This window comes from Humulus lupulus, chromosome 3 (assembly GCF_963169125.1).
Source record: "Humulus lupulus chromosome 3, drHumLupu1.1, whole genome shotgun sequence".
NCBI classification, from domain to species: domain Eukaryota; kingdom Viridiplantae; phylum Streptophyta; class Magnoliopsida; order Rosales; family Cannabaceae; genus Humulus; species Humulus lupulus.
This window is the reverse complement of record NC_084795.1, coordinates 165,349,517-165,421,605: the sequence shown is the minus strand read 5'-3', so window position 1 is coordinate 165,421,605 and position 72,089 is coordinate 165,349,517. Positions and strand designations below refer to the sequence as shown.

The following is a 72,089-nucleotide window of genomic DNA, read 5'->3' as shown; positions in this document are numbered from 1 at the left end:
CTTAAGCAACTGGAAGCTTTCCTCACACTTATCACTCCAGTTAAACTTTTGTTGCTTCCGGGTCAGGTTGGTGAGTGGAGTGGCTATCTTAGAAAAGCCCTCTACAAACTTTCTATAGTAACCTGCTAGCCCTAAGAAGCTTCTTATTTCCGACGCGTTCCTTGGTCTAGGCCAATCCTTCACGGCCTCTACCTTTGATGGATCCACAGCAACTCCGTCTTTCGATATGATGTGCCCGAGGAACGCCACTTGTGAGAGCCAAAACTCGCATTTCTTGAACTTCGTGTAGAGTTGGTGCTCCTTCAATCGCATCAAAATCATCCTCAAGTGTTCCTCGTGCTCTACTTCATCCTTGGAGTAAATTAGAATGTCGTCGATGAACACAACGACGAATTTATCCAAGTAGTCCTTGAAGACCCTATTCATTAAGTCCATAAACGCGGCTGGCGCGTTAGTAAGACCAAAAGACATAACCAAGAACTCGTAATGTCCATAACGAGTCCTAAAGGCTGTCTTAGGAATATCTTCCCCCTTTACCTTGAGCTGATGATACCCGGACCGTAGATCGATCTTAGAAAATACAGTCACACCTCGGAGTTGATCAAACAAATCATCAATCCGAGGTAACGGGTATTTGTTCTTAATTGTTACTTTATTCATCTCACGGTAGTCTATGCACATGCGCATACTTCCGTCCTTCTTCTTCACGAATAGTACCGGAGCTCCCCATGGTGAATGGCTTGGCCTAATGAAACCCAAGTCTAGGAGTTCTTGTAGCTGTGTCTTTAACTCCTTGAGTTCCGTAGGTGCCATCCGGTATGGTGCCTTAGAGATAGGCTCGGTGCCCGGTACTAATTCTATCGTGAAGTCTATTTCTCTAGTTGGCGGCAATCCTGGCAAGTCATCGGGAAATACTTCTGGAAATTCTTGTATGACTCGAACATCTCCAACTTTGAGTGATGTCTCCTTATCCACATTCGTGATGTTGGCTAAGAATGCTTGACATCCTTTCTCCATCATTCTCTGAGCTTTGAGAGATGATACTAACGGTGCGCGTAGTCCTGCACCATAAATGAGTGTCCAAATAACTCCTGGTCTGAACCAAAAATCCAAAGTAACAATGATAACACTTAAACATACTATAATACTACTAAGCAATTAGCTAAGTAAAGTTCTTGGACTCTACATATGTGATGATTGTTGAGACCACATTGTGATGTGGATGTATCTGTGATTTGTGACTCGAGGCGATCCCAGTGAGCAGGCTAGCGGAAATTCATGACGGGAATTTATACCCGACTCGGGGCGAGCCTGGGGGTATAAGCAGGAATTCAGAGAAAAGATTGAGATTTATTTTGATGATGGGGAATATTTAATTGGTGGTTTATCAGGTGTTGGAAAGCAACGGGTAAATATTAGAGACGCTTGAGGATTAGCAGGAAGTGGGTAAAATGACTAAAATGGCCCTACTTGGACAAAAGGATTTAGAATTAATGGGAAGGGAATTTTGGTCATTTGGCTTTGAGATAGGTTAAATGAGGCTTTATACACTTAGTGGATTTTGTAGAAAAGAGTATAGGCTGAAAAGAAAGAAAGAAAAAGAAAGAAAGAAAGAGAGAAAAACAGATGGGTTTTGAAGGGATCGGTTTGGGGTTCTAGCACCTCTTCTCTTCAAATTTCTTGGGGCAAAGCTTAGTGGAGAGCAAGGATAGGCTGAGCATCAAGGATCTTGGGTTAGGCTTGAAGATTTGGCAAGAACACATCAATGTTTGAGGTAAGTTTTAGAGTTTTCAGTTTTGGGTTTTGACTTGTTTGGGCTGTGTATCTAAGCTGGATTGATGGGAATCTTAGGGAATTTCTGGGCAAGCTTTGAGGGAGAGCAAGCTAAGGAGGCCTAGGGTTGAATCAAGGTCAAAATTTGCAGCAATGGTATGATTTCTAAGACTCTATCTTTGTGGTTTGCATGAATTTCTGGTTTAGGGTTGTTCATGGTAGATTTTGAGATTTGGGTTGAATGTGCTTGGGTTTTGAGTTCTTGGGATGCTTAGGATGAGTGTGAGATGTTTATAAGCTTGATTTTGGGCTTGGAAAAGGTTTTGACAAGTTTGCGATTGAATTGGTTGAAGGAAATCGCAGAAATGCGATTTTGGGTTTTCTGGGCTGCAACTAGCGCTACAGCGCTAGTCAGTGGGCGCTGTAGCGCTAGTCCCTGTTTCTGGGGGGGGTGCATTCTACTTGTAGCGCTACAGTGCCCTCTTTAGAGCACTGTAGCGCTGCACTGTTCACAGAGGGGAATTTTTGAGTTTTGATGAGGGATTTTGACCTAGGGTTCGGGGCTTGATTCCGCCACTTTGTTTTGGGGATTTAGGACTTCCTGAGGGCTCGGGATTGGTCCCGAGGCTAGGTATTCAGACTTGGGGTTCGGTGTTGACTTTGACCTATGTTTGTGCCTAGGTGTGCGCTAAGGCTCGAGTGGGATCGTGCTCAAGGAGTCAGGCGATCTAAGCTACGGAAGGGAAAGGTAAGAAAACTATAACACCCGCAGGATGGGGCATGGGCCCATAGTGTGATTGCGGGGCACGACCCTATATTGCATGTTGCATGATGAGATGATTGCCGGGCATGGCCCTATATTGCATTACATGTTAGGGTGCAGATTTAAATGAATTGATATTTGTTTGAATGTTGTTTGATTTATGCTATATATGATTATAGTGAATTGAACGGCTATGGCCTAGGGCGGCAAGGCCGAGAACGGCAGCGGGGTCGGAAGTAACACCTAGCACATGGGATGCTTATGGTGAGGGTAGGACCCAGGGGATACGTGTGATATCCCTACGGTGAGGACCGAGACCCCAGGCTTCGGTAAGGCTTCGGGGGCGGCATGGCCGTGTTTGCTTAGTCTAATGGTTGACTTGTTTATATGTGGATTATCTGTTATGATAAACTATATAAATTGCATATGTTATGTTCTGCATGAGTTTTCTTGCTGGGCTTCGGCTCACGGGTGCTCTGTGTTGCAGGTAAGGGCATGGACTGAGTCAACCAACCATGAGTACGGAGAGTGTGAAGCGACGCGTACATGTTTGGCCTGCCCGACTGCTTTGGTTGGGGGTTTATACGAAAATGGCTGTAATAATCTATGATTTTTATGATTTATCAACTGTAAACTTATTTCAAGATGTAAATAGTTTTCAAACCTTATTTTGGGATCCCAAATGTTTAATACTAGAAGTTTTAAATGAAACGACGCATTTTTATAGATTACAGCCTTAAATTTTAATTAGTCACACTTTTGTTTCAAAACCTCGGTTAGCGAGTTCATTGCACACTGTTTTGTCTTAAAAACTCACTTAGTAACGACTCTAAGGAAGTAGGGCGTTACAACTTGGTATCAGAGCGAGCCAAGGTTTATTGGTTCTGGAGATCGACCGAACATGTACGCTCGCTGTCAGTGACAAGCTCGACTCAGGGTTGGTTGGTATGAATGATTGACATGTTTGAATATATGTTTGAATGCCCTATTTGCCTGCTTATTTATATGGAGCATGAGGAATGAAATGACATATGCATGAGATGCTGTTGGGCTTGGCCCTTGATTATTGCATGTTGAGATTGATGCATGCTGAATAATACTATTATGCATATGGATGAATATTGGCATAATGGTTCGCATATTGAGTGTATGTGGTTAATTTTCTGGATTAAATTCATATGTTATATCTGTATATTGGCTTGTATGAAGCATGATGAGTGTGGATATACTTAGTGATGTTTAATCTGGTAGCTAAATGTATGACATTGTGGATTTGACCTAGTATATGCTTGTGTGTGCATTATACCTGTGGATATTTGGACCTAGTGGTGGTTTGGTTCAGGGTATGAACCACAGAGTTCAGGAGTTGGTCAGTTTTGACAGATGAACTCGAGTTGTTGGTTCCTAGAAGGGTGGTGGACCTGATATTGGGTTGAAAGGGGGATTCTAGATATAAGTTGGAGTTGAGAGCTCCAGTTATCCCTGAAAGCAGCAGCGAAGGGTCACTAGTGTGTGAGTAAGCTGTGGAGTTTGTTAGTTGAGATGGGATAGAAGAACAGTGGATTCTTTGGGGAGATGGCTGATTTCGATGTTTTAATAGTAAGGTTACCAGTGTTGGTTTGCTGTGAGGTATGGACAGAAAAGGGTATTAAATGAAAGGCTTAAAGGGTGTTATCCTCGGGTTTTGAGGAGAATTCGAACTGACAAGGAATTTATCTATAGACGGGCAGAGATAATTCCACCCTTGGTTAAGAGGATGAGAGATCCTGATTAGAGGGTAGTGCTAAATGTTGAAGCAGGAAGATGCCTGGAAATGGTACTCGGGATGAGGTACTGGCCCGATGGGTTGGAAAGAACCTAGATGATGATTGTTAGAAGGGATTATTAAGACATGATTTGAACTATGGAGACTGGTGGACTTATAAGTTTGGTTTGGACTGTTGGGGGTAACAACAGTGTAAATCGATGGGTTTGGTGAATCGGGTAATTCATTTCAGGAAGTTATACTGATGGATGTACCTGAAATGGATGGCGACCCATTTAAGGATTTGAGATCTGGAATGGTCTGAGGTATGTGGGTCGTCCTGATGTAAGGACTTATCGTCTGCATGTGGATGGCAGAGAGGGCCATGTTGTCGAGGAACTGATGGTTGATGATTAGAGCATGAGTGCTAGAGCCGCAAGGGCGGTGCTTCCTTTGATGGAGTTAGTAAAGATAGATTCGTGATAATCAAGTTAAAAGAACCCCGAATAGTGTTGTGGCTTCTGGTTTTGCCAAGAAAAGGGGAAAAGTCTGATTGATAAGAAGGTACTTTTGTTGATAGGACGCAGCGAGGTTGAATTCTCAATTTTTGAGGTAGAAGGACCCCAGACAGTGCTTGGGCACCTAATTTGAGATTGGAAAGAAGCCTAATTGAAAAGGTAGTTATCGAGATGGCGACAGGAACCAGGGAGGTTGTTTGGTATGCATGAGGGAAAGGATGCCACCTGAGAGGAGGTCAGGTGAGGGCATGACTTCTACATGAAATGACTCGATATGTTAGGATGAATTTCCCATGATGAGGGAACGGGGAACTGGAATGCGTCGATACATTCAAAGTTCGAGGCTGAGTCCTCAAGGATGAGTATTTAACTGAATGGTTTATTCTTTGGTCATGTAACGAACTGAAAGAACTCGGTGTTGTGAATGCTCCGAGAGGGTGATGGACATAGAGAGGTTGCCTCAAAGGTTCCATTTGAGAGGCCGAGGACAGTAATAATTATTGAGAGGAAATAAGAGACTCTGGCAGACGGATTGTAGATGATATCATCTGGAGTACGTAGAGGAGACAGAGCTGACCAGTGGGAAAGTGATGTGGGTATGCAAAGAAAGATTTAGGGAATACTTCAAGGTCGGACTACAGATAGGATCAGTATAAGGAATGTAGTAAAAGATGGTTTTGACTGACAGAAAGTCTAGTGAAGCAATCGAAGGAATTGACCCTGGTGTAGCCAGTGTGTTACACTGCGGGGATTGATTAGCATCGTCAGATTAGAACGAAAAGTACAAGGTTGGATACAAGAAGGGATGATGTCTCCAAGAGTTGATCTATGACCTGATTATTACCAGTTGGAAACCAAGGGTAGAGACATTTCAGGAATTTTTCTTGTTTGCACCGGGTAGGGTGTGAGGAGTTGGTAACAAAGACTCTAGAATGGTTCAAGCTACAGCAGCACAGGTAAGTTCTTTAGGCAGAGAATGCATGAACGATATGGACAAGTCCCCTTCAAGCTCACGAGCAGTGCGTGAGGATTACTCCCAGACGGAAATGGTGAGCAAATGACTATGCGAAAGACGTTTGTACCCAGAAGGCGGAGTCTCAGGTAAGGTTCTACGGAGTGTTAGTTTGGGTGTCGTCGGGAGTACTCAGATTAGAGCTACATGAAGAAAGGACAGGTAAGAGAAGAATTGATCTGAAGTCACAAAGAAGCTAATGAAGAACGTTTAAAGAGTAGAAAGCATAACAAGACTGGTAAGCGCGTCATCTATTGCACAAGCACCTCCGGAGACAACTACATCAGAGATGAGGAGAACAGTAAAACTCAAAGTTAGACGGACTGAGTGGTGTTAAATCATAAAGAAATTCAGAAGACAAGGTAAGAATTGTTTAGTATCTGGTAATGCTGGAATATGTGTGTGTTATGGTTAAGTAAAGAGTGATGGCATAAAGGACCTGATCTATTGTAAGGATATGGAATTGTGGGAGTGCATCACGGATTGTGCACGCCCAGGTGCATTTGGCGCGAGGATGGATCGAACCTTGCGGAAGATGAAAGGATGGATCATGGTGGATATCCTTGGAACGTTAAGCTGACAGTTATGCATATCATAAGGTACTTGAGTGTTGGTTGTTAGTAAGAAGGTTAACGTTGAGACCCAGATGCGGTGAAAAGTAATAGACAAACGATCAGTGTTTGAAATCCTCGATTGAGCGAGGGGAGATATAATTGGAGGCAGAACTCCTAACCGGGAGGCGTGTGTCAGTCAGGGAATAACGCTATAGATTGTAATGGAGTGGACAAGGCAACGACTGAGATTGGCGTAATGTTAGTAGGTATGATTAGCTGGTGAGTGTCACTAAGCTATGGAATCCGAAGTGTCAGCTTTGGTTGAGGCAGGGAAGAACCCTGCTAAGGTGGTACAAGTTAGGATACCAGGAATGGATGAAGGATCCAATTAGATTCGGTTTATGAATGAGAATTCAGAATGGACATCATTCCACCTCCTAGGGTACGTCGTACCGGGAGGGTCGAGCGGGTGACGGAATCTAGTGTTTTCCTTTGGACCCTGAGGGGTTAGGTGATGTGGTAGTGTATCATGGGAATAGACCACTTTAGACCTTGAGTATATCGTTTGGACATGAAAAGTTTTAACTCAGTTGAGGGAGTTAATGTTGTTGGGTCAAGTGAACTGGTTTCAGGATAGAACGTCGATGATACTGAATTGAGACCCTATAGTATTTTAAATTTTTGAAAGGATCTAGAGAACGAAAAGAACAGAGTGGGAATCTGGGATTATCAGCTGATTGCAAGTGGAATGGCAGTCTAAAAGTTTATCAGATATCTTAAAGAATTAAGAGCTGAGTAGGCGAATACTTGAGGTATTAAGGGAAGTGTAATCCCTGAGGAATTAGCCGTGGTGGCAAATGTTGGCGTCTTGTTAAAGTAACACGACATAGGACATGGTAAGAGACGAAGGATAATGAATACTACTAGTTGGCATTGGTTCAGAGAGAAAGCCAGAGAGGTTGTTGGAATCCTTAAGGCTGGAGTGTCTGCATATTCGAAAGAATAAAGAGCTGGTAAATTGCTAAGTTATGAGGAAATAAAGTTCCGGAAGGAAAGAGTTGCGTCTCTGCGTAATGACAAACGAGGATCTGTAAGGTGTTCAGAGAAAGGAGGGAGAGTTCTGACTCTTATTTCAACATAAAATTCTGAAGTTGTACTAAGGGTTAGGCCAGCGGGGCCTACAAGCTGATCCCACCTAGTAGAGGTGATGATTTTGAGTATCTCTGGAATCAGGAATAAGACAATGAATTGGTCATTGTAACTCTAGGAAGACCCTGAGGTTTCAGCAGGGTTACGGTGTAAACAAGGAGCTATCGAGAGTATGGCTATTAGACAAAATCTTGAGGGGCCAGATTCTTACTCTTACGAGAGTGTTGTTGAAAAGTAAAGTAAAGGCGGTGGGCCTTGGAAATTATGGTCAGAGTTGCGAGTTTACTGACTGATGTGTTTGGATAAATTTCGAGGACGAAATTTTTATGAGGAGGGGATAGTTGTAACGACCCGATTTCGCTAATAAGGCTTAAGGGCCTTGATTAGCGTGCCAAGAGGGCATGATAGGATTTATGTGTGATTTGATGAGTTAAATGCATGATTATGATTTAAAGCATGTTATATGACTATTTGTTTATCTAAGATGCATGGCTATGTATACTAGTATGCATGTAGGCCCGGATCGTGTTAGAAGAGCATAACTGTAATTTTGGCCATGTTGGGCATAACTGCATTGATATGTGATGATTGTTGAGACCACATTGTGATGTGGATGTATCTGTGATTTGTGACTCGAGGCAATCCCAGTGAGCAGGCTAGAGAAAATTCATGACGGGAATTTATACCCGGCTCGGGGCGAGCCTGGGGGTATAAGCAGGAATTCAGAGAATAGATTGAGATTTATTTTGATGATGGGGAATATTTAATTGGTGGTTTATCAGGTGTTGGAAAGCAACCGGAAAATATTAGAGACGCTTGAGGATTAGCGGGAATTGGGTAAAATGACTAAAATGGCCCTACTTGGACAAAAGGATTTAGAATTAATGGGAAGGGCATTTTGGTCATTTGGCTTTGAGATAGGTTAAATGAGGCTTTATACACTTAGTGGATTTTGTAGAAAAGAGTATAGGCTGAAAAGAAAGAAAGAAAAAGAAAGAAAGAAAGAGAGAAAAACATATGGGTTTTGAAGGGATCGGTTTGGGGTTCTAGCACCTCTTCTCTTCAAATTTCTTGGGGCAAAGCTTAGTGGAGAGCAAGGATAGGCTGAGCATCAAGGATCTTGGGTTAGACTTGAAGATTTGGCAAGAACACATCAATGTTTGAGGTAAGTTTTAGAGTTTTCAGTTTTGGGTTTTGACTGGTTTGGGCTGTGTATCTAAGCTGGATTGATGGGAATCTTAGGGGATTTCTGGGCAAGCTTTGAGGGAGAGCAAGCTAAGGAGGCCTAGGGTTGAATCAAGGTCGAAATTTGCAGCAATGGTATGATTTCTAAGACTCTATCTTTGTGGTTTGCATGAATTTCTGGTTTAGGGTTGTTCATGGTAGATTTTGAGATTTGGGTTGAATGTGCTTGGGTATTGAGTTCTTGGGATGCTTGGGATGAGTGTGAGATGTTTATAAGCTTGATTTTGGGCTTGGAAAAGGTTTGGACAAGTTTTGGATTGAATTGGTTGAAGGAAATCGCAGAAATGCGATTTTGGGTTTTCTGGGCTGCAACTAGCGCTACAGCGCTAGTCAGTGGGCGCTGTAGCGCTAGTCCCTGTTTCTGGGGGGGTGCATTCTGCTTGTAGCGCTACAGCGCCCTCTTTAGAGCGTTGTAGCGCTGCACTGATCACAGAGGGGAATTTTTGAGTTTTGATGAGGGATTTTGACCTAGGGTTCGGGGCTTGATTCCGCCACTTTGTTTTGGGGATTTAGGAATTCCCGGGGGCTCGGGATTGGTCCCGAGGCTAGGTATTCGGACTTGGGGTTCGGTGTTGACTTTGACCTGTGTTTGTGCCTAGGTTTGCGCTAAGGCTCGAGTGGGATCGTGCTCAAGGAGTCAGGCGATCTAAGCTACTGAAGGGAAAGGTAAGAAAACTATAACACCCGTAGGATGGGGCATGGGCCCATAGTGTGATTGCGGGGCACGGCCCTATATTGCATGTTTCATGATGAGATGATTGCCGGGCATGGCCCTATATTGCATTACATGTTAGGGTGCAGATTTAAATGAATTGATATTTGTTTGAATGTTGTTTGATTTATGCTATATATGATTATAGTGAATTGAACGGCTATGGCCGAGGGCGGCAAGGCCGAGAACGGCAGCGGGGCCGGAAGTAACACCTAGCACATGGGATGCTTATGGTGAGGGTAGGACCCAGGGGATACGCGTGATATCCCTACGGTGAGGACCGAGACCCCAGGCTTCGGTAAGGCTTCGGGGGCGGCATGGCCGTGTTTGCTTAGTATAATGGTTGACTTGTTTATATGTGGATTATCTGTTATGATAAACTATATAAATTGCATATGTTATGTTCTGCATGAGTTTTCTTGCTGGGCTTCGGCTCACGGGTTCTCTGTGTTGCAGGTAAGGGCAAGGACTGAGTCAACCAACCATGAGTACGGAGAGCGTGAAGCGACGCGTACATGTTTGGCCTGCCCGACTGCTTTGGTTGGGGGTTTATACGAAAATGGCTGTAATAATCTATGATTTTTATGATTTATCAACTGTAAACTTATTTCAAGATGTAAATAGTTTTCAAACCTTATTTTGGGATCTCAAATGTTTAATACTAGAAGTTTTAAATGAAACGACGCATTTTTATAGATTACAGCCTTAAATTTTAATTAGTCACACTTTTGTTTCAAAACCTCGGTTAGCGAGTTCATTGCACACTGTTTTGTCTTAAAAACTCACTTAGTAACGGCTCTAAGGAAGTAGGGCGTTACAGTTACTCGCACTCTCAATGTAATCCTTCAGTCTTTGGCCATTAATTAAAAAAACTCCCATCAGTTGGGTCCTCAACCTCAACAGAACTGCTGGGAAATACTTGTTTCACCACAAATGGACTAGTCCATCGCGATCTCAATTTACCAGGGTGCAAGTGTAAATGAGAATCATACAGATGCACTTTTTGATTTGGTTCAAAGTATTTTCGTAGGATCTGTTTATCGTGAGCGATTTTCAACTTGACTTTATAGATCCTGGAATTCTCATATGCATCATTTCTCAACTCCTCATTTTTCAGACAATTGGAGTATGTGATTGATACCTACGACATTAAGATCAAAGTTGAGGGCCTTGATAGCCCAATAAACTTTATGCTCGAGATTGACGGATAAATGACATGCTTTTCTAAAGACAAGTCGTCAGGGACATCCCAAGAGGGGATTTGAAAGCAATGCAGTATGGCCAAAGAGTGTCTAGAAGACGTGTAGACCAATATTTGCGGTCGGGATTTACCATCTTTTCCAGAATGTGTTTTATCTCCCTATTGGCTAACTCAGCTTGCCCATTAGTCTGTGGATGATAGGCATTCACAACTTTATGTTTTTTATCTCCCTGTTGGCTAACTCAGCTTGCCTCAAAAAATCTATTGCAAAAGTGAGTGCCTTGCTCACTGATGATGGCATGAGGAGTACCGAACCTCGATAACAAATTTTGTTTCAAGAATTTTACAATTGTAGCATTATCATTAGTTTGACAGGGAACTGCCTAGACCCATTTTGAAACAAAATCCACAACTAAAAGAATGTAAAGGAGCCAAAAGAAGGTGGGAATGGTCCCATAAAGTCTATCCCCCAACAATCAAATATTTCGATAACAAGAATTGGGTACGAAGGCATCATGTGTCTACACGATAAGGAACTAACTTTTGTCACCTTATACAAGAACAAAAAAAATCATTAGTGTCAATAAACAAAGTGGGCCAATAAAGATCGCACTGTAATATTTTTGCAGCAATTTTCTTCACAAATAAGTAACCACCACAAGCATCACTCTGGAAAAAAATTAGCACACTAGAAATCTCATCATCGTGAATGCGTCTTCGCAAGAATTGGTTGGGGAAATACTTTAATAATTATGGGTCATCCCAAGAGAAATTGCACACCTTGACCAGAAATTTTGTTTATCTTATGAACTCCACTCAAAAGGAAGTTCACCTATTACTATGTAGTTAACAATGTGTGCATACCACAGTAACTTAGTAACAAAAACCAAATATTTATCAGGGAAATCATCATGAATAGGGGGACCATCAGTGGGATTTCTGAATTCAATTCGGGATAAGTGATCCGTTACGACATTTTCAACACCTTTCTCGCTTTGATTGTTATATAAAATTCTTACAAAAGAAGGATCCACCGTATCAATCACGCCTTAGCATCATTTTTGGAAAGGGGGTACTTAAGGGCTGAGTGATTTGTGAAGATGGTAATAGGGGACCCAATCAGATGAGATATGAATTTGTCAAGAGGAAAGACCACTACATGCAACTCTTTTTCGATAGTGGAATAGTTCATTTGAGAACTATTGAGAGTTCGACTTGCATAATAGACAACAAAGGGCTTCCCCTCCCTTTTTATCCCAACACAGCTCTCATGACAAATTTGCTAGAGTCACACATGATTTCAAAAGGAAGCAGAAAATGATCGATGGATGGGAGCAGAAAATGATATTTGCAGGAGGCAGCATTTAATTTTCTATAATCAATGCACATGCACCATCCCATCACAGTTCTTGTGGGTACAAGGGCCCCTTTTTCATTTTGGACCACAGTTACACCTGATTTCTTGGGTACTACATGAGTTGGACTTGTAACACCCAACATTTTCATGATACATTTTTTTATTATAAATCAGAGTTTCAATACATAAAATGTACAATGTTATAAAAAAATAAGAAATAGTAATGGAAAAATAGTGTTTAAAACATTATTTTATGTTATTAACGAGATTAAAGAGAGAAAGAAACTTGAGTAGTCAAGTATTAGACCGAAATGTCATATAATTTTAATTGGGGATTTTTATAAAATTAAGAAAGTGTGCTAAAGGGCTTATTTGAAAAGAATTTTAATATTTTGTGGTCCAAATGTAATTTTGAAAAAAAAAAGGGAAAAGGCACTATAAGAAAAAACAGTATTCATAACACTTAAAAACTGCTAACCGGGAGTATTGGTAACGCTTCTGAAAATGCTAACATAGCCCCTGTTATTAAAAGTCCTATCTTTTCTATAACAGTATTCAAATGTTATGTTCGATGTTATCTTAAACTATTCAATAACACATATTTAGTTGCTATAATATTCAAATAATAACATTTAGTTAGAGTATTTGGTTAAAAATTTGAAGTTAAATCTTATACTTTATCATAACACTTTCCAACTGTTACGAAAATTGTTATATTTGATCATTTTATAACGTTTTTAGTTCATTCTATTATATAAATCATAACTTTTTGTCCCAATTATAATATATTATACAAAACAACCATAATTATTGTAAATTATCCCAGTAATAACATTTTGTTATTTTGTAGTATGCATTTTTAATTGTTGTAAAAAGTTTTTATTATTGTATTTTGATTAAAAAATCACAATTGATCACAAGAGTAATATTAAATAGATCAAAAAATCTAAAATATTCAATATATATGATAAACCATGAGTATTTTTACATTTGAAAACGAACTACTTCAACCCATGACACTATCCACTTCAAAAGTTCTTAGCTCTAACTTGAGTTTGAAAGCATACATAATAAAATTCTATAGTCTTGCACATCTTTTACTTCAAAAGTAAAAAATAGAAACATAACAAGATACACAAAAAGTAAACCATGAAGCTTGCTCCACCCTCCAATTCATCATCCATTCCATTGTGCACTTGTCTTTGTTGTGAGGTTGATTTGCTTAGCTACACAAGAGTTTAAATAATTAATACTTAAACTTAGAGTTAATAGTAAACTAAAAGAGTGCGAAAAGAGAGAGTTAATAACCTCATTACGACTTTATAAGCTGGCCATGCAATTACACTAACTACAGCACATAGGCATGAAAGATTGAAGATTTATGCTTGGTAAAATACTCATTAGAAAAGTTAGCTCAAACACTTTATGATTATGAAATGAATATGCAAATGATACACAAACCAAATATATAAATATGTATATATATATACAATACAACAACTAATTTATAAAGAAAACCCAATAGCATAGACACATGAACTAGAATTAGATCAAATATAAAGCTCCAAATAACAAGAGTAATGAATTTGCCATTTTTATTGTAGATTTCACTATTGGACAATTAAAGGTTTCTCAAAATCCTGCAGACCTAGTTTCCATAAGCTAATCAACTAAATTAAAATGTCACAATAGAGTGAAGGTATTGTTCTGTTGAGATTATATATGAAACACCACAAAGAGTACAAAGCATAAACTAAGCACAACGATAGAAGTCAAATATAAATGTATTTCTAAGAATGAGACTTGACAAGATGCTCATCCATATAAGCATAGATTCTTTACACATGGCTAAGAAACTAGAAGGAATCATGTATTAAGATCAAAAATTGAGAACATGGAAGGATTCTAAGGCCTCAGACACATATTCTTTTAAACCCACTTCAGCAAAGAAAGCATCCAAAAAAGTGGTACAACATAAATTATTTCAAAACAGAAGAAGAGAATTTTCCTTATTTTTCAAAGGGGAAATAAGAAATATGCATAATTGAAACCACTTCTTATCACAAGTGGTAAATAAAGTAGGGTTAGACTTCAAAGTCTCAACCATGTTTTCTAATGAACAAGATACTTATTAACGTAGTCCAAATGTAGGTACGTTGTAACATTCTCCATTCCAAGTAATCTTGTTTCAAAGACATCAAATTCACTTTAGATGACCCTGAAAGAAATAACCATGTGATGTTTCTAAAAAAATTGCTTCAATTCACTATATCTATAGAAAACAAACAAGAACCAAAGCTCTCATCACATTCTCTACAAGCAAACTACTCCTAAACTATTCCTATATTGTCTTTCTAGACATTCTTGATTTTGAACCTCTTTCCACAAAAATATTCAGTTTGGCCTTGAATGGTAAGAAATCAAGTTTGTCTTCGACGTCTCTAGATGTTCATAATGGCTTCTTTACTGTTTATGTTGGAGAGAGCCAAAAGAGGAGATATGTGGTTCCCATTTCATTGCTTAAACATCCTTCATTTAAAGAATTGCTAACCATCCAATGGGTGGCCTAACAATCCCTCTTAGAGAAGACTTCTTTGTTGATCCTGCTTCACTCTTGAATGAATTGTGATCTACAAATCCATTACAATCTACAAATTAGCATAGATAGTTTTGGCTCTCTTTTTTTTTCTTCTTCTTTTGAGAGAAGAAGAAAATGGCTTAGAAAATGCTCTAGCCAATAATTTTGAGAGCTGTGTGTTCACGTTCTCTTCCATTACTTTCTGAAGTTTACTACACTTTACTTAAAGTTATATATTCCAAAAAATTCTAGTCTGTTTCATTCACTTATGGTATATTTTGATGAAATAATTTCCTTTTAATGAATAATGACCTAATTACTTGAGTTGAGATTATTAAGCTTCTTGAACTTTGATTTAAAATGTGAACTCTGCTAGAAAATATTCAGGCAAGGGTTACTTTAGTTTTGATAAGAAAATGTCTGTGTCCTTGTGGATATGGAACAAACCTAACATATCTAATTGCAATTGTATCATGTGATTGCACAAGGACTATGCCTCACAAGACCCCATCTAGCAAATTTCCTCTATATATTCTAGACCATTCATTTCAATACAAAAGATATATATGTTTTACATATCTATTCAAGGTTCTTGAATATAAATACACATAAACTTGAGATCATTACCATCCCAAGTCCTCGAATTCCCAAGTATCAAACATTCTTTCTTTGCTTGACTTAAGCAGTTGCTGATATAAAGTTAAAAATCTCATCTTTTAGCTATTTCTAAAATACAAACTCTGCTGCCTAGCAAAATACTTGCCAGTACTATAGTCACATTTCATAATCTAATTGCAATATACATGAAAAAAAATGCTGCAAAGTTCTGGAAGACTATCAAAAAGTTTTCCTATACAAATCAGATTGATCACAACTTGCATTGTTTGTGTATACATATGTATAAATATATATATATATATATATGTGCACATAAATATGGAACACTGTTCACTCTAAGGGAGTTTGGTTAAAAATATATAAAACATCTCACAAATGATGATGTGTTGTCTCTGAGCAATCTAAAAAGAATTTGGTTTGAGTAATTGAAACTGTAGCATTGTTAGTTTCACATGTACAACCACTTTGTATAGAAGAATTCATATAGGAAAACCTCACTTATTAGTGTTATTTGTGTAGAAAGAGGTTGTGACTTTTGTGGCAAGTCAAATGATATTGGTATTGAGATAAGTAAACAACCCTTGGTATAGCAGATAATGACATGTCCTATTATGCATCCATAAGATTGGAAGAAAAGATAATGATTTTAAATGGTTATGGCTGCTCTAATTTTGATATGAAAATGTGTCCCTTCAGATATTAGACATGCCTAAGACATCTTATTACAAATTTTAAATTTTATGTTCTGAGGTTGTTTCGTGGGGTTGGGGGCCAAGAAAAATTAACTGATATTTTATTTTAGGTCAAGCAAACACAATTCAATTATAAAATAGTTATACTAGATAAGTCTATATAAAATCAAACATCATTTCCCCTAGACTAGCAACTAACCATCTGCCAATATCAATTCAACTAATTCAAAAACAGATGCCTGTTTTCTTCCTTATCTCGCCACAGCACACAAATTTCTCAGATCCTACTTCACTAAGACACACAAGTTCTCAACCTTCTGTTATCACCGCGGCACACAATAATGATCTCAGAACCTACTTCACTATGGATGAATATTTAAGATATTCAAACTCCTCTAACATTTGCATAATATTAAAACAAAGGTAAAAGGCATACCTCTTGCAAAATGCAAATAAAAGTAAGAGTCTTTCATGATAGATTGCTAGCATACCAAGTATCTTGCCTCTTCTCTTGGAGGTAGCCATAACACAACAAATAGATTTGTATTAAAAAAAATTCAAATTTATATTAGTTATAACATACTGTGTGTCTTGTAGATACCTAATGTAAATGTTGAGTAATATCCTAAGAAATATTTGAAATAGTGTTCATTCTTGAAGGCTTTGTATAGCAAGGTCCGATGTGCCTACGCTAGGGTGATAAGCTCAAGGGTCGAGATGCATAGACACGTGCATCCAAGTATAAGTCTTCAAGGTCTGTCATGTGAGAAACTCGCCATGTAAGGCTACCCTATGCCTCGCTATGCGAGGCTGCCTTGTGCTGCACCGTGCGAGGCTCCCATGCGCACCCTAGTACCCAAACACGGGTACCTCGAGGCACCACCCTCACTATACGAGGTTCAAGGCTAGCCTCCTGCGCGTCGCATCTACGCAAAGCATTGCACCTAGCCTCCGTGTGATCACCATAGGCCAGCCTCACTATGCAAGGCACCCACGCTATGCGAGGGTGCAGCCTCGCTACTTCTCACGGGTCCTGCGCCCATAAGCGCATGCGTCCGCACCATGGGCCAGCCTCGCTACTTCTCACGGGTCCCGCACCCATAGATGCACGCGTCTGCACCTTAGGCCAGCCTCGCTATGCGAGGGTACAGCCTCGCTACTTCTCACGGGTCCCACGCCCATAGGCATACGCGTCCGCACCTTAGGCCAGCCTCGCTATGCGAGGCACCCTCGCTACATCTCACGTGTACACCTTGTCCCGCCACAAACACCCCCGCACCTTGGTTTCTCATGACATGTATAGTTTGGAGCCTCCTCGATATATGTACGAGGAACACTTGGAAACACCAAACGGGTATGTCAAATAATCATTAGGCACCAAACATGAATTGATGAGGATGACTGGGTACAAGGTGCGTACACTGATATAGGATGTACGATCATGAAGAGGTCAGAGGCATGGCCCTGTCATCCGCGTCTGACGAGTAGTGGTGATACGAACTTGTACGGAGAGTGGAGGCACTACCTGAGCACCCCGACAATATTCCAGAGTCCACAGTACGATGTCCTGCACCACTACTTTGGCATTGTCAACGTAGACACCACTATGTCCTGAGCCACTACCCTGACCCTATATCTGCATACATCCATGTCCCCTAGGACCTACTTGTATCAGGGGCCAATAGAGCCCACCTATAAATAGGTTTCGACCCCTCAGGTTAACGGGTTGGAAAACTAATTGTATGGGGAGACATTTAAGAAATATATGATCTTTGTTCCATTGTAATTCTGTATTTTTTGCTGATTCAAGTTCTTTCCATCTTATTCTTAGCTATCTTTAATAGAATAATTTGAGTTTTCTAACCTTAAATCGTTGACGAGTTCTTACCGTCAACAGTTTGGCACCGTCTGTGGGAAGGATAAGTGTCAAGCCACTGTTCTTCCATTAGTTCCGGGAGGAAGAAATGCCAAGACGTTCTAAATGACTGAGAGAGCCACGAGAGGTGGAGGTCCACCTTGATGAAGATCAGCTGAAGGCCTCCATGAAGAACCCTCCTCTGCCCAGAGATATGGAGACCCCAAAGGAACCCAAGGTTCACAAAGTTGAGAGGGAGGCCTCATCCCCGGCCATCCCTCTAAATGAGAATCATTCGAGGTCAACAGCTGCCCCTACAAAAGATGCCGGTGAGTTCCCGCCCCTAAGGCCGCCACAGGTGCCAAACTCCGACTGGCAGGATCCGGGCCCATCGACGCGCAGACCTGACAAGCATCCCTAGGTCCATTCCATGAGCTCGAGTTCTAGGTCTCGATTCTATGAAGAGGAGATACGTGAACTTCACCGCAAGAACCAAAGGCTTGAAACCACCTTAGAGTAATGCAAGAGGTGTTAAATGGCCTGTTGCAAGGGAAGTCAAACATATCTCTCCCTAAGCAAAAAGAGAGAGGTCAAGAGGGGGCAGAGACCACCGTCCTAGTAGACGATGGGAGGACTCGACTATCCACCAGTAATACCCCCTGGGCGAAGCAGCATGAACATCCTGGACCACCGAAGCAACCTCTGAGGCCAGAGCAGAAGAACAACGCTGGCCCTCATAACGACATCGAAGTCACCTCAAGGAGGACACCCTCAGATCTACGAGAGGAACTCAACAAGAAAACGGCGGATAAAAGGACTACACCTCCTATAGCGCCCCGGGATGGCAAAGGAAAGGAAGATGCAAGCACGTCCACGTTGAGAGACTCCTTGAAAAAGAGTAGACAAGACCTAGACACAGAGATGAGGAGCCTACGGAGCAAGATCGTCACCGCATCTGGAGCAAGCCATTGAGGACGAGTTCGACCATGAATCACCCTTTGTTAAGGAGATCCTAACCATCCGGCTCCCAGCCAACTTCAAGGAGCCTCATATGACCCCCTATGAAGGAAACACAGATCCTAAGTACCATCTGGACACGTTTAACGACCTGATGAGGTTAAGGGGGATTAGTAGCGAAGCCAGGTGCCATTGCTTTACTATCACATTGAAAGGTCCTGCGTACAAATGGTTCAAGAGACTTCGACCAGGGTCCATCAGGTCTTGGCAGCAGTTTTCTAATGAATTTCTCCAACAACATCATGCCGTGCGTGATTACACAATGCCGGGCACCAGCCTCGCCAACGTGAAGCAGGGAAAAAACGAGAGTCTAAAGGGCTACATCCACAGGTTTAACATGGAGGCAGCCAAAGTTGGGAGCTTGACCTGCAGGGAGTTGAAAATGGCCATCACAGTCAGAGTGCCTCCAGGAAGCAAGTTGTGGGATAATATGCTCAAAAGGGAACTTTCTGACCTAGATGACTTCTACGAGAGGGCCCAAAGGTACATTCGCGTGGAGGATGGCCATGCGAACTTAAAGGCGGGAAAAAGTGAGTCCCATGTAAAGCCCCCAGTCAATGAAGGGTCGAATGGAGCGAAGAAGAAGAGGGTGTATGAAGGGTCGAGAAATGATCAACATAGAAGGTCCAAACGCGGAAGCGACCATAGGGAAACGGCTTACACCTTCTATACGAGCCTGACAGACACTAGAGAGCATATCTACCTCACAAATGAGGACTGGGTTCCCTTCAAAAGGCCCCCACCGATGAGAAAGACTGATCCAAGAGGGACCCTAGAAAATACTGTCAGTACCACAAGGATATCGGCCATACCACGGTAGAATGTACCCATTTGAATGAAGAAATTGAAGAGCTCATCCGAAGGGGGCACCTGGGCCGATATGTCAGAAGGGAGAAGCAGAAATCGGAAGGCATACCAGTGATACCTCGGACACAAGGAGGAGCCCCAGAGATACAAGGAGAAGTGAGAATGATCTTCGGAGGTCCGAGGTTTGGGGGAGAGTCCAGGAAGGGTCGAGACAGGTACGCTAGAGAAGCCAGACGGAGTCCACCACCGTGTGTCATGAGTTTGGAGCAGCGACCCCTGAATATCTTTAAGGGAGAAAGTGACTCAATCACTTTCACAGAGGAGGATGCACGAGGGGTGCACTTTCCCCATAATGATCCTTTGGTGTTGACAGTTCAGTTGGCCAACATGCGGGTACATCGAGTCCTCGTAGACAACGGAAGTTCCGTAGATATCTTATATCACCCCGCCTTGGAGAAGATGGGTTTCGGTGTCAGACACTTGAAACCATGTCAATCCTCCTTATACGGATTCACGGGGGACTCGATACAACCCTTAGGGGTGATCGAATTGGCACTCACCATGGGAGAACAACCCAGACAGACCACAGTCATGGCAAACTTCGTCGTAGTAGATTGTGCTTCAGCTTTCAATGCAGTATTGGGGAGACCATCCCTAAGAGAACTGAAAGCGATCACTTCAATATATCACCTCTTCGTCAAGTTCCCAACTCCTGGTGGAGTAGTGAGTATGAAAGGAGAACAAAGAGAGGCAAGGGTGTGTTATAACACCTCCCTTCGCACGTCTATGAAACTGCGAGAACTGATGGCGATGGTGGTACATGGGGACGCAAACCCGCAGGAACTAGACCCTAGAATCATGGAGGAGCCAGGGGCTGAACCTGTGGAGGAGGTAGGGGAAATCATGGTGATGGAAGAGCCATTTCGAAAGTTGAAGGTGGGAAAAAGCCTTCAGAGCGATGCGAAGGAAAAGTTGGTAAGGTTTTTGAAGGACAATCTGGATGTATTTGCTTGGAGTCATGAAGACATGGTAGGAATAGATCCAGCCATCATGTGCCACCATTTGAATATCGCCTCTGAGGCAAGGCTCATTAGGCAGAAAAGACGAGTACTTGACCCAGAGAGGTACGCAGCCTTAAAGGAGGAGGTGGACAAGTTGAAGGCCAATGGGTTCATCCGGGAATCCTTCTATCCTATATGGGTGTCGTACCCGGTTCTAGTCTTGAAACCGAATGGAAAATGGAGGACTAGCATTGGCTTCTCAAACCTCAATAAGGCTTGTCCTAAGGACAGATTTTTGCTTCCAATGATAGATCAGCTGGTGGATACAACGGCTGGGCACGAGTTATTTAGCTTTATGGATGCCTACTCTGGATACAACTAGATACCTATGAACCCAGCCGATGAAGAGCATATGTCATTTATAACGGATAAAGGACTCTACTATTATAAGGTGATGCCTTTCGGATTAAAGAACGTGGGTGCCACCTATCAGAGACTGGTGAACAAAATGTTCGCTAACCAGATAGGGAGGAATATGGAGGTATACATTGACGATATGCTGGTGAAGACCAAAAATACCACAGAACTCAACAAAGACCTAGGAGAGATGTTTGACACACTCAGGAAGTTCCGAATGAAGTTGAATCCACTCAAGTGCACTTTCTGTGTATCCTCGGGAAAGTTCTTAGGTTTCATGGTCAACTCTAGAGGCATCGAAGCTAATCCTGATAAGATAAAGGCCCTAATAGAAATGAGCCCACCCAAGAACAGGAAGGAGGTGCAATGTCTAACGGGACGGGTGGCAGCCATTAATAGATTCATCTCAAGGTCTACGAACAAGTGCCTCCCCTTCTTCAATATCCTAAAAGGGAGCAAAAAGTTCGCTTGGGATGAAGAATGTGAGGATGCTTTTATCAAGCTGAAGGAACACTTAGGGAAGCCACCCTTGTTGGCAAAACCTGAAAGGGGCGAAAGGCTATACTTATACTTGGCAGTATCCGAGCATGCCATAAGTGTTGCCCTAGTTAAAGGAGAGAAGAAACACCAGCAACCCATGTACTACATCAGTAAACGGTTAGTAGATGTGGAGAACCGATACCTGGAGATAGAGAAGTTGACATACGCGTTAGTTGTGGCTTCAAGTAAGTTGAGGCCCTATTTCCATGCCCATGCAATCGAAGTACTCACCAATAGCCCTTTAAGGCAGGTTTTGCATAAACCTGAAACCTTGGGGAGACTGATGAAGTGGTCAATCGAGTTGAGTCAATTCGACATTGCTTATACCCCAAGGACCTCCATCAATGGGCAAGTGCTCACAGACTTCATAGTGGAATTCACCTATCAACCAAATGGAGGAGGAGATGAAGAAGAGGGACAGTCAGTCATAGAAGGAGAGCCAAGGAGTTCGGAAAAATGGAGCCTGCATGTGGATGGAGCATCCAACGAAGGAGGATTGGAGCAGGTATCGTGATGACTGGACTCGAAGGATGTACGCCCTGGTTTTCCCACGGGCTGTTTAGCAGGACGAGCCTCGGACTAAACATGATTTAGTCCGAGGCTCCCACAGGCCAGAGGCTCTATTTTCAGGACGGACCCTTTCTAGGTCGATGGGGTCCTGTTTCCAGCTCGCTCTTGTTGCACCAGGAGCTGGGAACAACATCCGGCGACCACTGACGGATCAGCTCGGGTTATGGATTGCTCCGGTAGCGAGCTTCTCAGGAAGCTCTGACCCTATGGGAAGTCAACACGCAAGATAAACGTGCATAATCCTGCCATCACGTGTCCGACATCCCCCTGACTTCTCGGACACGCAGCAGGAACGTGCGTATTCAGACACCCACGGACGGGTTGGGCCGTGCGGCCCATTATCTCCTTCCATACTGATTAGACCACACTTGTGTGTCAGGTTTAGGAATTAATCATGAATATCACAGACTTGATATGACAAATGGTAAGGTCACGGGATGACCTCCCTACCAACTTCCAGGTGCCTTCTCCTATAAATATGGAGACCCTGGGAGTTGATAGGGGTTGGAAAAATAGTCTTGTAAGAACTATATACTTTGTAAACCAATTACCCAGAAAAGATCAATAATATTGACTAGTGGAGTAGAAGGATTTTAACCTTCGAACCACTTAAAAACGTGTCGCCAGTCACCTAGTTCTTCCCCCAAAGATTTCATATCTTTGACGGTTCTACTTTTAAGTACTAATCTCTTTCTCTTCTTCTCTTAATTATCTGTTGCCGAAGAACCGCGTCAACAAAGGACATAGGATGTACTGCGCGATATGGTTTGGGTTTGAAGCCTCGAACAATGAGGCAGAATATGAAGCGCTTCTAGCAGGGTTGCGGTTGGCCCAGGGGCTAAAGGTAACGCATATACACATTTTTAGTGACTCACAGTTGGTGGTATTCTAGGTGAAGGGTGAGTATCAAGCGAGGGGTCCCAAGATGGCTGCATACTTGGAAAGGGTAAGAGGCTATTTGGGGCAGTTGGTGGAGTATATCATAGAGAAAATCCCGAGAGAGAGGAATACCCATGCCAATGTCCTCGCGAAGCTGGCTTCCACTAAAGATGGGGATATCCTTGAATCAGTACCTGTGGAATACTTACCAAGGCCAACAATCGTTAATTCAAACATTCACATGGTCAACATCCCAAAGGATTCATGGGCCGACCCGATTATAAGCTACCTGAAGGATGGAGTTGTGCCAACAGACAAGAGGGAGGCTCGAAGGCTAGTGTATAAGGCAGCTGATACACCTTGGTAGATGGGATCTTATACAAGAGGGGGCTTTTTGTGCCACTCTTGCGATGTGTTGATGAGGAAGAGGCTGTGAAGGTACTGTATGAAATACATGAGGGTGAATGCAGTAACCATGCGAGTGGACCATCCACGGCTCGAAAATCCATGAGACAAGGGTACTACTGGCCCTCCATGGAGAGAGACGCAAATGACTTCGCAAGGAAATGTGACAAATGCCAGAGGCACGCAAACTATTCCCGAAAACCCCCGAATAAGTTAATTAGCATGACTAGCCCTTGGCTCTTTGCTATCTGGGGGATAGACCTGATTGGTGCCCTTCCCCCAGGTAGAGGTGGAGCAAAGTGCGCGGTAGTAGCCGTAGATTACTTCACCAAGTGGGTTGAAACGGAACCTCTAGTAAAGATAGCGGCCAAGCATATCACCACCTTTGTAAAAAAATTCATTGTCTGCAGATATGGAGTGCCCTACAAAATTATTTCTGACAACGGCACCCAATTTGAAGGGGAAACATTTGAGGAGTACTGTAGCGAAAGAGGGATAAGGAGAAGTTTCTCGGCTGTTGTGCATCCACAAGCCAATGGGCAAGTGGAGGCCATTAACAAAGTCCTTAAGAAGAACTTAAAAACAAAGCTAGAGAATATGAAAGGGGCTTGGGTCGAGGAGCTACCTAATGTGCTTTGGGCCTACAGAACTACACTGCGCACAACCACTGGAGAGACCCATTTCTCCTTAGCATATGGATGTGAGGTTGTCCTCCCGATTGAGATGAAGGTTAACTTCTACAGGAAACAGGCATACGAGGACCAAGTCAACCATGCGGCAATGGCCGAAAGCTTAGACATGCTAGAAGAAAGAAGGGAAAAGGCGCAAATGAGGAGTGGCGGTATACCAGCAGCGAGCAGCAAGGTACTACAACTCGAGGGTGCGAGAGAGAACATTCAGAGTAGGAGACCTAGTATTAAGAAAAGTACTCCCCAACACGCGAGACCCGAGGGCGGGGGTACTTGGGGCAAACTGGGAAGGGCCCTACCAATTCGCTCAATACATACCACCAAACACCTATAAGCTGGCGCGCATGGATGACACAGTCATACCTCGAGCATGGAATGTGGAACACCTCAAGAAGTACTACCAGTAAGACTTCCACATCCGATGCAAACAATATCTGTGTTTAGTTTGTTGCATGTTATGTTAACTTAGTAGACAAGAATCAAAGAGGTTGCCTAGATAACCTCCCATGTAGATGTAAACTTTTCATATATATCATTGTAACTTGCCTACTATGAATGAAATTGTTCACAACTTCGCATGTTATTTTTCTTCTCTACGTGAGCATCAACCAAAGTGCCTGCTGAAATAAATTTCACCAAGCACTTAGGGGGTAGGACAGGAGGCACGAATATAAGCAAAAAAAAATCTCTTATTTTCAAAAGGATTAGCTACCCTTATGAATATCAAGGTAATAGTTTAAAAGGATGACCTCTAACCAAAGGCCGAAACCCCATGGGGTGAGGCCGTAAGGAAGGAATCTCCCAATAAGTCTAGAACGGCCATTAAGCCGGCTTGCCAAAAAGGGTCCTACAAGAGAACCTTGAAGAAATAGTACTATATATAATGACGAGAAGGACGTTTCTCGCAAAAAGTAATAAGCGCGCACAAAGAATATAAAAGGACCCCAAGAGCCCAATAGGTTAATGTGTCCTTACAAGTATAATCAAGGTGCACCAGAAAGATTATCATCATCAGATCAAGGAAGAGATATGTAATCCACAAATAATAATAATAAGAATGACTTACCAAAGTCCCTTAAGTTTGATGAACACAAAAAAAAGGAGAGAAAGGATTACATAGCAACAACATACAGGCCGAATACAAAGGAACCTACAAATTTCCATCCTGACCCTTCCACTCAGAAATCTTCTCAACTGCATAATCTCCAAAGGGAGACAGGTCAACGGTGGGGTTGGTCCTCCATACAACGTGCAGCGTGCGCTCAACTATACGATTCTCAGCATTCACAAGCTCAGCCTCGAGCGCAATAATCCTCTTATTTAAAGTATGGATGGTAGCCTCCAGCTGGGTGTTGGTGTGAGAGGTTGATGCAGCCTGGGTTAAAGCGGTGTCCCTCTGGCAAACCGCCTCGATCAGTTGACTTGACAAGACATCCTTTTCCGCCTCGGCCACCGATAGGTTCCCCAATGCCTCCTCGAGCTCGCGTTGTAACTGTTGGGTCGATGAGAAGTTTGAGGCAATCAGCCGATGATTCAGGATAGAAGCCTAAGTAAGGGCAAGGACATAGAATAAAGCCTCGAGGGTCAAGAAATATCAAAACAAAATGAATATATATATCATAAATTTATAAACTGAGTATCTCGACAAATACCTGCAAGGAGGCTCGCATATAGGCATCTTCTAGCTCAACTTCGGGGACATTGTGCAAAGTTCCCCACTCGCCTTTGGAAAAGTTTCCCAGACGATGGCTCATGGCTTCCCCATACTGGCTTGCCAGAGGATGATCTTCGAAAGCAGAAACATAAGCTTGACCAGAGGAGATGCGTGTGCCTGCCTAGGCACGTTTTGGTAGGGATGGGGACTGAGAAGGTCCTTATCCATCCGTAGAGGTGCAGGGAGTAGAAGAGCGCGGAGTCATCCCTTAGGTAAAGAGGCTCCTAAAGACGCTCGCCTAGAACGCCTCCCCAAGGGTAGAGGAGCCCTAGCAAAAGAAGGAATGACAAAATTACTCTTAGGCACAGAGGGGCGGGGGACAGAGGCATCTAAGGAAAACTTGCCGCCAAGCATCGACGGTGGCATCCGAGAGGTAACACTGCCAATATGTCCGTCATCAGCCGTGCCCCTATCCCTGCCGGCTAAAGAGTGCAAGCACGAGTAGTTTTCAAACACCACTGTCTCCTCAACGTCCATATGATCGCCCGAAGGGTAGACATAGTCCCTATCGTCTACCTCGTCATAATTACCTTCATCGTGGCCGTATAGCCACGGACCCGCAGGTTTAGGTGAGGCGGGGCATGAATCCGCAAATTCAGATGAGGCGGGGCATGGGCCTGCAGATTCAGAGGAAACGGAGCATAAAGAGACGGTTTGGTCTGGGGTCAACAACCTGTACAAGTGAAGGTTTGACTCTGTAAAAAGGGTGCATGCTTGTTTGCATTCACCCAGCAAGGCCATGATTTTCATCACTTGGTCGCGAGCTGACAGTTTCAAGGTGGAGCCAACAACCCTTAAGAGACCTGCCATCAAAAGAAAATAAAAAAACTATAGTTAGAAAAATCGTAGAAGAAAAGCTGAGTAAAAAGAGAAACCTCTCATGTATGAAATCAAGGTGAGAATTGTCTTACTTGGGGTGTTGAAGCTAGTTTGTCGGGTGTGCCCACTATAAGTGAAGAAGTAGTCTGTCTTCCATGAGCCCCTATTCGAAATGGAGCCCTCCACGAGGGAATTCCCTTTATGGTCCACGACTTTCTGGAGCTGGTAGAACCAGGGAGCAGATGTATTCGCCCTAAGGGTGTAAAAGTAATGAACCTTGCTCATGGAAGGCCCTCTGGAATGCACCTGATGGTACAACATATATAGGCTGCTAAGCATCACCCAAGAGTTGGGGGACAATTGTAGAGGTGCCAGTTCAAAGTAGTTAAGCACTTTGACGAAAAAGGGGTGAAGCGGCAGAGCCCCACCAGATCTGATTATGGAATCACTGAAGGCCACGAACCCTTCTGGCAGCTCAGATGCGCGTTCATTACACTTTGGGATGACGAACTTGAGATTTGATGCTAAGTGATGAGCCTTTAGCATGTTGTCCAGTTTAGTGGTGGTAAGGCTGGACCTGCCTGTTTCTTCAAAAGTGTCAGAGGTTCTCTTCGACATCTCAAGTACCTGGACAGAGATAGGCAGTTTATGAGCTATAGACTTTCTAAGGATCCTGGATGACCCCCCACGTCTCCTATATCTACCAACACTTTGCTTGACCCTAGGGCGTAAGACCGGGGGTAGGGGAGGAAGCGTGGGTGAGATCATAGAAAGAAACTCCAGTTCAACCGATTCACGTCTACCGCCTTCGAAGAAGGGACCCCTATGACCGGGAGACTCGTCACCACAAAAGGAAAAAGGCTCAGGGGGCAAGTTTTCTTCTAGGCAAGCGATTTCAAAAAGGCAATCCAGAAGGATTGATTGTAGCTGGGAAATGTTTGTCGCATGCCAGGGGGAGAAACCTAAACCCTCGTCCTTGGTATTGGATTCTAGCTCCTTCTCCAGGTCGCTCGCTTTCTGTCTGAGGTAGGACAGTCTTCAAAGGTAGAGCATTCGCACACCCCCATGGTTAGAGGGTCTACGAACGTCGGCCTCCGAGTCGAAGGATGACAACTCAATTAATTCAACATTGGATGGACCTTCGGGACATCGCCTAGATGCCATGGACCAGCTAAGACTCGAGGGCGTATATGCATAAGGGTATCCCTATATCTACAACATGAGTGCGAGGGGTATAAGAAAAGGGCCTATGCATATGTACTTGAAAGTCCACACGAAAATAGAATGAAAAACTCTGAGGAATGAGTGCCATACAGCCAGTAATCCTACCCCCGCGTAATAGATATAAGAAAAAAAGAAGGGGCATGTGCATCATTGAAGGAAGGAGGCATACCTGGAGGTATATGTATGAAGTCGAAGGTGTGCAAGGATAAACTTGTGGAGGCGTAAGGTCATATGAGCAATAAGCGAGGGCAAGACCGTAGGAGCAAGATAATGCCTAGTGTCACCGCAATGCTAGCCCGATAAAAAAAACAACAGAATCAGGAAAAATAATAAAAAAAAAAAAGAAGGGGAAGGAAGGAGGATGAATAAATGAAATGGAAGGGAAATTACCTCAAGAATGATTTTGTGGTGGATGGAACCTTTGAGCTCTTGAAAGTGGTTTGGAGGGAATACCACTAGGCTAGGCAAGTTTTGGTGTGGAGAAATGACTTCAAGCCTTGGGGTATTTATAAGGAAAGTCAAGGCCCCCTAGCCATTGGATTGAATGGTGGAGATCAAGAGTATGGGCAGCCTAGGGATCCACGATTGAGAATGATTGGCCCTTATGCAATCTTAGGGACATTCATGGATCCCCCAAAAGTTAGATGGTTTATGTGTTTCTTTGGACATTATAAAGAAACACAACTTCAAAACTCACTTTGTGTTTCTTCAAGCAACATTGGATAGCGCTCCAAGGTTGAGTCCACCAAAACTGGTCGTACATATCAAACAAGAGAAGAAGAAAAGAAGTCTACAAGCACACTTGAAAGTGTACTTATAAACTATGGGGCAAGGGTAAATGTTGAGTAATATCCTAAGAAATATTTGAAATAGTGTTCATTCTTGAAGGCTTTGTATAGCAAGGTCCGATGTGCCTACGCTAGGGTGATAAGCTCAAGTGTCGAGATCCATAGACACATGCATCCAAGTATAAGTCTTCAAGGGCTGTCATGTGAGGAACTTTCCATGTAAGGCTACCCTATGCCTCGCTATGCGAGGTTCAAGGCTAGCCTCCCGCACACCGCATCTATGAAAAGCATCGCACCTAGCCTCTGTGTGATCACCATAGGCCAGCCTCGCTACTTCTCACGGGCCCCTCGCCATAGGTGCATGCGTCTGCACCATGGGCCAGCCTCACTATGCGAGGGTGCAGCCTCGCTACTTCTCACGGGTCCCGCGCCCATAGGTGCACACGTCCGCACCTTAGGCCAGCCTTGCTATGCGAGGGTGCAGCCTCGCTACATCTCACGTGTACACCTTGTCCTGCCACAAACACCCCTGCGCCTTGGTTTCTCATGACATGTACAGTTTGGAGCCTCCTCGATATATGTACAAGGAACACTTGGAAACACCAAACGGGTATGTCAAATAATCACTAGGCGCCAAACATGAATTGATGAGGATGACTGGGTACAAGGTACGTACACTAATATAGGATGTACGATCATGAAGAGGTCAGAGGCGTGGCCCTGTCATCCGCGTCTGACGAGTAGTGGCGGTACGAACTTGTACAAAGAGTAGAGGCACTACCTGAGCACCCCGACAATATTCCAAAGTCCACAGTACGATGTCCTGCACCACTACTTTGGCATTGTCAGCGTAGACACCACTATGTCCTGAGCCACTACCCTGACCCTATACCTGCATACGTCCATGTCCCCTGGGACCTGCTTATATCAGGGGCCAATAGAGCCCACCTATCAATAGGTTTCGACCCCTCAGGTTAAGGGGTTGGAAAACTGATTGTATGGTGAGACATTTAAGAAATATATGATCTTTGTTCCATTGTAGTTCTGTATTTTCTGTTGATTCAAGTTCTTTCCATCTTATTCTTAGCTATCTTTAATAGACTAATTTGAGTTTTCTAACCTTAAATCATTGACGAGTTCTTACCGTCAACACCTAAAACTATATGAGAATATTTTCTATTGTAATATAGAATATCGGTTTTGCTTCTTGACCATTCTAGGTACAAATTCTATAAAAAGTGAAAAACACCTACTAAAATATCATATTGTATTTAGGTTCAATTTCTTTGTGTTCAGACAAGTGTCATCATATTGTATTCTACAAAAATATCATAAATTAAAGAATGCTAGTAGTCATCACCCTCTGCCACCATACTTTTTAATCACCCAAAAATGAAAAAGAAAAATGCCTTGGCACTAAAAGGAAAGGTTCGGAAGTCCAAAATAGTGCTACTGCCCAAGTAGTATGAGCACGTTATGACATTAGAAGAAGAAGACCAAAAAAAAGTAACAATCAGAAAGATATATTTCTTTTCAAACAACTCAACTAAAGTCCAGATGTGGATAAAATTGAATATCATAGAGGCAAAAACATAAGAGAAATAAGTATGAAAATTATATTTAAGCATTGCTAAAAAAACATGCAAGCATTACCTTGTCATATAATCCAGGTTCCTGACACTGGTGAGCAGCTTCAAGTAAGAATTACTTTCTTGAATTCTCATCGTTCAAAAACCGGCTCAATTGACCTTCTTCTTCCGCACCTCTTGTACCAAGTAGCAGATAGATCCCACTATCTTTCAACAATAGCTCCGTTAGGAGTTGTTTTAGCATCAAGTTTTTCTGTCTTCGTTGATCTACAATACCCATCCCAGACCATGACAACTGCCCACCACCAACTGCTGCAGCAACTTGGGCATAATATTCTAATGCCATTAGAAGATTACCAAGACGAAGATACAAAGCCCCATACTATCTAATCAAACTGGATGCCTCTGCATTAGCATCCATCACCCCCATTTTTTGTCCACCCCCAACACCTTCATAAAGGATTCCATTGTCGGCCAGCACAATTGATATGTGTGCAGCATCAATATTATAACCTTCATCTCCTGCTTCCTTAGACAAGTATAGGATAACTGGTATCAACTGAATGCTTAAAAGTAAAACATATGGGTATTCTAGGGGGTATAATATGAGGGATCAAACTTGTTTAGGTAAACCTGCAAATCATCCAGAGTGTATGGAACTAAGTTGTCACTTATAACAACTGATGGGGGACCAACTGCACAGTCCCGGACAGCTGACAATTTAAACCACAAGAAGTCCTCAATGGTATTGAAAAGTGTAGGTAAATCTCTCAATAATCGGTCAATGTGCTTGCGTGACCCAGATATGATAGCATATAACAACAACTTTTTCTTGTCATATGCTGCTCGACTCATGCGATCACCTATTCTTAACATTTTGTCACATTCTTCTGAGGCAGCAACTGCAACTTCTGCAGGCACCATACCCCCAATGTTGATCCATTTTGTAAGCTGTTAATTTTATATTTTTAAAAAAAAATTAAGAAGAATAAACATATAGCCACAATTATCAGATATAAAAGGGATGACACAAAATTTTACATATATATATATATACCAAAGGAGCAAACTGGTGTGAAGAACGGGACTGGAGAGCAACATTTCTTGCTTCATCATAATACCCAGTTCTCAGGCAAAAGTATATCTGTCTCAAACAACAAGCAGGAATTAGTATGAAAATGAATTAATAACACCTAAACTCAAATAAATTCTGCACTAATACATATGTCATACAAATGCATTAAAAAAATTCAAAAGACCATTGGTTTGTCTATTTTGTACTCAATATTGGCCTTGGCATACAAAAGAACCCCATTCCATTTTCTGAGCAATCAAGTTCTTATGATATACAAACATGTGTGACAGCATCAGTGTACATACACAAACTCTGAGCAGTTAGGAATTAAAACACTCGTGTAATTACTAGAAAAATATAAAGACCGATAAGCAAGAAAATTTATGCCTAAACAGCCTGTTGCACAACAAGAAGAGGGCAACGTAAAGAAGAACAAAGTCAGACAGACTATTGAGAAAGTATCCCCATTTTATTTTTCACATTCTCAAATCCAACGTCAATACAACATAGCCTCATATGAGTTAAACACAAGTATGAGAGGCTTAACATTAATCAACCAAAATATTTAGAAAATAGTTTGAACTAGAACATTTATTGCAAACCTGCTACCAAGTTGTATCAATAGGAGGCTTCCTTCGAGAATCACCTACATCAAAATCTAGAACTCCATAGTCCCTCAAACGAATCTGTACTTTTAAGCATCAAATACATTAGAAGCGAACAATTATTCAGAATGACAAGATGACATGAAAAATGCAAGTACTAAAGGTTAAGAGAAATATGCGCTAACCTGGAGGAATGCACGAATTCTTTGCATGTTTCCAACAACCCCACCAAGTGCAGCCTACAATGAGAGTAATCGTGAACATCAAAATAGCAAGTTCCCTAAATCAATGTAAAACACAATAGCAGAAGAAAAAAATTGAGCATAAGACATGAGCAAGTAAGGATCAATAAAGCTACACAATTACTAGAATCTAGGCTACACTAAGCATCATTGGAAAAAATCACTCCCAAAATATTAAAATCCTGCTAGGCAGCAATAAATTGTCATGGTATAATATTAAGTTATTACCTGGGCAGGATGACTTTGGATAGTATCCATTACATATTTTTCATGACCCCTCTCAAGATGCCTCCTTGCACCAATAATTAAAGACATCTTTTTTTACACGCTTTTTGGAACAGACGAGTCTTCACCAGTTAATGCCTATAGAATAGTGGGAAGAAAGAAAAAAAGATAACTTCCCCCATGAAGAAAATCACAAAACAAGATTGTACTAGACCCTCAAGGGGCAAAGCACGCAATCAGATATCATCTAAGCACCTACACATCTGATATACCTGAATAAGGTGCCAAATCTTCTGAAAATGAATGGATTTTCCACCAGATGCATCCAGACTTAAACTTTCATAAGCACCCTTGAAAGTTTTCGCAGGCTAACAACAGAAACAAGCCATTAGATAGGTACTTATCTCACTCAGCATAAACAAAACTTGACAACAATCTCTAAAGCATCACTCCATTAAGGTGTCTTTTTCATAAAGTGAAAATATAATTTAAAGCAGCAACTTAGTAATTTGTCAAAAAACTAAAACTTCACAATTCAAAGCAGCAACTCAATCATTTGTCAAAAAACTAAAATTAACAATCCACTAAAGATTAAATGCCTTTCATTTAATGGTAGGAATCAAATATATAATAAGATCGATTGAATACAGGGAAAATTTTGTTTCAACTTACTTTAAATGGTAATCCACGTTCTCTTGCATCATCCAGATTCTTTACAACTTCAGCATAGACAGCTGCCTTTTTCTCAAGGATAGGCTTGTTAGCAAGAGGTACAAGCTGCATGCTAGATGCACCAGATGAAGCTTGAGGGCTAGAAGTCATCAACATTATCTGACCAGAGCGAGCACCCCCACTACTGCTAACTATCATGTTAGTTCTAGGTAATGTGGAAATTCGACTCAAGCTTTGAAGACTATCTCATTTTTCTTTTTGCCAATCCTCCTACAGAGCATTAAAATTTAAAAACCATCAGGATTCAAAGCTCAACAACAATAATAATCATTGCATAGCATATATTTATGCACACATAATATGTCTATAATTTGTTCATTATTCAGCTCAATGATATAAACACCTTATAAAACTTCAAAAGAATTTAAAATATATTAGATTAATAACCAAATATTATTCATCACGTATGCGATCACAATATCATTGATTGATTAGGGTAACATTCTGCATATCCCGTGTGTCATACTAACCTCCAACACTTTCAACATGTAATCTTTAAAACTTCTAAGGTTATCCTTTTGAGCTTCTTGGACAGCTGAAATAATTTCCATTTCATGGACCTGGTGCATAGGTATGATTAAGAAATCATTATCAGTCACAAACATGGCCAAAGTATATCAAGTTGTTAGAAGAACAACTATTTTCTCATAATCAATTAAATTTTCAAGCATGCTTGCGGCTATATGTTGAATGATTCTCTCTTCTTAACAAAATATAAATATATATTATAGAGGAGAGAGAGAGAGAAAGAGACTATAAAACTAATTCACATGCCAACGGTCAGTACCAATGACTTGAATAAACACTTGTATTTTAGAAAATTCGAATAATTGTTTTAAGTAGCTAAATTGGTTATAACACTATGCCAACACATTCAAACCACTCTAACAAAAGTAACATACAAGGATAGTTACTCCTGAGCAAGTAGAGAAAGCAAAAAATATCTTTTAAACAAACAATAAAGTATAACAAGCACAGATGCAAACAATTTTAACACTAACGTACCTGCTGCAGATATTCCTCATCAGTTGTTGCCTTCGCAGGGAAAAGATCCTCAAATGTTGTCGTCATAAAACATACAGCAGAAGAAAATCAAATGGCAAAGCAATTATAAATTTTAAAAATACTGCATAGTTGTTATCTGAAATTCAACAAAAACACCAAAGAACAAAAGTAGGGAGAGCTTCAAAAAGGACATGTTTTACTACAAGAGAATATATAAAAGGAAAGTAGTTGAATTTCGATTCAATACTTTTGCAAAAGTTTGTTGAGCTGAGGAAACGATAACTGAAGAATAAAGGTACAACAACAAACTTATTTTAATTAGTTCTATAAGTCCAATTAAATTTTTGAAAGATACAAAATCGATTTGAGATTTAAAGTGGAAATGGTGAAACTTTTTTTGCAACTAATACTTGTCAATAGTTAAACAAGTTTGAACCACCTCGACAAAAAAAAAAACTAGAACCCATGGAGCAAGATTATATAGTACATGAAACAAAATGCCAAAGAAAGTTTACTTTCAATTCAAAAGACTTCAGATCCCGCGCAAGCTGCTCTGCATTTATTCCCTCTCGAGCAAGCAGCCTTCAAACCACAAAGATACATGAAAAAACATTCAATTCCAATTTTCAGAAAACTAATACATGAAAATTATGAAATCCTAATATTTCAATAGTTACACCAAATTCACTTTCTAAATCCAAGAAAGACTCACCTGAACTACTCCATGAAAGACATCACCCCTAAGAGCTTTATTAGTTGCAGATACGAGACAACTGTGATACCCGGCGGTTCCTCAACGTCGCACTCTAAACCAATCCCCAAGGGTGTCGCATGCTTCATGACTAGAGCGTCAAAGCTTGGAGTCTGCCAGGACTACGACGAAGAAGGAGAAGAAAAGGAAAGGAAATGGAAGAAGGCAGAGAGACAGGAAATAAGAAGAGAAAGAAAGAGTTAACCAAGAAACCATGATATAATATTATTAGATTGAAAGGATAGAGAATGAGAATGATGAGTAAAATAAATTGGGGGGGGGGGGGGGGGGGGGTGAGAGAGACTAAAGGCGCTATTATTAATTCACTTGGCGCCAGAATTTCGTTCCCTTTTGGCTCTATGTTTTTTTTTATTTAGCAAATCAGTAATAACACTTTTAAAAATGTGTAATATTATACTGTGATATTTAGTACAAATTCTTGTAGTGAGGTCTCAGCCTTAATTTCCTGTTGCTCCTCTCTATCTCCTCAAAATTTCTTCCCTTCTTTTTGTTTCTTCCTTCCCTTTCTCTCTCTTATTTTCTCTCGCGTGCGTGCGTCTACCCAACCACCGAAGATCCACCGGCGGTCACCACATATAGCCACCCATCGGACTGTTGGATTCAGAGGCCTCCGAGCTATTGACCACACGAGAATTTCCATGGAACTCGCCAATTAAACACCTCAACCGGTCGATTTAAGTTCAGCCACTGTGTGACTTCAAAGTTGCGATTCGGCCACCTCGGGCATCCGTTTGCCGATCCATCACCACCATCGTGTTCCTTGTGTTGTGGGCTTCAAAACCCAATAAATTGTTCCTACATCTACCACAGTTGGGTGGTGGGCCCACCACGAGCCACCGCGATCCACCGTAGATCGACGGTCGAAACTTAGTGTTCGAGGTTCCGGAGTTCGTTTTGAGTTTTAGAAAATCATCATTTGACTTGTTGTGGAACCCGATCTTTGTGGTATAATTTCTTTGACCTATATTGTGATTAATTAGAATAATTTTTATTATGTGTATTTATAGTATATATTTATTTATTCTTGATGTACTAAATATTTTCTATAATTATACTGGCTCTCTGGGATTATATGTTTTTTTTTTATGTACAGGTTTTGATTTTGGGTTTGTCCATTTTATAATCATTGTGCTGCCGAATTTTATAGAAAATAATAAACAATTAATAAATTTTAAAAAGACATATTTAATTTATTTTCTATTAATATGGAAATTATTATGATTAATTCATTTTAATTATTATTGTTGTTATTTTGTTAAGTAAATCAAGAATATAGTTTCATGTATATATATATGAAAAGTGTGATTTATAGTAAACCTATTATTTAATAATTATTATTGTATATTAATATTTTCATTAATATTTGAATATTAAAATAATATCAAATATCAGTGTGGATGCCAAAAATCCACCAAAAAGAAAAAATCTATAAGTCCATGGTTGGAATACAAGTTGTGGATGCTCAAATTCCACCAAGGGAAAACATGGAGGTCGACCCTCATTAACTTCAGGAAATCCGAGCCACCCGATACTTTTCCCTCAGCCCGTGTCTCAAAGGAAACCTTGATGAAGATGCAGCAAGAGATCCGAGGGGTCACGCAAGGCCCAGCCTCGCTCCTCCGCGAGGCCCCGCCTCGCTCTCAGCACGGCCATGCGAGGCCCCGCCTTGCTCTACGCGCGCGTCCACGCGAGGCCCCGCCTCGCGCTCCGCGCGCGCCCACGCGAGGCTCAGCCTCACACCACCGCGCACCAACCGCACCAGGGCTCACGAGGCCTTCGCCTCGCACTCCCACTAGTGCCTCGCACGCCCCAGGTGTCTCGCGAGCCTCGTCGACTTGCACCCCTACATGGGTCGCGCGTGCCCCAGGCGCCTCGCAAGCCTCGTCGCCTCGCACGCCTACATGGGTCTCACGCACTACTAATGCCTTACACACCCAGGTGCCTCGCGAGGCCGCGTCATCATGGACGCGCATCACGCCTCGTACCTCACTGATGCATGCGGCGCCTCGCGGGTACATGTAGCACCTCGCGCCCATGTTGCCTTGTAGGTGCATATGACGCCTCACGCCTCACGAGTGCATACAGAGCCAGGACCTTCTTATGTCCATGGGAAATGTTGAGCCTCGCCTCTAAGCATCCATGAAAGAGTCCATGGACTCACCTCCCCATGTCCGTGCGAGATCTCACTAGCCTCATTGCATGCACCTCCCACCTCGTTGAAAAGGCCCTACACCACTTGCTAATGTTGGGGCCACCAACGAGGTGCACCCTTTCCAGCCAGCCAATCGGGACCTCTTACGAGGTACAAAGTCTGGAACTCCATGAATATGTGCAAGGGGAGGACTAACTCACAGATAGGAGAAATACCCCGAGATGATTTGGTATCGGATTAGAATATGGAAGCCCAACCAAGTACGTCGTTCAAGGTAGCCCACAAGAGACAAGAAGTACGAACAAGCTACCTCTAGATAGGTACGTACCTGCCTGCAAGGATCAAGGCACACACCAGACAACCTCTGACACTCGTACTCAGTAGGTAGTGGAGACATCCCCACGGATTCTGACCATGTACCGGAGCCGACACCACTACCCCTGGAACCACTCTCCTGCTAGTGTACTCATGTACCATCTGGTCCCCTAGACCACCATGTATCAGGGGCCATTAGAGCCCCCTAAAATGAACCCCAATTCCACATTGTGGGGGGTTGGAAAATTCATTGTATGCAGAGGCTAGCACCATTTTTGATCTGTTTTTACTTGTCCTTAAAGTTTATCCTAAGTTCTTATATAAACATCACCTAACTTACCTTGGAATTTTCTAATCTAATTTCGCTGACGAGATTTCACCGTCAACAGTTTAGCATCGTCTGTGGGAAGAACAAGCATCAAGCCAGTGTTCTTCCATCACTTCCAACAAAGAGAGATGCTAAGACGTTCAAAACGCCTACGGAAAATACAAGAGGATGAGGTTCGCCGAGACGAAGTAGAGCGGAGGGCTTCCAGGAAAGACCCCCCTCCGCCCAAGCATGGAGGTGGACCGGGAGAACCTCTTCCCCCAGGGGAGGAGAGGGAAGCATCGTCCCCAGCTATCCAGCCCGACGGAGGTCATTAAGAGCCAATAGTGTATCCACTTAACCGGCCCCCGTTGACACCACGCTCAGGCCACCAGGACCCCGGTCCCTCGATGCACTGGCAAGGCAAGGGTCCCGGGGTACGCTCGGTAATTTCTAGCTCAAGGACTCGCTTCTACAAGGAGGAGATTCACAAGTTGCGTAAAAAGACTCGAAGGTTGGAAACCACGATAGGGAACATGCAGGAGGTTTTAAACAACCTACTGCAAGGGAGGTCCAGCATACCCCTCCCTAAGCGTAAAAGGAAGGAGCATGAAAAAGGGGGAAGCACTGTCCCCATAGACGATGAGGGAACCCAAATTTCCACTAGTAAAATCCCCCAGACAAAGTACCAGGGGGGACATAGGCCGACGAAATGTCCCCAGGAGCAAAGGTGGAGGGAAGGTGATGGTCGTAAGAATGAGGCTGAAGTCCCCTCAAAAGAGGCACCCCCTGGCCTAAGAAAAGAGCTCCATGGGAAGAGGTCAGAAGTAAGAAACGCACCCCCTGCGGTTCCCCCGAGGAACATAACCAAGGCAACGGATCAGCCCGAGAACCCGCAAAACTCCTTATGCAAAAAGAGGAGGGGACTAGACACCAAAATGCGAAGCCCTCGGGGCAAGATCACCACTGCACTTGGGGGGCACATGGATGACGAAGAATTCGGCCGTGATTCACCCTTCACAAGGGAGATTCAGGCTGAGCAAATGCCCATTGGCTTCAGAGAGCCTCGCATGACTCCGTACGAGGGTACTACAGACCCAAAATATCACTTAGACTCCTTCAATAACTTGATGAGGTTAAGAGGGGTCAACCACAGGGCAAAGTGTCATTGCTTTGTCGTGACACTTAAAGGAGTGGCATACAAGTGGTTCAAGAGGTTAAGGCCAGGAACAATCGAGTCATGGCAACAATTCTCTGATGAATTTCTTCAGCAACACCGTGCAGCCTGTGATTACGTCATGCCAACTACCAGCCTCGCTAACATAAAGCAAGGCGAGAATGAAAGTCTGAAGGACTACATCCATAGGTTCAGTATAGAAGCAACAAAGGTGGGAGGTTTAACAAAAGCGGAGCACAAGATGGCTATTACCGTCGGAGTTCATCCAGGAAGCAAGTTGTGGGGTAGCATGCTCAAAAGAGAAGTTTCAAATTTGGATGACTTCGAGAGAGAGCACAGAACTACATACGTGTGGAAGAGGGCCATAAGAACTTCTATGTTGAAGAAAGCAAACCCTCCTCCAGCTGCCCTCCTACCAATACGACTGGAGATTCCATATAGAAGGGGGCGTCGCGCTAGAGGGGCTGCTGAACGAGTTTGAGATTGAACGAAGACCCTCTAGCCATGAAAGTCCCGACTCGGGGGGAGGTCACCTCAAAAATTGCAAAAAGGGTCTCAAAAGTAGACACTTGCAAAAGGAGTCTCAAAAGTAGACGCTTGCAAAAAGTGTAACACCCTGGATAGCCAAGACCGTTACACTGTGTGTTTATAAAGTGCCAGACTTGCTAATCAAGTCATTTAAATAAAATCATGTCATTGAAACTATAAAGGAACTAGGGTTAAAAGCGTTTTGGTCTCAAAAGCCACATTTTCATTAAAAAGTATCATCTGTTACATGGGATCCCAAAAATATTAAGCTCAAAGACCGTTTACAAAAGACACAAGGTTTATGTACAACAACCGGCCATACTAAGGCAAAATAAGCAGTTAGGTGATCCCTGTCCTGGTCCACTCCTCGACCGTGGTGGTCGAACCGCTGGCTATGTACATTTCACCTCAGAGCTCTCCACCTCAGGCTTGGTCCAGCTTGCTCTTGCCTTTACCTGCACCAGGTAGCACCCGTGAGCCAAGGCCCAGGAAGAAAACACAATAACAACAAAGCATAAGCAATTAACATACAAGTCAAAATCCCACATTTCATTACATAATATCAACCATATCATCAATCAGTATAATCAAGTATTCCACATACTAGGCATGTCAATTCATATCATTTATAGTTCACAAATGATAACTAGGGCTAGCGCCCTCAGGCTGCTCCCTCCGTTATCCCATTGTCCTTGGCTACCAGTGGCCACTCCGCGCTCTGCGCGCTAAAACCATGTACGGCACTCTTAGACCGCTTTTACATGTCCCATGGCGTAATACCAACATTGACACGATACAACTCTCGGGAGCACTTAGTCCCATCACAATCATACAACCGGGTGCAGTTTTCTTACCTTTCAATTCACTAGTTTCCGATGCCACAAAGCCACGAGCACGGTCCTCTACCCCGAGCCTCTCCAAAGACCAAATCACATCACAAATGAAACATCCTTTGTCACTAATCAATCCAAAATTACTTCCCGGAACCAATCCCACACTCTCGGAATTCCCCAAATCCCTAAAACAATGCACCGAAGACATCCCCTGAACCCCCGGAGCAAAGGCTCAAAATTGCAAAATTCCATGTCCTGAAAATGGCCTGGCGCCGCGGTGCTGCCCTATAGGGCCGCGGCGCCCAGCAAGTCAGATAGCTTGCCCTGCCCAAAAATAGCCTCGCGCCGCAGCACTCCTTCGCGAACCCAGATTTCTGGGTTTCCCCTTACGTTTTTCCCGAACCCAAATCACTCCAAATCACCCCCAAACTCATACCTAAGCCCCAAAACCAACTCAGAACCCCAAATAAACCATTCAACAACCTATAAACATCATGATCTAGCTCAGTTATACAACCATTCACAGAATTCACACTTAAATTTCAGACTCAAACACTTAAACCAAATCTTGAGAAAAGCCTAAACCAAACCTCTAGATTCTTAAATCATAACAGCTACGAGATTGCAAACATGTTTAATACCCTTACCTCAATCAGAAATTCAACTTGAGCTTCCTCCAATCCAAGCTTTAAACTGAATTTCCCCTTGACAAACCAGCTGAATTTTCATGCAAAACAAGCCATGGCTATCTTTCAATTCCTTCCAAAATCAAATTCAGAACTTAACAAAACAGGGACCAAATCCTTACCTCAGTATAAACCTTGATATGTGCTTAATTCCACACCCTTAAGCCCTTTACTAGCCCCAAAGAACACAGCTTAACTCCTCTTCCACTTTGCCTTCTAGGTTCCCAATTCTCCATTTCCTTCTTGATTTCTCTAGCCTTCCAAACCTTAATTTCATTTACACTTAGCATAAAAGAATCGTGTATATCCTTTTCCCTCAGCCAAAACCATCTATACCACTGCCAAAAGACTACTTTATCCCTCCACTAATATCCCTTCCTAACTAAACCTCAAGGCATACTTGTCCTTTTACTAGTTTTACAAATCTACCACTTCTCCAACAAAACCTGTTACTCTCTATGGTTACTAACAGCTACACAAGTTACCAAATCACCAGTTACCATTATCTAGTTTCTAGGACCGTCTCGGCACGTGCATCACATTGATACCACCACACCCACGCGGTACAAATCACATAGCATAGTTATCACATAACATAATACACATAGTCATATAACACGCTTTAAATCATAGTCGTGCATCTTAATCATTAAAATCACACATAATTCCCATTATGCCCTCCAGGCACACCAATCAAGGCCCTTAAGCCTTATTAGTGAATTTGGGTCGTTACAAAAAGGGTCTCAAAAGTAGATGCCTGCAAAAAGGGTCTCCAAAGTAGACGCTTGCAAAAAGGGTCTACAAAGTAGACGCTTGCAAAAAGGGTCTCAAAAGTAGAAGCTTGCAAAAAGGGACTCAAAAGTAGATGCCTGCAAAAAGGGTCTCCAAAGTAGACGCTTGCAAAAAGGGTCTCATAAGTAGATGCCCACAAAAAGGGTCTCCCAAGTAGATGCTTGCAAAAAGGGTCTCAAAAGTAGACGCTAGCAAAAAGGGTCTCAAAGAAGACGCTTGCAAAAATAGTACTATGCCTAATGACGAGAAGGACGCTTCTCACAAAAAAATAATAAGCGCGCACAAAAGTATGCAAAAGGATAACCAGAACCCAAGGGGTCAATATATCCTTATAGATACAATCAAGGTGCACCAAAGAGAGACCTACTGAACCCCCTTTTGTGTGGGTTCCAAAGGACCTCGAGCATGATAAATACAAATATATATATCTATGATAAAAAGTGAGAGAAGAGTCTACAAGAATGCCTAAAGGCCTCCCTATAGACTGGGGGGCAAGTGTGGATGCCAAAAATCCACCAGAAAGAAAAAATCTCTAAGTCCATGGTTGGAATACAAGTTGTGGATGCTCAAATTCCACCAAGGGAAAACATGGAGGTCGACCCTCATTAGCTTCAGGAAATCTGAGCCACCCGATACTTTTCCCTCAGCCCGTGTCTCAAAGGAAGCCTTGATGAAGATGCACCAAGAGATCCGAGGGGTCACGCGAGGCCCAGCCTCGTTCCTCCGCGCGCACCCACGCGAGGCCTCGCTTCGCTCTCAGCACGCCCACGCGAGGCCCCGCCTTGCTCTCCGCGCGCGCCCACGTGAGGCCCCGCCTCGCTCTCCGCGCGTGCCCACGCGAGGCTCAGCCTCACACCACCGTGCACTAGCCATACCCGGGCCCGCGAGGCCATCGCCTCACACTCCCACTAGTGCCTCGCACACCCCGGTGTCTCGCGAGCCTCGTCAACTTGCACCCCTACATGGGTCGCGCGTGCCCCAAGCGCCTCGCACGCCTACATGGGTCTCACACCCTACTAATGCCTTACACACCCAGGCGCCTCACGAGGTCGTGTTATCACGGACGCGCATCACGCCTCGTGCCTCACTGATGCATGCGGCTCCTCGCGGGTACATGTAGCACCTCGCGCCCATGTTGCCTTGTAGGTGCATATGTCGCCTCATGCCTCACGAGTGCATACAGCGCCAGGACCTTCTTATGTCCATGGGAAACGTTGAGCCTCACCTCTGAGCATCCATGAAAGAGTCCATGGACTCACCTCCCCATGTCTGTGCGAGATCTCACTAGCCTCGTTGCATGCACCTCCCACCTCGTTGAAAAGGCCCTACACCACTTGCTGATGTTGGGGCCACCAACGAGGTGCACTCTTTCCAGCCAGCCAATCGGGACCTCTTACGAAGTACAAAGTCTGGAACTCCATGAATATGTGCAAAGGGAGGACTAACTCATAGATAGGAGAAATACCTCGAGAAGATTTGGTATCGGGTTAGAATATGGAAGCCCAACCAAGTACGTCGTTTAAGGTAGCCCACAAGAGACAAGAAGTACGAACAAGCTACCTCTAGATAGGTACGTACCTGCCTGCAAGGATCAAGGCACACACCAGACAACCTCTGACACTCGTACTCAATAGGTAGTGGAGACATCCCCACATATTCTGACCATGTACCGGAGCCGACACCACTACCCCGGAACCACTCTCCTGCTAGTGTACTCATGTTCCATCTGGTCCCCTAGACCACCATGTATCAGGGGCCATTAGAGCCCCCTATAAAATGAACCCCAATTCCACATTGTGGGGGGTTTGAAAATTCATTGTATGCAGAGGCTATTGAGAAATAAACAGAGGCTTGCTCCATTGTTGATCTGTTTTTACTTGTCCTTAAAGTTTATCCTAAGTTCTTATATAAACATCACCTAACTTACGTTGGAATTTTCCGATCTAATTTCGTTGATGAGATTTCACTGTCAACAATTAGTTTCTTGCAGTTATTGATATTTGTAAGACCACTGAATTTTGGAGAAAGTATATTTATTATATCAGTGGGATTGATATTATGACTGTTGACGTGGTTTTTCACCAACAATGAATTGTGTGAATAACTAGGATGGATTAGTGCTTAATGGTAAGCTGTAATAAGAAAATGATAATACTCAAGGATGCTGGCAATGAATTATCAAGAGAAGAAAAGTCATCACTCCTTTTTACGTGGTTCGGAGGTTAAAATCCCCCTAGTCCACGAGTCAATATTATTATTGTTTCTCTTTTCTTGCTATTTTTACAGAGTATTTGCTTTACAAGAAGAATTTAACCCTTCGCACTACCCAGGGTCTTGGTATTTATAGGAGAATGATCTCTGAGTAGGCATTGGGGTCATCCTGTGATCTCTTTATCCCTCACGTCATCTCTATGACACTGATGATTAATATCTAAACCTTACACTGAAGTGTGGTCTAATCAGTAGGTAAAAATGGATAATGGGCCGCATGGCCTAAATCAGGTGTGGGATGTCTGATCACGCACGTTTATATTGCGTATCCGGGAATTCAGGACTAAAACAGACACGGGATGTATGTTATATGCACGTTTATATTGTGTGGTTGACTTTATAAAGATCCTAGGATATTTCAGGCCTCTGATGTACCACGAGCTTAATGTAGTGCTAGCTCGTGTATTTTGATGCCATGTTGACAATGGTTCCAAGTGATAAACAGCTAAACGATTTTCCAGCTCGAGCTATTTATTTAGGGGATCGTACCAAATTTCTCTGGATGAACGGTGAACATGTGGCACCTTGGTTATGGCTCTTTATTAGTTCGCTTCTCCCGAGCTACCTCAACAAGGTACGTGCTGATACTCAGGGCGTACATTTGTCCCCCAAGCCCCTGCCCGTGATCTATGACGTCACTTTTGTCATTCACAGTGGGGGCTTTTAAACTTCCTTTTCGATTATCCAGACCTTGTGCGTTACTTGAGTATCGGACACGTCGAACGCCATGATTGGCGTCTGTTCGGGTTTCGAGGATCGTATTAAATGGCCTGGCCACCTTTTTGCTGCCGTTTCATCTTTCGAGTTATGACCCTCGTATCTCGCATTAATTTAAGTGGACGGTCCTCATTTCCTTATGCCTCTTACGTATAAATAAGGTTGGTAGTTTTCAGTACTTATCACCCTTCATTCGAAATTTTCCTTTATTTTCTCTCTTTCAAAATTTAAAAAGCTCTTCTTCTTCTTCTTCTTCTTCTTCTTCTTCTTCTTCTTCTTCTTCTTCTTCTTCTTCTTCTTCTTCTTCTTCTTCTTCTTCTTCTTCTTCTTCTGCTTATAATCCCAGAAATCCCCATATTCTTGCCACAAGAACCTTTCAGAAGTCTAGCCTTAAGGAATCTTCCAGGACTCCTACTTTTACACTGTCAGCAACCTTCGTTTGGAAAATATATTGTAAGTTTCCTACTCATTGTATGTTTTGATTTCCCTTTTTCTTTGTTATGCAAACCTACATCTCACAGTCGTAAACAGTAGATTGTTTCTGACTGGCTTTTGGAGTATAAGTTCTGATTCCAGGCATATTGAGTAGACCCAAAACATGTCTAGGATTGTGATGTTCACAACTAGGTAATTTCTGGGTAAAATTCTGGGTAATTTTAGGAAATACCCATTCGGGATATGGAAGATGAGAGGTTTTTAGGGTGTAAAATCGGGTAGCTTAGGGGTCACGCTTCCTATGTGGTTTTTCTCTCAAAACCTCTCTTCCAAGGCAAGTAATAATTTGACCCTCATGACACAAGGATCCCTGAATATCAGGGATCCGTTGGAAAGTTGGGCGCGTGGCCTCACACCGCGGGCTGAGATTACCCCAGCTTGTGCATGAAAAACCCTTGTTCTTCTCGCCTTGTTTGTCCTTTCGTAGCTTTTGGGTCGCTTACTAAGTTTTTCATCGTTCTTGTTCGCTAGGCGATCAGATGGGGCCCAAAAGGAATGTGTCTAAGAAAAGTGCGGCCGACTCGTCGTCCCAGCAATCCAGCAGAGGGAAGGAGGTCGTGGCGGGGTCTCACATCCCCCAGTTCGGTCCCACGGTGGAGAAGGAGATCGAGGTGGGACCTGATTCTTTCTTTGAGGTGAAAAGGATAGCCTTGAAGATCACGACCCAAGGGAGGGTCAATAAGATAATGTTGTCCCATAACATCGAGGTTGGGGTCGGCGTCCTTATTGCCCGACCTCCCTTGGAGGGTGAGAGGAGCTGCGCACCCCTCGATGAAAACTTCGCGGCCTGGAGCGATGAGCATCTCAGGGCCGAGGCCTTCCTCCCCCTAGATCAGTACTTTGCCGACTTTCTCAATTACGTGAAGTTGGCACCATTTCAACTTCCTCTGAATTCCTATCTTCTGCTGGCGAGGCTGAGGTATCTTTTTCTGAAGCACGAGTGGGAGGTCCCTACCCCGGCAGACATCCTCTACTTCTTTTGCCTTAAGGCCAGCCCGGATCAAAGGGGATGAGGCGATGGGTTCTACTACCTAACCCACTTCCCGAACTCATCCGCAGTAATCGAACTTCCCAGCCATCCCAACGACTTCAAAGATCTATTCTTTATGTCGAATGGGTTTCGCAACTGCGAGTACTATTACTTCAACCATCCTCGTAAGCTTTCTTTCTATCTTTAGCTCGTGTAATTTTTATTACCTTTTTCTTTCTGTCTTTTCATGTGTATATTGACCAGAGCATCATCATGCAGCCATTTTTGCAAGGACGACAAGATCCGTGACCCTTGGGGGTCAATATGATACCCTAGCGGGGCTCCCACCCAGTGAAAAGGACTTCCGCCAGCTCGTGTCTGATGACACGATGTTGGCGTGTAAGTTAACCTCTGCAGGCCAAACTCTGGCCCTGAGGAGGACTCGGGCCAATCATCCAGTAGCCTGCATGTTGGCACCTATTCCCAAGTAGGAAGAGGAGGCCGAGGTGCCACTCGTGCGGAAGAGACAAGCTCTGAAGGCTGCTCGGGACCCCGATTTGGACCGAGCTCAGTCAGGGGCAGCAACCGGCCCCTCCGGCCAAGGTAACCCATACCCCTTTCGGGACCTAGATAGGGTAGCCGCAGACCTTAGGCTAGTTAGGTTTAATCCAAACCAGCTCGTGCACTGTAACGACCCAAAATTCGCTAATAAGGCTTAAGGGCCTTGATTAGTGTGCCTGGAGGGCATAATGGGAATTATGTGTGACTTTGATGAGTAAATGAATGATTATGATTTAAAGCATGTTATATGACTATTTGAATATTTGAGATGCATGACTATGTGTGTTAGTATGCATGTAGGCCCTTATTAGGTTTGAAGGGCATAATTTTAATTTTGGCCATTATGGGCATAACTGTATTGATATATGTGATAATTGTCGATACCACATTCTTATGTGGATATATCTGTGATCTGTGACTCGAGACGACCCTAGTGAGCAGATTAGCGAAAAAGGCATGGCAAGGATTTATACCCGGCTCGGGGTGAGCCTAGGGGTATAAATGGGAATTCAGTGAGTATATTGGGGTCTATTTTGACATCGAGGAATATTACTGGTGATTAATTAGGTATCAGGAATTAAGCGGTAAATATTAGAGACACTCGAGGAGTTAGCGGGAATTGGGGTGAAATGACTAAAATGCCCCTAAGTGGATTAAAGGGTTTAGAATTAATAGGGAGGGCATTAAGGTCATTTGTCTTTTTAAAGATGGGTATCACTAAGGCTTTATGTTAGTGGAAGTTGTAGAAAAGTATAGAAGTCTGAAAGAGAGAGAAGAAGGAAAAGAAAGAAAAGAGGAAGGGAGAAAATAGAGAGTTTCCTAAGGTCGGTTTATGCTTTCCTCATCAATTTCTTGAGTATTTTTTGGAGCAAAGCTCAGGGAGGAGCTAAGTTAGGCTAAGCATCAAGAATCCTAAGCTAGGCTTGGAGAATTGGTAGAGGTTTAGCAAGAACACCCTAACACTTGAGGTAAGGCTTTGTAGTTTCTTCAATTTCTGGTTTTGATTTTTGAACTATGGTGTATAAGCTGAGTTTGATGGGAACTTTAGGGAATTCAGGCCAAAGGTTGAGGAAGAGCAAGCTAAGGAGGTGTAGAGGTTGTATTGAAATCAAAATCCCATTAAAGGTGTGAATTCTAAGCTTCTAACTCTGATGTTTTGACTGGTTTCTGCTGAGTTTCTGAGCTTAGGGTCAGCTATGGTGAATTTTGAGATTAGGGATTCATGTGGTTGGGTTTTGAGTATTTGGGGTGCTTGGGATGAGTGGAGTATGTTCATAAGGTTTTTTTTGAGTTTGGTGAAGGTTTGGAGAAGTTTTGGTTGAGTTTGGTTCAAGGAAATCGCAGGAAGGGAAATTTGGAAGTTGCCTATCTGTGACTAGCGCTACAGCGCTAGCCTTTGGGTGTTGTAGCGCTAGGCCAATCTTCCTGGGGGATTCTGCTTCTATTTGTAGCGCTATAGCGCCCTCCTAAGAGCGTTGTAGCACTACCCTATTTTCAGAAGGGGAATTTAGGGTTGTTTGCAAGGGTTTTTGACCAAGGGTTTGGGGTTTGATTCCACCACCTTGTTTGGTGGAACTAGGACTTCCCAGAGGCTAGGTTTTGGACTTGAGATTTGATGATGAATTTGGCCTATGGTTGTGTTTAGGTGAGCGCTAAGGCTCGAGAGGGATCGTGCTCAAGGAGTCGAGTGATCTAAGCTAGCGAATCAAAAGGTAAGAAAACTGCACCCGGTTATATATTTGTGATGGGACTAAGTGCTCCCGATATTTGTATTATGTCAATGATGGTATCATGCTATGGGACATGTGTTAGCGGCCTAAGAGTGCCATACACAACATTTGCGCACAGAGCGCGGCTTGGCCACTGGTAGCCGAGGACAGCTTAATATTCACTGAGCTCGGTTTAAGCGGGCCGGAGTCAGTGGGATAACGGAAGGAGCGACCTGAGGGCGCTAGCCCTAGTTATCATTTGTGAACTGATATATGATATGATTTGATATGTTTGGTATGTGGAATACTTGAAAATACTGAATGTTTATATGGTTGAGAATATATGATGCAATATGAGATATTGATTTGTTTGTTGATTGCTTATGCTCTGTTGTTAAGTTTTCTTGCTGGGCCTTGGCTCACGGGTGCTACGTTGTAACGACCCAAATTCGCTAATAAGGCTTAAGGGCCTTGATTAGCGTGCCAGGAGGGCATGATGGGATTTATGTGTGATTTTAATGATTTAAATGCATGGTTGTGATTTAAAGCATGTTATATGACTATTTGTTTATCTGAGATGCATGACTATGTAAGTTAGTGTGCATGTAGGCCCGGATCGTGTTAGAAGGGCATAATTATAATTTTGGCCATGATTGGGCGTAACTGTATTGTTATGTGTTGATTGTTGAGGCCACAGTGGTATGTGGATGTATCTGTGCTTTGTGACTCGAGGCGATCCCAGTGAGCAGGCTAGCGGAAAGTGTTGACAGGAATTTATACCCAGCTCGGGGCGAGCCTGGGGGTATGAACAGGAATTCAGAGAAATGGATTGAGATTTACTTTGATGAAGGGGGATAATTATTTGGTGATTTATCAGGTATTGGGAAGCAACGGGAAATATTAGAGACACTTGAGGATTAGCGGGAATTGGGTGAATGACTAAAATGGCCCTACTTGAACAAAAGGATTTAGAATTTATAGGGAGGGCGTTTTGGTCATTTGGCTTTTGGAGATAGGTTTTTATAAGGCTTTATAGAGAGAGGGAATGCTGAAAGAAAAAGAAAAGAGAGAAGAAGGAAAGAAAGAAAAGAGAGAAAACAGGGGGGGTTTTCCCAAGGAACGGTTTGTGCGTTCTTGCACCGTTCCTTTCCGTTTTTCTTGGGGAAAAGCTCGGTGGAGAGCTAGGATAGGCTGAGCATCAAGGATCTTGGGTTAGACTTGAAGATTTGGCAAGAACACATCAATGTTTGAGGTAAGTTTTAGAGATTTTCGGTTTTAAGGGTTTTGATGGTTTGAGCTGGATTGATGGGAATCTCAGGGGATTTCTGGGCAAGCTTTGAGGGAGAGCAAGCTAAGGAGGCCTAGGGTTGAATCAAGGTCGAAATTTGCAGCAATGGTAAGATTTCTAAGACTCTATCTTTGTGGTTTGCATGAATTTCTGGTTTAGGGTTGTTCATGGTAGATTTTGAGGTTTGGGATAAATGATCTTGGGATTTGAGGATTTGGAATGCTTGGGATGAATGGAGAGTGTTCATAAGCTTGATTTTGAGTTTGGTAAAGATTTGGGGAAGTTTGGTTTGAGATTGGGTGAAAGAAATCGCAGAAATGCGATTTTTGGTTTTGGCTGCCTGCAACTAGCACTACAGCGCTAGTCTTTGGGCGCTGTAGCGCTAGGCCTTCTTTATGGGGAGGTGCTGATTCTGCTTGTAGCGCTATAGCGCTCTCTTCTGAGCACTGTAGCGCTACACTGCGCCCAGAATGGGGTTTTTGGGCTATTTGTGAGGGATTTTGACCTAGGGTTTGGGGTTCGACTCCGCCACCTTGTTTTGTGGATCTAGGACTTCCCGGGGGGCTCGGGATTGGTCCCGAGGCTAGGTTTTCGGACTTGGGGTTCGGTGTTGACTTTGACCTATGTTTGTGCCTAGGTGTGCGCTAAGGCTCGAGTGGGATCGTGCTCAAGGAGTCAGGTGATTTTAACTATCGAATTGTCAGGTAAGAAAACTATAACACCCGTAGGATAGGGTGTGGGCCCATAGTGTGATTGCCGAGCACGGCCCTATATTGCATGATGAGATGATTGCCGGGCATGGCCCTATATTGCATTACATGTTAGGGTGTAGACTTACATGTATTGATAATTGTATGAATGCTGTTTGATTTATGCTATGTATGATCATAATGAAATGAACGGCAAGGGTCGAGTGCGGCGTGGGCCGGGTACGGCAGCGGAGCCGGAAGTAACACTAAGCACATGGGATGCTTATGGTCAGGGCAGGGCCCGGGACCCAGGGGATACGTGTGATATCCCTGCGGTGAGAACCGATACCCCAGGGCTTCGGTAAGGCTTCTGGGGCGGCATGGCCGTATTTGCTTAGTCTAATGGTTGACTTGTTTGCATGTGGATTATCTGTTATGATGAACTGTATAAATTGCATATGTTATGTTCTGCATGAGTTTTCTTGCTGGGCTTCGGCTCACGGGTGCTCTGTGTTGCAGGTAAGGGCAATGACTGAGTCAACCAACCATGAGTACGGAGAGCGTGAAGCGACGCGTACATGTTTGGCCTGCCCGACTGCTTTGGTTGGGGGTTTATTTGAAAATGGCTGTAATAATCTATGATTTTAGAACTGATCATCTGTAAACTTATTTCAAGATGTAAATAGCTTTCAAACATTATTTTGGGATCCCAAATGTTTATTACTTGAAGTTTTTATTGAAACAACGCATTTTTAAAGATTACAGCCTTAACTTTTAATTAGTCACACTTTTGTTTCAAAACCTCGGTTAGCGAGTTCATTGCACACTATTTTGTCTTAAAACTCACTTAGTAACGGCTCTAAGGAAGTAGGGCGTTACATACGTGGTGCAGGTAAAGGCAAAGGCAAACTGGACCAACCCTGAGATAGAGAGCTGCAAGGTTGAATGTACATAGCCAGCTGTTCGATCGCCATGATCGAGGAGTGGATCAGGACAGGGATTGCCTAACTGTCTGTTTTGCCTTAATATGGCTTGTTATTGTATCTAAACCTTTTGACTTTTGTAAACGGTCTTCAAACTTAATATTTTTGGGATCCCGTGAAAACAGGGAATGTTTCTTAATGAAAATGTAGCTTTTGAGACCAAAACATTTTAACCCTAGTTCCTTTATAGTTCCACTAGCACGTTTTTTATTGAATGACTTGATTAGCAAGTCTAGCACTTTATAAACACACAGTGTAGCAGTCCTGGCTATCCAGGGCGTTACATGCACCGCCATCAAAATGACCCAGACCGAGACATAACCTTGCTCCAATGCGTAGATCAATTAGTGCTGCATCATGACATGGGTCGTCCTAGGGGTACTGTAGTAGTGGACAACACTTTGTCTTTTAGGTCAGTCTTTTTTGAGGAGTATGGGACCAACCTTAGGTCGTGGCCCTCCCTTCTCGAGGGTATAGTCGCTCCTAGACTTAGGCAATATGTGGAGGAATCCAGTCCTAAGGTAGAGCCTGACCCAGAACCTCCCCTAATCCAAGAAGTAGTTGATTTAGACTCTCCTTCCCCTATAGCAGCTCCGAGGCCGGAGGTCGTGGAAATAGACTCTTCCTCTAGCTCGGAGGGTAGGATTTTTGCTACTTCGTATGTATTTTTTTTTTTTTTTTGAAGAACATACATGCATTCTTAACGCATTTCCCATTCTTTTTCAGGCGAGGAGATGGCACAGAGAGGGGAACCTGACATCCGCTTGATGTTCCAAGAAGGGAGGTCCAGTAAGGGCCCCCTTGTCAAGAGGCTTCGGCCTACTTCAAAGAAAACGCCGCCCCCAGCTGTGACTACCTCCCAATCCCCGGCTAAGGGGAAATGCTCGGGCTCAGGAGCTCTGCCCGCCGCAGCCCCGGGGAAAAAAGGTCTGACTAGCCCCTTCCTCGCCTTCCTCCACCTCTTGCTCGGGAACCGGTAGCATCGGTTGATCCTCAAGCTCCAGTGATCCCTGTCGCCACTGTTCGCATCCCCATCAAGCCCCAGGATTTGGAGCTGATTCTAGACACTTTTCGAGGGACCGTCTACGAGACGGAGAACTACTCGGTGGAACATTTTTACAAGGCCAGGCCCCACAACCTGAGGGCGATTGAGGAGAGGAGCCCGGAGAATGTCACGGAGCCTGCCTTGGGGATGAACCTCACAGTAAGCATTTTCTCTGACCATTCTTTTATTATATGTATTTTATTTTTCTAGTATGTGCCTAACTGTTTCTTTTCTTTTTTTAGGCGGTCTTGGCTCAACACCGTAGCATATCTCAGGCCAGGTCCAGGAATGAAGAACTCAAGGCTGAGCTGACTGCGGCCCAAGCTGCTCTCGCCACCTCTCAACAGAGCGAACAGAGCATCAAGGCTGCTTTGGCAGCGGCCCATGCGAGTGAATAGGCAGCAAAGGCCGCTTTAACCACTGCCCGAGAAGGCGAGCAGGTGGCGAAGGCGGCCTCGGTAGCCCTTCAGGCCGAGCTCAAGGGGGCCAAGGCAATACTGCTGGAGGTCAAGGTGGCCATTCTGGAGGAGAAGAAGGCACGACATCCTCCATGGAGAGTATGTTGTACCACTGCTAGGCCTTCAATCAGGACGACAACTTCTCCTTCATGGCCTCCGACGCATGGGGGCACTACCTCGAGAAGTTCAAAGTTTGGTTGCAATAGGAGTTGCAGGCGTCGACTGAGACCGTGGAGACTTCTGCTGTGGGCGAGCAGGAGACTGAGGAGGTGACGTCCTCAGAGCGGCCTGGGGGAGCCTAGGATTTTTTGTATTTTTACTTTTATTTACTTTTGTTTGTAAATACTGAGCACGAGGTTATTCTCCTCGAGACAATTTATATATATTAATTTTAGTTATTTCAAGTTTTACTTGTTCTTCAATCTTTTTCTCATATTTTATGATGTGTTCGGTAGAAACTTAGGTCGCGTTAGTTTTATCGACACCTCGTGTTTTTCTTAGAAAAAACACTGGTTAATCAATTTAACTAACTTCTAAGTCTTGGAACCTGGTCGTGTCCAAGATACTTAATTTTTCAAAACTTAGTTCGCGTTATTTTTATTGATACCTCGTGCTTTTTAGAAAAAATACTAGTTAATCAATTTAACCAACTTCTAAGTTTTGGAACCTGGTCATGTCCAGGATACTCAATTTTTAAAAACTCAGTTCGCGTTAGTTTTATCGATACCTCGTGTTTTTTAGAAAAAACACTAGTTAATCAATTTAACCAACTTCTAAGTTTTTGAACCTAGTCGTGTCCAGGATACTCAATTTTAAAAACTCAGTTCGCGTTAGTTTTATTGATACCTCGTGTTTTTTTAGAAAAACCACTGGTTAATCAATTTAACCAACTTCTAAGTTTTGGAACCTAGTCGTGTCCAGGATACTCAATTTTTAAAAACTTAGTTCGCATTAGTTTTATCGATACCTCGTGTTTTTTTAGAAAAGAACACTGGTTAATCAATTTAACCAACTTCTAAGTTTTGGAACCTGGTCGGGTGATCTTCCCCCCAAGTAATCAGAAAGTGGACTTCCTTGGTTACTTTTAACTAGCCATACAAATAAAATCGTACATAGACACAAATGAAACCATAAACCATTTTTTGTATAGTAAATTTCCTTTTATATGTCAGCCTTACATACAGGAGCGATTTGATCATTGATAATACTTTCTCAAATGCGCAGCATTCTAGGTTCGCGGCACCATTTCTCCATTAAGCCGGGCCAATTTGAAAGTACCTTCTTGTATGATTTCGATGATCTGATAGGGCCCTTCCTAGCTTAGGCCTAAGGCGCCATCTTTGGGGTCCTTGCCCACTAGAAACACCCTTCAGAGTACCAGGTCTCCTAATCCAAAGGCACGTCTCTTAACCTTTGAATTAATTTTAACGAGTGATTTTTTGCTGGTAATGCGCGAGCCGTAGCTATGAATCTTCTCGCTTTTCATCAATCAGGTCGAGGGACACGCTGAGCAGTTTTTCATTCTGCTCATGGCTGAAGGCCTGGACCCTGTGCGAGGCTATCTTTGTTTCGACAGGAAGGACGGCCTCACACTCAAAAGTTAGGGAAAAAGGGGTGTGCCCCGTCCAAGTTCGGTGCGAGGTCCAGTACGCCCACAGCACCTGCGGTAGCTTCTCAGGCCAAACTCCCTTGACCTCGCCCAGCCTCTTTTTAAGGCTTGCCTTGAGCATCTTGTTCACAGCCTCGACCTACCCATTAGCCTGGGTAAAGCCCACTGAGGAAAAACTCTTAATTATGTCGTGTCTTTCGCAAAATTCGGTGAAGAGGTCGCTATCGAACTAGGTTCCATTGTCCGACACGATCTTCCTTGGCAGCCCGAACCGGCAGACAATATTCTTAACCACAAAATCGAGGACTCTTTTTGACGTTATTGTTGCCAGGGGCTCTGCTTCTGCCCACTTTGTGAAGTAGTCAATGGCCACAACTGCATAGTGAACTCCTCCTTTTCCCGTGGGTAGGGCTCCAACTAAGTCAATCCCCCAGACCGCAAACGGCCACGGGGACGAGATCATCTTCAGCTCAACTAGTGGAGCTCAGGCGATCGTGGCGAACCGTTGGTACTTTTCACACTTTTTGACGTAAGAAATTGAGTCCTTTGATAGGGTGGGCCAATAATATCCTTGCCTTAATATATTTAAGGCCAGGTTTTGCCCCCCAGTGTGATCTCCACAAAAACCTTCATGCACCTCCTGCAAAATAGTTTTAGCCTCCTCCGGCAGAACACATCGCAGAAGAGGTAGGGACAGGCCTTGCCAGTACAACGTTCCATCTATGACTATATACCTCGAAGCTTGATAGAGTATCTTCCTTGCGTTATTTCACTCGTCGGGTAACTTCCCTGTTGTAAGGTACTCGACTATGGGCATCATCCAGGTTGGCCTGGCATCAATCATCTCGATCTCCCTTGTATCCTCTATCACGCTTGGTCTTTCCAAGAATTCCACCGATATCAGGCTTAAGGTCTCGGCTTCCCTGGAGGTGGCGAGTTTTTCCAGAGCGTCAGCATTGGCGTTCTGCTCACGTGGGATTTGCCTGATTTGGCTGTATTCAAATTCGGACAGCTCATTCTTTACCTTGGCCAGGTAGGCCACCATTTTGGTTCCCCACGCTTGATATTCCCCTAATACTTGGTTTACCATGAGCTGGGAATCGTTGTAGCATTGGATGGCCCTGGCCTTCAGCTTCTTGGCCACCCTAAGCCCATCCAATAGAGCTTCGTACTCGGCCTCGTTGTTGGATGCCTCGAATCTGAATCGTAACGCGGAGTGGAAACGATGTCCCTACGGGGATATCAAAATGATTCCAGCTCCGGACCCCTTTTTGTTAGACGAACCATTCACAAAGATTCTCCACAATGCCTGCACCAACTCTTCCCCCGGTTCCTCTTGGAATCCAGTGCATTCAACCATGAAATCAGCCAGGGCTTGGCTTTTGATTGCAGTCCGTGGTACGTACAGAATTTTGAACTGGCTGAGCTCGATGGCCCATTTCAAAAGACGTCCCGATGCCTCAGGATTCTATAGTACTTGCCTTAAAGGTTGATCGGTTATGACGTGGATTGAATGGGACTGGAAATACAGCCTAAGCTTTCTGGAGGCCGTGATAAGGCAGAAGGCCATTTTTTCCATCAACGGATATCGAGATTCAGCTCCGAGGAGCCTTTTCCTAATGTAATAGACTGGCTTTTGAGCCCGGTCCCCTTCCCGGACCAGCACGGCGCTAGCCGCATCTTCTGTAACAGCTAAGTAAAGAAAAAGAGGCTCTCCTGCCTTTGGCTTGGACAACACGGGCGGCTTGGCTAAATGTGCTTTTAGGTCGAGGAAGGCCCGCTCACACTCTTCGGTCCACTCAAACTTATTATTCCCCCAGAGCGGGTTATAGAATGGCAAACACTTGTCGGTAGATTTGGAAATGAACCAATTAAGGGTTGCCACCCTTCCTGTCAGACTCTAGACGTCTTTTCGCGACTGGGGCGAGGGTATTTCGTGTAGCGATCTGATTTTGTCTGGGTTCACCTCTATTCCTCTGGTGTTGACTATAAAACCCAGAAATTTTCCTGACGCCACCCCGAAGGTACATTTTTGGGGATTCAACCTCATACCGTACTTCCTTAGGATCTCAAAACATTCCCTCAGATTGGGAACATGGTCATTGGCAATTTTTGACTTGACCAACATGTCGTCAACATACACTTCCATGTTTTTCCCGATCTGATTAACGAACATTCTGTTGACCAATCTCTCCCCCTGATCGAGAGAATATTTTTAAAAAAATAATTTAACTTGTAGGGATTTCAAACTCATATATATTATTGGGTCATTGAACTTCTGGTTCAATAAATCGCGATTATGAACTTATTCAATTTTCAAGAATGAGTCATATACATATGTATAGTTGAAAATATACAAGCTTATAATTATTGTAAGTTCATGATCATATGATCTTATCACATCGATAAAAAATTATGCAATAAAAATCCAATAATGATTCAAGAATGCAAAGATAATATAATTAAACACTCATTATGAAAATAACATAATTTTTTCTCTTACATTTTGGACAAAATAAATAACTATATATTAAAATAATTTACATAGGAAATAATTTTCAGAAGATATAAAAATTTCAACTTATAACTAATTATGAAAATTTTTAGAAATGAATGCACTAACATTCTAATGAGTGACACTTTTATAAATGATATATATGTAGTAAAAAAATTAACAATAAAATTGCATGAATTAAAATATTTATAAACAAAACATCTGAAACTAGTTGAAATATAAATATTTTTCTTTTAAAAATGTAAGATATTCAAATTTATTTTCACTTCCTATATACAAAATATATATACATATTTTCTTGAGCACCATATAAGAATTAAAAAGAATCTTCTAGTTCTTCATCTAAATTTAGGGAAATTTATACATTTTATTACATATGATTAATCATTCAATTAATGAACTTCAGTTTCACTATACTTTGTATTTCACTAAAATTTTCAACATATACATAATCGCTATAAAAAGTTTCATTTTTGTTTATATACTAGATAATTAAATAATTTTAATATCCTTCAAAGCATATAATAGCATTGATTCTTCAAGAATCAAATTTCTCCATTTGATTTTTGTAATATATTATGTTCAACAACATTATATTTAACAATTTTCTCTATCAAATGGTGTGCTTGCTTAAAAGCACAATTATTTTTCAAATATAAAAAACTTTATCATTCATTCAAGTTAGTACACAATGATAATAATCATGTTTGTTGTAGCCAAATAGGTATAATCATAATATGAATATATCACTTATTTTTCTTTCTCATTTCTTTCCAACAAGTGATCAAATTTATTAATGAAATAAATCATTCCTTATTCTTATGACTTGATATATTATGTAATTAAATGTACAACCGGTACATATTATAAGTCTTTTTTTGCCACATTCACAATTATATAGAAATTGCACTGATGGTACATAAAATATGTTTAACTTTAGCTAGCAATTGTGTTCAGGTTCATCAAGAACTTTTTCAAATAATCTTTGTGACTTTATAACACTTTGAGGAATGTAACTATAAATTACATTTTGATCAATGACAAAATTCACTATAATACTAATAATTTAGACATTCACTTCTAGGAATGTGCAATGAATAATTGACATAAGTAATGAATCATTCACTTTAAGGAATAACATTGAAAATACCATACTTGCTTCTAGTAAGAAATATTGCATATATAATAACATGACTAATAATACCAATACTCTTTAAAATGAAATTTACTTTCGATCATTCTCTCCAGGGAATAACATTTAAATGTACACCAAAATTGATATACATGTTAACTTATATATTGTACAATAAACGCACATCCAAGTCAATATCAAAGGTAGTTACACCTGAATTAGTTTATTCTTTTCATATTTGTTTTTCAATATTGTTCATCATTGTTTCATATTTTAATGTTTTGATGCAATTTTCTTAAAACTTTTGGGACTTAAAAAAAAATCAATCGCCAACCGCATCAATCATAATAAACTTCAATGTTCTTTAATTGTGTTTCATATAATTTTGTATAATTATCAAATATGTAAAATATTCACTTCAAGGAAGTTAGCTAAAATATCACAACTCTTTAGCAATTATATTTATTTTTCAATATTGTTAAAGAACACATATACCTTAATAAATAATTATAATGATGAATATCATTTTCAATTTGCATAATCTTCAAGATATATGCAAGATTTTATTAAGGATCTATAATAAATAAATTTTTTTGTATTTTCAATATGACATGGGAGTTTACAATTTCTAATGGAAACATAATTATAAAATAAATATTATAGTGAAATCAATATCAAACATGTGATATAATATTAACACATATATAAATATAACCATATTCATGATAATAAGTTATTAAATCATCTCATACAATCACAATGGTAAATAGCAACTCATATATATACAAGTCTTATCAAAATATATAATTTGATAGTGATATAAACATACCTTCGCAACAAAATATTTTTACCTCAATGAAATATGATGACTAGAGTTTTGATGATGATTTTTGATATCAACATATGATGGCGGCTAAAGATTGAATCATCAAGTTCAAATTCAAGGAATGATTATGGCTAGAGAGCCATGATAATCTTTTGAACCTACAAACAATGGTAGTTAGAGAATTGTGTTGATAACGTGTTATAAAACTATTAAGAATACTAAAATGTAAAATATAAAGAAAAGAAATTAACAGAGAAATAGAGAAATGAAAAGAGAGAGTTAAACCCTTGTGTGTTATTTCAATAGGGGAATCATTTATATAGATACATAAGCCTTAAGGAAATCGGGTAACTACTTTGAATACAATCAATAATTAATGCTGATATAATACTTTGGGTAACCTAGTGATTCTTCATTATTATGGACATTCATATATATAATATTTATAACAAATATAACTATTTTTGAAATTTCTAATAAATATATACATATATATATACATATACTTTTTTTTACGTTTTTTTTAACTTATGTATATCTTGTTTTTTGTTAAACCGAAAAATATATATAAAAGAAATTCAATAATAATATTCAAATTAACCAGAATTAGCAAATAGAAAGAAAAAAAAATAGTTCCACACACAAAAATGAAGAATACTGAGCTAACACAATATTAATGCTAATAAAAATACAAATAAAATTATTAACATCTTGTTAAAGATTCCATTAAACTCTTGAAAAACTACATCCTCAATAACGGCGCCAAAATTTATTTAATACCCAAAATATGACATTCACTAGCAGTAATTTGTAGCATAAATGAGCGGTCGATTTCACAAGGAGTTAACTAAGTACAAAAATATTAGTAGAAAAATAAACACAAAAAATTAGTATAAAGTAATGGAATTGAATTTGTGATTTTTGGTTTTTTTAAGAACTTGATAGTAAAATAAAACAAGTAAATATAAGATGTATTCAAATGGTGAGAGTAGAAAGGTATCAAGAATCTCCTATATACATACTCATTCAAATTTGTACACATTCCCCATGATGGAGGATCATTGTAGTTGACACCTTTGCAGAAAAAATGAAAATAATAGGAAAACAAAACACAAACCAAATTCTGTGTTACCAGTTACAGTTTTTTTTTTGTAATCTCTATGCATCAGTTTATTGTAGTGTATCTGATGTGTTTTGTGTGTCTCAAAAACAAAATGGTGAATTAAAATAGTGAATTTACAACTAGATTTTTAATATTATAACTACTTACAAAAGAATTAAATATGCCACAACAAATTTAGTTTGTAAGAGTGTGTTGACCCAGATTTTGGTCAACTGACACGGAGTCAGAATATGCTTGATGTGAATGAATGCGTTGAAAAGAATTGAATGACAAAAATAATAAGAACACGATGTTTTATAGTGGTTCGGCCCCAGGATCTGGTAATAACCTACGTCCACTTAGATTGTTATTGACGTGAGAATCAAAGGAGTGATCAAAGAACTAGGGTCCAATGAGTTTCACTAACCTCTGAAGAACAACACAATATTTCAAGTAGAATTACTCTAGTATCAAATAATTCGAAAGCCAAAAGTCCCTTCCTTGAGCTATCTTTCTATATTTATAGGCTTAAGGGGGATTACATGAGATTGTTACAGATATTCTCTCCTGAATAATCGGATACTCAGGAGATTGTGTGAGTTAATTTCGGGATTTACAAAGATCTTTATTGGAACATCATGCTGTATGCGGATCCATCGACCAGACTGGTCGCAGGAAAGACTGGGCCGCCTACTGCCTATAATGTATCTTCTGGTCGATACACTAGCAGAGTTCCTCTAGATGTCAACCACGTGTCCAGGGATCATTTGCCACATCATCAATGCCAGTTTTTTGGATAACATTTGCCCCCCAAGTTTATTTATTACGAGCAATAAATAAACTTTTGAGTGAACGACCCTTCGATGACCCCGCCATACGTGTCATAACCCTTCGTGTGTTCTTGGAAAAAGAAACCTACTCTTGTCTAATCATGACTTTTCGGTTCCCCAGTAATAATTCGACGGCTATCTCGCTTCCCCATACTTCGAAAAAGTGGAAACTGATGATTACATCTTTTTAATGCCACAGACAATGTAACGCCCTACTTCCTTAGAGCCGTTACCAAGTGAGTTTTAAGACAAAACAGTGTGCAATGAACTCGCTAACTGAGGTTTTTAAAACGAAAGTGTGACTAATCAAAAGTTAAGGCTGTAATCTTTAAAAATGCGTTGTTTCATTAAAAACTTCTAGTATTAAACATTTGGGATCCCAAAATAAGGTTTGAAAACTATTTACATCTTAAAATAAGTTTACAGTTGATTAGTTACAAAAATCATAGATTATTACAGCCATCTCGAATAAACCCCCAACCAAATATGCAATTTATACAGTTAATCATATCAGATAGTCCACAGATAAACAGGTCAACCATTTGACTTAAGCAACCCGGCCATGCCACCCCATAAGCCTTACCAAAGCCTGGGGTCTCGGTCCTCACCGTAAGGATATCACATGTATCCCTGGGGTCCCACCCTGACTACAAGCACTCCACGTTCTATGTGGTACTTCCGGCCCCACTGCCGTTCTCGGCCTTTCGCCGTTCTCGGCTCCTCGCCGTATCATTCAACTATAATCACAGATAGTCTAACTCAAATAACATTTGAACATATATCAATTCAATCAAGTCTGCACCCTAACATGTAATGCAATATAGGGTCGTGCCCCGCAATACACTATGGGCCCATGCCCTATCCTACGGGTGTTATAGTTTTCTTACCTTTCAATTCGATAGCTTTCAACACTTGACTCCTTGAGCACGATCCCACTCGAGCCTTAGCGCACACCTAAACACAACCATAGGTCAAAGTCAACACCGAACCCCAAGTCCGAAAACCTAGCCTCGGGACCAATCCCGAGCCCCCGGGAAGTCCTAGATCCCCAAAACAAGGTGATGGAATCGAGCCCCGAACCCTAGGTCAAAATCCCTCAACAAAAGCCCAAAAATCCCTTTCTGTGAATAGTGCAGCGCTACAGCGCTCTAAAGAGGGCGTTGTAGCGCTACAAGCAGAACCACACCCCCCAGAAACAGGGCCTAGCGCTACAGCGCCCACTAACTAGCGTTGTAGCGCTAGTTGCAGCCAGGCAAACCCCAACTTCATTTTCTGCGATTTCTTTGAGCCAATCTCAACCCAAACTTCCCCAAATCTTTACCAAACTCAAAATCAAGCTTATAAACACTCTCCACTCATCCCAAGCATCCCCAAATCTCAAAACCCAAGCTCATTCAACCCAAATCTCAAAATTCACCATGATCAACCCTAAACCCAGAAATTCAGTCAAACAACAAAGTTAAAGGCTTAGAATTCATACCGTTGATGCAATTTCGACCTTGATTCACTTCCTAGACCTTCATAGCTTGATCTTCCTCAAAGCTTGCCCAGAAATTCCCTAAAGTTCCCATCAACTCAGCTCAAAACACAGCTCAAACCAGCCAAACCCTTAAAACTGAAATTTCTAAAAACTTACCTCAAAAGTTGATGTGTTCTTGCTAATCCTTGCCAAATCTTCAAGTCTAACTCAAGATCCTTGATGCTCAGCCTATCATAGCTCTCCACTGAGCTGTGCTCCAAGAAGTTTGAAGAGAAATGGTGCTAGAACCCCAAATCGATCCTTTGAAACAAAACCCCTCTGTTTTTCTCTCTTTTCTTTTTCTTCCTTTTTCTTTCTTTTCTACAGCCATTCACTCTCTCTACCAAACCCACTAAGTATATAAAGCCTCATAAATCAATCTCTAAAAGCCAAATGACCAAAATGCCCTCCCTATTAATTCTAAACCCTTTTTGTCCAAGTAGGGCCATTTTAGTCATTTTACCCAATTCCCACTAATCCTCAAGTGTCTCTAATATTTTCCCGTTGCTTCCCAACACCTGATAAATCACCAAATAAGTATTCCCCATCATCAAAATTAATATCAATCTATTCTCTAAATTCCCGCTTATACCCCCAGGCTCGCCCCGAGCCAGGTATAAATTCCCGCCATGACTTTTCCGCTAACCTGCTCTCTGGGATCGTCTCGAGTCACAAATCACGGATACACCCACATACCACTGTGGTCTCAACAATCATCACATATCAATACAGTTATGCCCAAAATGGCCAAGATTACAATTATGCCCTTCTAACACAATCAGGCCCTACATGCATACTAATACACATAGTCATGCATCTCGAATAGTCATATAACATGCTTTAAATCATAATCATGCATTTAACTCATTAAAGTCACACATAAATCCCATCATGCCCTCCTGGCACGCTAATCAAGGCTCTTAAGCCTTATTAGCGAATTTGGGTCGTTATAGACAAACTTATATAACATCTCCGAAGTTCTTCTTTTTCTTTTTACGCACACCATTACTCATTCCAGAAACCCTAAAACCAGAGCTTTCATCTTCTTCCAGAGACCGTTCTTCTGCATTTCAAGACTCAGCCCGAGACTTCCTCAACTTCCGAAGACTCTTTACCAATCTCCACGATCTTCTTTCTGGTAAGTCTTCGAATCTTTATGCTTTAAATTTTCGTAATGCATGCTCTTGTATGTTGACTGTTTGAGTTCATCTGCTTCTGGGTTGAGATGTTTGTCAATAGAATGTCTTGTAGGTGAAAAAAGTTACAAGTTAGTTTGATAGTTTGGATCATATTTTTAGGACGTAAAACCGAAGTAAAAATTCGATCTTTAGGCCAGCCGAAAAATAGGTTTTTCCCGCCCTTAGGGGAGTTGAAAAAGCTTTTATGAAAAACTTTTTGTTTTCACCCTTTGATCCATTTTTCAAACTGCTCGTGTGAAAAACTTTTAACTTTCGCTAGAATGCTGCTGTATAAAAGCTTGACTTTTATACTCGACCAGCGTTATTCTAAAAAGCCTTTAAAAATTCTCTATCCTCACCTCCCCATTCTTCTGTTTGCAGACTTTGATGCCAGATTTGTGGGGAGGTGAACGACCCATCGACGACAATCTTCTCGCCCAGCTGCTCGAAGGCGAAGAACAACCGTCCGACCGAATTCACGAGATTCCTTTTTCACGATCTTCCTCCAGACTTCGTCCTTCTCCTCCTCAAATGGCACGCTCTAAACCCTTAGGCAAGAAAAGACCTAAATCTGACAATAGTCCAAACCCTCCTGCCCAGCCTGATTCATAGGCCAGGGTTCCTTCGACCAGTGGCCGAGAAAATCCTGCTCCTGACCCCAACACCCAAACTAGAGCCCGCCCTCGCCATCAGAATCTTCCTGATGTCGAGTGGTATTTCTCCCCGACTAGCCTAGTGACTCCTCGGATGCTTGCTAACTATCTTAGGAAGTATCCTCTCACAGGGGTCACTCTCAAAATTCCTGCTGCAGACCAAAGGGCTAACCTCCCCGGAGGTGTATATAGTGCTTGGTCTCGTTACCACATAGAGGCGGGGGCTATCCTCCCTCAACATCCTTTTTATCAGGGGGTGGCTAGTTACTTCGATGTCGCCCCCTTCCAAATTACTCCAAATGGGTATAGAATGCTGACCGCACTCTATATCCTGTACAAACTTAAAAAATGGCCAGAACCTACCCCCCATGAGGTCAATTATCTCTTCGACCTCAAGTCCAACCCTCAACAGTATGGGACGGGCTTCTTCCATCTTTGTCACCAGGAGACAAACCAAACGTTCCTGAGTGACACCACGCACATATCCAACGTGGGGCAGTACAGTAAGGAGCACTTCCTTACTCCGGACATAACCAGCAACAACTTGGCCTTCGCTCGAGGAGGTAAGTGCTGCTTTTACTGGTCAATACTTTTCAATCAGCGATATTTCCTTCATCTTTCTTAAAGTACTCTTTATCTTTTAGGCCCATGGTTACGTCCGACCCCAACACCAGAAATTGTGTTGAGGTCCAACGCATTGGCCAGGATGACAGACGCAGAAAAAAGCATCAAGTCCCTGGTTACTGATGAAAATTTGAGGCTATCTGGCCTCCTGGCTCCTCGCCATGAAACAAGAGGACCTGTGGTTGCTGATGCCACTGCCGAGGGGGTTCCCGAGCAGCAACCTCCTGCGTCCCCTCCACGAAGGAGGCCAACAGGGGTTACAATCAGGGAACCCACGGGCGATCCTTCTGCAGAAAGGCCTTCTGCTCCCCAAGTCAAGGGGAAACAAAAGGCAAAAGAGCCAGTTGTGGACTTGGGGGAATCCTCTGATGAGAACGGTAAAGTTATTTCGCTTTTAAATAGCTTGCCAATTCCCTGTCACTTGTTTGACGGGGAGGGCAACTTTACATATGCTCCTAATCTAGGGCCAGACTTCTTCATGCCAGATAGTGAGTATGTGACTAATAGAGTCAATAGTGTAGCGACCAGTAGTCGTAGCTCGGGTATTAACTTTGTGACCTCTTTTCTGCTTTATAAAGAGTTTTTATCTGCCTTTATCTTATCATTTGCATGTGTTTACTTGTATGCAGATATGGCCACTCCCAACGTTTTTTACTTATACCAGGCTGAGGAGGAAGTAGAAGTTCCTCTGGTCCGGCGGAAGTCGTCCAGGAGACACAACGGCGAAACAAGCCAGGGACCTCCTGCCAAGAGGGGTCGAACAGAAAATCCTTCCAAGGACGTGCCAACTGGGCAAACTTCTGCTCAGCCTTCGGCTCCTGCTGAAAAGGAAACTCCTCCTACGACGACGACTCCTCAACCTGCAGCTGCCAAGGAACAGACTCAGCGGGACGAAGCCCTCGGGGCCAAACTCTCGAACCGCGCCCTGCGAGCGGCCAAGGACCGCCTTGCACACATCGTGAGGTACGACCGTTGCAAGGAGGCGATGGCTGAGGCAGAGACTATGGGGGTCGACCAAATTCTGAATAGGGCCCTAAATGAAATGGCCAGCATAAGTGTTTCTTCTCTTTTTGGCTTCCGTCTTTTACTCTTTGCAACAGATTATAACTTTATCCTTTGTCCACAGGCTTTGCTGACTGCAACTGCCGCTCGTACCCGCGCCCAAGCCACCATCGACCAGGCTCGGGCAAAGGCCATCGAGAGGTACCAGGTGAAAGCAGCCGAGGACCTTTCGGCTGCAGAGGCCAGGCATGTGAAGGAGTTGGAGGTGGTCATTCAGTAGAGGGATGCTACGGTGACAAAGCTGTCGGAGGCTGAAGCTTCAAAGGCAGTTATGAGGAAGCAGAGGGAGGAGTATCAGGAGGCCAGCCAAGTCCAATATCGCGAATGCAAGAGACTAGGCGAGGAGCTCAAGTCCAAGGACGAGGCCATCACTACTCTTGAGAGCCAAGTAGAGTAGCTGAAGCTTTCCAATGCCAAAGATCTGGAAAGGTACAAGAATGCGACGCTCCGGTGTTTTTATAACTTCTGGTAAAACAATCAGGGCGCCAACTTCGGTTATCTTTCAGAAGATGTTAGAAATGCTGAGCTGTCCCGCTGCACTGCTCAACTGGCCGAAGAGGAGGCAAGAGCAAGGATCCCTGCTTCCCCAAGCATCGCTGGCGCAGAGGAAGAAGGAGTTGTTGAGGATGCGACCAATCAGAATGCTGATAAAGACCCTCCTGCTCCTAATGCCTCTTGAGCTTTTATCATTATTTTTTCTTTCTTTTGATTACACGACCCACGGGTCGTGATGTAAAGACAATATCTTTTTTGAATTTGTTGCATGGGCAGCAAACTTTTCCTTTTATTTGAACAGTTACATCCAAGCAGTGATGCTTGCGGTGTAAAAGATTGCTTTATAATGTTATAATATTTTCATCTACTATCACATCTGTCCGTATGACCGAACTTAGCATAGTACTTTGGCTTGATTTAACAAAATATAAATTTTGAAAAATACTCTAAGTACCTTAGCATGCTTTCACTCATTTTGTTCATGTGTTTACATACCTCATGGTACGCTTTGCTATCGATGTGCCTTATATGCCCCCCAAGTGATCGAGGAGCTTTAGGTCCTTGGTCACTTGCCTTGACCATGACCTGTTCGAACATTTCTGCTCGGGTGGAAAAGTATACTTGTAATACAGCAAAACAACACACGTAATGAACAAATACTTGTAAATATAAATTTACAAAGGTTGGCAAGAATGACTGGCTTTGCACAGTCCCTTATAATCTCGTATTAAAAATGGACTAAACATGTCTTTACGAGTGATTCTAAAATAGAATCTTACATATACGAGCGATTAGCCATACAGCGTGGCTAACCCTCTTTGCTAAACTTGTAAAAAAAAAATTTAATATAAGCCAGTCCTTTAAAAAGGACTGTTCACTGATAATACTTGCGCAGGTGTTCTCCATTCTAATAACGTGGAACGAGATCTCCGTTTAGGCATGCAAGTTTGTAGGTGCCTGGATGAAGGACTTCTTCAATTTGGTAAGGTCCTTCCCAATTAGGTCTGAGTACTCCAGCAGTGGGGTCGCGGGTGTTTAAGAAAACTCATCGTAGCACCAAGTCACCGACGTTGAATTTTCTTTCTTTAACTTTGGAGTTAAAGTACCGGGCGACTTTTTGCTGGTACGCAGCAACTCGGAGTTGGGCCTTCTCCCGTATCTCGTCAATTGAGTCTAGGGACTCCATCATTAGTTGGTTGTTCTGGTCCTGGTCGTATGTTACACGTCGATGTGAGGGGGGATCTAACTCGACAAGTAACATAGCCTCATATCCGTAAGCTAGGGAAAATGGGGTATGACCTGTCGCTGTTCGGTGAGACGTTCTATACGACCAGAGGACTTCAGGCAGCTGCTCCGGCCATGCTCCTTTACCATCTTCAAGCCTCTTTTTCAGGGTATCCTTAAGAGTTTTATTCACGGCCTCGTCCTACCCGTTTGCTTGGGGATGCGCAACTGATGAAAAGCTTTTAATAACTCCATGCCTTTCGCAGAAGTCGGTGAATAAGTCGCTGTCAAATTGGGTTCCGTTATCTAACACGATCTTTCGGGGAAAACCATACCGGCAAACAATGTTCTTGATGACAAAGTCAAGAACTTTCTTGGTCGTGATGGTAGCGATCGGTTCAGCTTCGGCCCATTTGGTGAAGTAGTCGACTGCCACAACGGCGTATTTGACTCCACCCTTTCCTGTGGGTAGGGACCCAATCAAATCTATCCCCCACACCGCAAAAGGCCACGGACTTTGCATCTGTTTCAATTCATTTGGAGCTGCTCGTGGAATCTTGGAGAACCTTTGACATTTATCGCATCTTCGTACAAACTCCATCGAATCCTCGTTCATGGTTGGCCAGAAGTAGCCTTGCCTTAGAATTTTCTTTGCCAAACTCTGCCCCCCAGCGTGATCCCCGCAGAAGCCTTCATGCACCTTTTTCATGAGTTCCTTAGCTTTTTCTGGGGTAACGCATCTGAGTAGCGGCATTGAATACCCTCTTCGATACATAACACCATCGACCAGTATGTACCTAGCGGCCTGCCTTTGTAGAGTTCTGGCTTTGTTTCTATCTGTTGGTAGCACACTGCTCGTCAGATACTCCAAGTGGTGCCATCCATGTATCCTCCATTCGAATCTCCATATTGGTCTCAACCGCTTGTATGCTTGGCTCACTCAGTCTTTCTACTAGCACAATGTTCAAAGTGTCAGCATCCTTCACGCTCGCGAGTTTGGCTATGGCGTCTGCGTTTGAATTCTGATCCCGCGGAATTTGCTGGAGGGTGTACTCCGTGAACTGGGCTAGCAGGTCTTTTGTTTTATTCAAGTAGGCCACCATTTTTAGGCCTCGCGCTTGATATTCTCCTAGAACTTGATTCACCACCAGCTGTGAATCACTGTAAATATCAAGCGTCTTTATGCTCATGTCTTTCGCCATTCTCAATCCAGCGAGGAGTGCTTCATATTCGGCTTCATTGTTTGACGCGGCGAAGTCGAACCTAATAGCGTAGTGAAATCGATGCCCCTCCAGCGTTATCAATATCACTCCCACTCCTGCGTGGGATTCGTTGGATGACCCATCCATGAATAACTTCCACGAAGGAACTTTCTCTTGAGGCTCAGGCGCACTAGGCTGTTTTCACTGCTCGCTGTCTGGGAGTTCGGTGAACTCCGCAATAAGATCGGCCAAGACTTTTCCTTTTACTGCTGCTCGCGGTGAATAAGTTATATCGAACTGCCCTAGTTCGACTACCCATTTTAATAATAGCCTAGCCGCCTCTGGTTTTTGAAGGACTTGCCGAAGGGGCTGGTCAGTTAAAACTGTGATAGGATGGGCTTGGAAGTAAGGGCGCAGCTTCCTAGAGGCCAGGATTAAGCAATATGCTAACCTCTCGATTGGTGGATATCTCAATTCTGCCCTGATCAGTCTCTTGCTAACATAGTAGACCGCTTTTTGTACGCCTTCTTCTTCTTGCACTAGTACCGCGCTAGCAGCAACTTCGGTAATCGCCAGGTAAATAAACAAAGTTTCTCCTTCGATTGGCTTTGAGAAGATGGGAGGTTGTGCCATATGAGCTTTCAAGGCCTGAAAATCTTGCTCGCAATCTCCTGTCCATTCAAACTTCTTATTTCCCCTGAGCAGATTGAAGAAAGGGACGCATTTGTCTGTTGACTTCGAAATAAATCTGCTTAGGGTTGCGATTCTCCCGGTTAAACTTTGTACATCTTTGATTCTTTCTGGCGATTTCATGTCTATCAGGGCCTTTATTTTGTCGGGGTTGGCCTCAATTCCTCTTGAATTTACAATGAACCCCAAAAATTTCCCTGATCCAACTCCGAAGGACCATTTGAGGGGATTTAACTTCATCTGGTATTTGTTCAATACATCGAAGCACTCTTGTAGATCCTTCACATGTCCTTCTGTCTTTTTAGACTTTACCAGCATGTCGTCCACGTATACTTCCATGTTTACTCCGATCAGCTCCTTAAACATGTGGTTGACTAGCCGTTGGTAAGTCGCACCTGCGTTTTTCAGTCCGAAAGGCATTACTTTGTAACAGTATAAGCCTGTATCGGTCTGAAAGCTGGTGTGATCCTCGTCAGGGGGATGCATGCTAATCTGGTTGTAGCCCGAATATGCATCCATGAACGAGAGGATCTCGTGTCCTGCAGTAGCATCGACCAGCTGGTCGATTCTTGGGAGTGGGAAGCAGTCCTTTGGGCAGGCTTTATTGAGGTCTGTAAAATCCACACAGGTTCGCCATTTGCCGTTAGGCTTGGGAACCAGCACTGAATTGGAGACCAACGACGGATAAAATTCCACCCTGATGAACCCATTCTCCTTTAATCTTTTAACTTCTTCCTTTAAGGCTCTCGACCGATCCTTATCGAGCAGCCTTCTTTTCTGCTGCACGGGTGGAAAATTCTTATCTATATTCAGGACATGGCTGATAACTACAGGGTCTATCCCCGCCATGTCTTTATGCGACCAGGAAAAAACCTCCTGGTTCTTCCGCAAAAATTCCACCAGTGCATGCTTCGTGGTTGGTTCCAGGTTTTTCCCGACCTTTACGACTCTGGTCGGGTCTTTTTCGTCGAGTTGAACCTCTTCCAGGTCCTCGACAGGTCCAACGTTCTCTTCAAAATCCCCAAAGCGAGGATCTAGATCTCTATCCTCACTTTGGGCAACACCCTATTTGGTGACTCCATCACCGGATTGGGCTTGTGTATCAACTGCCATCTGCAACCCATCTGAGGTAGTGCTCTTTGGTGTTCCCTTTTTCGCCTTCGTGACTGAGGCGTTATAGCACTCCCTGGCTTCCCTCTGGTTCCCCAACACGCGTCCTACCCCTGTGTCTATTGGGAACTTCATGGCTAGGTGCCACATAGAGATGACGGCCCGTAGATCAACCAATACAGGCCTCCCAATGACGGCATTGTACGCCGAAGGACAATCGACTACTACAAAAGTAGCGAGTAATGTCCTAGTAGCAGGCGATGTACCTGTCGTCACTGGTATTCTGATCAATCCAGTGGGGGTGAGTCCTTCTCCAGAGAAGCCATATATCGTTTGGTTGCAAGGCTCCAGGTCCTTAACGGACAACTTCATGCGTTCCAGCGAAGACTTATATAGGATATTCACCGAACTTCCTGTATCGACCAGCACTCTTTTTACCATCATGTTAGCCATCTGGATATCCACGACCAGCGGATCGGAGTGTGGGAACCGGACGTGTTGGGCATCGCTATCGGAGAAGGTTATTTCACCTTCCTCTGATCGAGCCTTTTTTGGCGCGCGGTCGTCCACAGTCATCATCTCGATGTCCTGGTCATGGCACAGAGTCCGAGCGTATCGTTCCCTGGCCTTTCCGCTATTTCCCGCGAGGTGCGGGCCTCCACAAATGGTCAATAATGTGCCAGTCACGGGGGCAGGCTGTAAGGGTGGCGAGCGTTGGCGCGTGGGCGCCTGCTCGTTGCTACCCGGAGCTTCTCATTGGGAATTTCCCGAGGCCCGTACGTATCTTCTCAAATGTCCTTGTCTAATAAGGAACTCGATTTCGTCTTTCAGCTGGTTGCATTCGTTGGTGTCATGTCCGTAGTCGTTATGATAACGCAGAACTTGGTAGTGTCTCTCTTCGAAATATCCTTTCGAATGGGGCCAGGTTTCTTATAAGGCACACTAGAACTTGTGGCCTGATAAACCTCTCCCCGAGACTCAACGAGGGCAGTGTAGTTAATGAACCGAGGTTCATAACGGTTACCCTTGGCTCGTTTATTGTCGGAGGTGGAAGGCTCATTGTGCGGCCGTTTTCCACCATTTTTTCCATTGCCGTTGCCGTTCCCGTTGCCTTTGCCATTGCCGTTAGGTTTAGACCCATTGGCGACTTTGGCGGGCTCGGCATCCTTCTTATCCTTGCCAGAAGGCTTTCCATCGTCGGCAATGGCATCTTCGAGCTTGATGTAACAATCAGCCCGGTCCAAGAATTCCTGGGTAGTTCTAACTCCATCCTTGCGGAGGCTCTTCCAGAGGGGGGAGCGACGCCTAACTCCTGCGGTTATGGCCATCATTTTTCCTTCGTCCCCCACCGTTTTTTCTCCAGCTGCTGCTCGCATAAAACGCTGGATGTAATCCTTCAGCGACTCTCCATCCTGCTGGCGAATTTCAACCAGCTGGTTTGTTCCGGTCGGATGCA

General features: G+C 42.7%; 1 pseudogene; it reads right to left on the bottom strand.

Annotated features, from left to right (window-relative positions):
* Positions 1 to 30,155: 30,155 nt before the first annotated feature.
* Positions 30,156 to 37,055, bottom strand: LOC133825199 (nuclear pore complex protein NUP93A-like; annotated as a pseudogene).
* Between the last annotated feature and the right edge of the window lie 35,034 nt (positions 37,056 to 72,089).